This window comes from Suillus discolor, assembly GCF_016758755.1.
Source record: "Suillus discolor strain FC423 chromosome Unknown F5147scaffold_105, whole genome shotgun sequence".
Lineage (NCBI taxonomy): Eukaryota > Fungi > Basidiomycota > Agaricomycetes > Boletales > Suillaceae > Suillus > Suillus discolor.
The window spans coordinates 1-56,396 of record NW_024541352.1 but is presented as its reverse complement, the minus strand read 5'-3'; the positions used below and the strand labels follow the sequence as shown (position 1 = coordinate 56,396).

The 56,396-nt window shown below is 47.2% G+C and overlaps 14 protein-coding genes across 14 annotated transcripts; 8 read left to right on the top strand and 6 right to left on the bottom strand.

Annotated features, from left to right (window-relative positions):
• Nucleotides 1-6,255: 6,255 nt before the first annotated feature.
• F5147DRAFT_724940 (PdxT/SNO family) lies at nucleotides 6,256-7,622 on the bottom strand. The gene is made up of 5 exons (XM_041439088.1): nucleotides 7,431-7,622; nucleotides 7,243-7,374; nucleotides 6,996-7,195; nucleotides 6,860-6,943; nucleotides 6,256-6,804 (listed from the first exon to the last, which is right to left on the bottom strand). The coding sequence occupies exons 1-5, from the start codon at nucleotides 7,474-7,476 to the stop codon at nucleotides 6,550-6,552; spliced, it is 717 nt and encodes a 238-aa protein (XP_041286145.1). The 5' UTR covers nucleotides 7,477-7,622; the 3' UTR covers nucleotides 6,256-6,549.
• A 73-nt stretch (nucleotides 7,623-7,695) lies between these two features.
• F5147DRAFT_724935 (heterogeneous nuclear ribonucleoprotein HRP1) lies at nucleotides 7,696-9,992 on the top strand. The gene is made up of 6 exons (XM_041439087.1): nucleotides 7,696-7,759; nucleotides 7,815-8,226; nucleotides 8,612-8,652; nucleotides 8,719-8,879; nucleotides 8,931-9,182; nucleotides 9,243-9,992. The coding sequence occupies exons 1-6, from the start codon at nucleotides 7,729-7,731 to the stop codon at nucleotides 9,813-9,815; spliced, it is 1,470 nt and encodes a 489-aa protein (XP_041286144.1). The 5' UTR covers nucleotides 7,696-7,728; the 3' UTR covers nucleotides 9,816-9,992.
• A 77-nt stretch (nucleotides 9,993-10,069) lies between these two features.
• Nucleotides 10,070-12,858, top strand: F5147DRAFT_724932 (calcium-activated chloride channel-domain-containing protein). The gene is made up of 5 exons (XM_041439086.1): nucleotides 10,070-10,457; nucleotides 10,504-10,783; nucleotides 10,838-11,239; nucleotides 11,294-12,672; nucleotides 12,757-12,858. Exons 1-4 carry the CDS (start codon nucleotides 10,216-10,218, stop codon nucleotides 12,617-12,619), a joined length of 2,250 nt encoding a protein of 749 aa, XP_041286143.1. The 5' UTR covers nucleotides 10,070-10,215; the 3' UTR covers nucleotides 12,620-12,672; nucleotides 12,757-12,858.
• A 1,213-nt stretch (nucleotides 12,859-14,071) lies between these two features.
• Nucleotides 14,072-16,995, bottom strand: F5147DRAFT_724928 (glycoside hydrolase family 85 protein). Its single transcript, XM_041439085.1, has 7 exons — nucleotides 16,729-16,995; nucleotides 16,655-16,672; nucleotides 16,500-16,573; nucleotides 16,367-16,450; nucleotides 16,031-16,312; nucleotides 15,865-15,970; nucleotides 14,072-15,814 (listed from the first exon to the last, which is right to left on the bottom strand). The coding sequence occupies exons 1-7, from the start codon at nucleotides 16,903-16,905 to the stop codon at nucleotides 14,261-14,263; spliced, it is 2,295 nt and encodes a 764-aa protein (XP_041286142.1). The 5' UTR covers nucleotides 16,906-16,995; the 3' UTR covers nucleotides 14,072-14,260.
• On the top strand, nucleotides 16,993-20,366 carry F5147DRAFT_724925 (uncharacterized protein; the record flags this gene model as incomplete). Its single annotated transcript, XM_041439084.1, has 11 exons — nucleotides 16,993-17,409; nucleotides 17,467-17,600; nucleotides 17,652-17,784; nucleotides 17,834-17,974; nucleotides 18,024-18,340; nucleotides 18,390-18,916; nucleotides 18,970-19,113; nucleotides 19,169-19,321; nucleotides 19,373-19,867; nucleotides 19,923-20,045; nucleotides 20,096-20,366. The coding sequence occupies 11 exons, from the start codon at nucleotides 16,993-16,995 to the stop codon at nucleotides 20,176-20,178; spliced, it is 2,667 nt and encodes an 888-aa protein (XP_041286141.1). The 3' UTR covers nucleotides 20,179-20,366.
• A 202-nt stretch (nucleotides 20,367-20,568) lies between these two features.
• F5147DRAFT_724922 (AAA-domain-containing protein) lies at nucleotides 20,569-25,456 on the bottom strand. Its single transcript, XM_041439083.1, has 10 exons — nucleotides 24,487-25,456; nucleotides 24,269-24,428; nucleotides 24,148-24,219; nucleotides 23,923-24,096; nucleotides 23,419-23,873; nucleotides 23,234-23,366; nucleotides 22,970-23,179; nucleotides 22,766-22,920; nucleotides 22,180-22,713; nucleotides 20,569-22,129 (listed from the first exon to the last, which is right to left on the bottom strand). The coding sequence occupies exons 1-10, from the start codon at nucleotides 25,354-25,356 to the stop codon at nucleotides 20,687-20,689; spliced, it is 4,206 nt and encodes a 1,401-aa protein (XP_041286140.1). The 5' UTR covers nucleotides 25,357-25,456; the 3' UTR covers nucleotides 20,569-20,686.
• A 1,032-nt stretch (nucleotides 25,457-26,488) lies between these two features.
• On the top strand, nucleotides 26,489-28,680 carry F5147DRAFT_620330 (uncharacterized protein). The gene is made up of 4 exons (XM_041432606.1): nucleotides 26,489-27,570; nucleotides 27,625-27,793; nucleotides 27,849-27,925; nucleotides 27,977-28,680. The coding sequence occupies exons 1-4, from the start codon at nucleotides 26,585-26,587 to the stop codon at nucleotides 28,485-28,487; spliced, it is 1,743 nt and encodes a 580-aa protein (XP_041286139.1). The 5' UTR covers nucleotides 26,489-26,584; the 3' UTR covers nucleotides 28,488-28,680.
• A 2,606-nt stretch (nucleotides 28,681-31,286) lies between these two features.
• Nucleotides 31,287-33,976, top strand: F5147DRAFT_620328 (general substrate transporter; the record flags this gene model as incomplete). The annotated part of the gene is made up of 15 exons (XM_041432605.1): nucleotides 31,287-31,476; nucleotides 31,528-31,570; nucleotides 31,626-31,709; nucleotides 31,758-31,857; nucleotides 31,909-31,991; nucleotides 32,044-32,102; nucleotides 32,150-32,194; nucleotides 32,375-32,465; nucleotides 32,527-32,546; nucleotides 32,598-32,846; nucleotides 32,914-32,920; nucleotides 32,971-33,258; nucleotides 33,324-33,378; nucleotides 33,433-33,591; nucleotides 33,650-33,976. Coding segments are annotated over 15 exons (1,658 nt in total), but the record flags the coding sequence as incomplete, so codon positions are not given.
• A 2,849-nt stretch (nucleotides 33,977-36,825) lies between these two features.
• F5147DRAFT_780366 (general substrate transporter) lies at nucleotides 36,826-39,386 on the top strand (the record flags this gene model as incomplete). Its single annotated transcript, XM_041442444.1, has 17 exons — nucleotides 36,826-37,019; nucleotides 37,070-37,112; nucleotides 37,166-37,249; nucleotides 37,298-37,397; nucleotides 37,443-37,525; nucleotides 37,577-37,635; nucleotides 37,685-37,729; nucleotides 37,783-37,810; nucleotides 37,838-37,854; nucleotides 37,915-38,005; nucleotides 38,073-38,092; nucleotides 38,144-38,398; nucleotides 38,457-38,463; nucleotides 38,514-38,801; nucleotides 38,864-38,918; nucleotides 38,980-39,138; nucleotides 39,190-39,386. The coding sequence occupies 17 exons, from the start codon at nucleotides 36,826-36,828 to the stop codon at nucleotides 39,384-39,386; spliced, it is 1,725 nt and encodes a 574-aa protein (XP_041286137.1).
• A 2,084-nt stretch (nucleotides 39,387-41,470) lies between these two features.
• F5147DRAFT_780365 (uncharacterized protein) lies at nucleotides 41,471-43,268 on the bottom strand (the record flags this gene model as incomplete). Its single annotated transcript, XM_041442443.1, has 6 exons — nucleotides 41,471-42,082; nucleotides 42,134-42,600; nucleotides 42,658-42,822; nucleotides 42,877-42,992; nucleotides 43,041-43,169; nucleotides 43,222-43,268. The coding sequence occupies 6 exons, from the start codon at nucleotides 43,266-43,268 to the stop codon at nucleotides 41,471-41,473; spliced, it is 1,536 nt and encodes a 511-aa protein (XP_041286136.1).
• Nucleotides 43,269-43,313: 45 nt separating this feature from the next.
• F5147DRAFT_780364 (uncharacterized protein) lies at nucleotides 43,314-43,784 on the bottom strand (the record flags this gene model as incomplete). The annotated part of the gene is made up of 2 exons (XM_041442442.1): nucleotides 43,314-43,541; nucleotides 43,689-43,784. 2 exons carry the CDS (start codon nucleotides 43,782-43,784, stop codon nucleotides 43,314-43,316), a joined length of 324 nt encoding a protein of 107 aa, XP_041286135.1.
• A 472-nt stretch (nucleotides 43,785-44,256) lies between these two features.
• Nucleotides 44,257-45,866, bottom strand: F5147DRAFT_658203 (uncharacterized protein; the record flags this gene model as incomplete). The annotated part of the gene is made up of 7 exons (XM_041434402.1): nucleotides 44,257-44,347; nucleotides 44,378-44,740; nucleotides 44,785-44,918; nucleotides 44,970-45,377; nucleotides 45,429-45,632; nucleotides 45,684-45,812; nucleotides 45,864-45,866. The coding sequence occupies 7 exons, from the start codon at nucleotides 45,864-45,866 to the stop codon at nucleotides 44,257-44,259; spliced, it is 1,332 nt and encodes a 443-aa protein (XP_041286134.1).
• A 563-nt stretch (nucleotides 45,867-46,429) lies between these two features.
• On the top strand, nucleotides 46,430-47,376 carry F5147DRAFT_658202 (uncharacterized protein; the record flags this gene model as incomplete). Its single annotated transcript, XM_041434401.1, has 7 exons — nucleotides 46,430-46,473; nucleotides 46,554-46,577; nucleotides 46,627-46,766; nucleotides 46,820-46,842; nucleotides 46,892-46,920; nucleotides 47,124-47,160; nucleotides 47,359-47,376. 7 exons carry the CDS (start codon nucleotides 46,430-46,432, stop codon nucleotides 47,374-47,376), a joined length of 315 nt encoding a protein of 104 aa, XP_041286133.1.
• Nucleotides 47,377-51,003: 3,627 nt separating this feature from the next.
• On the top strand, nucleotides 51,004-54,612 carry F5147DRAFT_658200 (uncharacterized protein; the record flags this gene model as incomplete). Its single annotated transcript, XM_041434400.1, has 13 exons — nucleotides 51,004-51,160; nucleotides 51,338-51,348; nucleotides 51,409-51,524; nucleotides 51,949-52,111; nucleotides 52,164-52,309; nucleotides 52,363-52,757; nucleotides 52,809-52,991; nucleotides 53,418-53,960; nucleotides 54,000-54,245; nucleotides 54,328-54,423; nucleotides 54,483-54,509; nucleotides 54,532-54,549; nucleotides 54,602-54,612. The coding sequence occupies 13 exons, from the start codon at nucleotides 51,004-51,006 to the stop codon at nucleotides 54,610-54,612; spliced, it is 2,112 nt and encodes a 703-aa protein (XP_041286132.1).
• Between the last annotated feature and the right edge of the window lie 1,784 nt (nucleotides 54,613-56,396).

Below are 56,396 nucleotides of genomic sequence, written 5' to 3'. Positions count from 1 at the left end.
AGGAGAACCACCAGATGTATCACCTCATTTTAACAGATATCATGCCCATTGATACAGTCACCCCTGTCCAACTGCGTTTGACTGTGCTAGCGAGATTTCGCTCAGTGATGGGACAAATACTATGTGCAGCTGAGCCCCTTCCTTTAGCCTCCCTGAACGCCATGAGGCGCCATTATCCAACGCGAGAGGACAGATTTGACGTGGAGCCTGTAGTAAAACACATGGGTTCCCTCCTCAGCGGTACCTCCAACCCAGTTTCCCCAATCCGACCCCTTCACCCATCCTTGCGCGATTTCTTGACGGACAAATCATCCAGCGGAGAGTTTTTCGTCGACATGTCGGAGGCACAATGCGATGTTGCATTCGCATCACTTCGAGTGATGGAACACCAGCCGATCCTGTCATTATAATGCATTAATACACGGTAGTTACAAGACTCTTGTATTGCATTAACGATGATGGATAGTGTACTGTGTAATGCATTCATTACCTGCACGCTTTTAGGCGTGCTCAATTCTTAAGTTGTCATGGTCAAGAGTTGTCAGCTCTTTGTTTGTACCATTAATTTCGGTTCCCAGAAAGGGTTAGAACCCGGTACTTCCAAACATTTTCTCCGTTGATTATATGGGCCGCGCGAGCCAGGGCCAGATAGCATGCTCAAGCTCGCGAGTACTTGAAGTCCGAGTCAGCGCTGAGAAATGCAGCAGTGCAATGACTGTGGTCATGATTGTCATCATCGGCGAAAACGAAGTGCTCAAGTTCAAGGCGAGTGCGTTGTGACATACCCAACATAGAAGATGAGAAAGGACAGTTAAGAGCTCACGAAACTCCCGTTTTTGCTGCATAATGAGCACGCTGGTACTACGATATGAGAACTGTTACGATATTGTTTAGTAAACGCGGTGGCTGCGGTGCCCAAATGGAGCCTAACCCGGTCGGCTAAATTGTTTGGCTCTAAGGCACGGTGGGACTTGACAACTCTTGACCTGACAACTTAAGAATTGAGCACGCCTTTTGGCTCCACACAGCGTCTCCGACCTGGTTTTGTTTTGAAAAATTCTATTGCAAACATATTACCTAAAAATCGCAATAACTTCCCACAGTCGTTTGCGGGCTTCACTTACGCAACTTATTCATTACGGTGAATATAATATATTGCGATGCTCACCTTTTCTATCTACTTATTTTGTAAGTTCCGACCCGTGCGAGACAAGCCGAGGATCCTCTCTTGTAAGTTGTAGTCCGTCTCGGCTCATTCAAACTGTACTGTGATATATATCGTACATGGCTGGTGACTCTCTAACTTCGGCAGTAGGCACAGGCCTGGCAGGCACCTACAAGTACTCAAGTTAATTCACCTCCAGGCGATGACATGCAGGCGCCAGGATGTCGACAGTTGCGCCTGTCGCGATAATGAACCGCATGCTATCCTATGGACCTGTCCCTGTCACCTCGACACCTAGACCCCGTCAGCCACAGTAAACCAAGACGAACATCGTCCTGAGCTACACCAAATGTGGCTTGTTCAGAACAGGTGTAGACCAGCTCAACTTTTTAGATGGGCCTGGGGCCGCGAAGAACCGCAAAAAGGCCCCGTACATGCGCCCTAAAACTTAGATAAAGACACCCACAAGCTCTCCGACAAGTCGTGCTCAACAGTATCCACATCGAGCAGAATGACGGAAGCAGAACAGCCCGCCATTCGAATCACTACGGCTAGTCGCACATTCGAAGGTCATAAAGATAGTGTCTCGGCAGTCGCAGCCTTCCCTGATAGACGTCGTATGGTGACGGCCTCGTACGACGGGACCCTTCGTCTGTGGGACTTAGAAGAGGGTGCTGTATTGAAGATAATGAAGGGGCATTGCAACGAAGTGGCAGGAATTGCAGTATCCGGAGACGGGCAATGGATTGCAAGCGGTGACTTCGGCGGAGAGGTCATAGCTTGGAACAGAGACGGCGAGCCTCTCACCCAGCTCATTAAAGTCCACTCCAACAAGGTTTTCTCGCTCGACTTTTCCCCAGACAGCACATTTCTGGCGAGTGGCTCATTTGACACCATAACGAAGCTCTGGAGCACAAAAACATGGCGAGTGCAAGGAGATCCAATCAATTGTGGCCCTGGCACTGGTGCTCAAATCTTCTGCGTTCGGTATTCCCCGTCTGGTGACTATCTTGCCATTGCAACCAAGAATGATATCCAAATATGGAATCCACGCAAGAGTCAACGAATCGTAAAGTTCCAGGGTCACTCTGTATTCAACGGAGGGTGAAATTACTCGCTCGCATGGACGCCTGATGGCAAACAGCTTGTCTCGGCTGGTTCTACAAGTGATCCCACCATACGGATCTGGGATTCATCGACCTGGCAGCAGGTCGGTGAACCCTGCAAAGGCCATACTGACACTGTCTACATGGTTGCCTTGAACCCTACTGGCACTCTTATCGCATCCGCATCTGAAGACCAACAGGTCCACCTTTGGCGGCTTTCGGATCGACGAACTATCGCCATATTTAAGCACCCCAATCAGGTGTATTGTGTCACGTTCTCCACGGATGGCAAGCACATTTTCAGCGGAGGTAGAGATGCTATGATCTCAAAGTGGGCAGTTCCTTTCCTGGAGGATATTCCCGAGGACCAGGTATCAGATGTAAGATCCTGTTCGTTTTCCGTCCCTTCATCTCATTGTCTCGAAGGATCCGTTACGGGAAGACACTTTAGAGGAACATGCGGCGAATGATGTGAGTTTCTGTTCATTGTCAGTCGGTTCATCTTCTTGCATATTGATTTTCGACCTCGATTTTGATCCCAAGGCTCAACAGACCGATTGCGAGGCTTGTTTCTGACCTTCATTCTTACCACACAATCTAACCATGCGTGATGCAGATCCTCGCCATTAACACGACAGCCCGCAATGCATGCATAACCGGGGACTTGCCTACTGCTGTCAGGCTGTTCACCCAAGAAATCAACGCTGATGGCAACGACTACAATTCTTACGCGAATCGCTCGTTTGTCAAGGCAAGAAATTCAGACTGGGACTGCGCACTTGATGATGCGCTCAAAGTTAGTACTTTCCCGTCGTGACCCTTTTGATGCAAACCAACTCATATGGTGATATAGAGCATCAGTATTCAACCATCCTTGATAGGCTGTGTCTCCGAGGGCATTGCTCTCTGTGGAAAACGACAGTTCCAAGATGCGATGAAAGCGTTTGATATCGCGTCCATGTACGTGGACGCAGACTTGAATAAAACTCGTCTTCTACTTTTGATCAAGGTATGTTCATCGCGTCTCACGTACTCGCTACTCACACGACAGCTGTCAGGCCATCGCCCTTTTCAATGCAAATCAACGTGACGAGGCAATTCTGCGGGTTCAAGTGTTAACTACTACTCGTCCCAATTCAAGTTCTCTTGCCTGTGGCATCGTAGAAGTGAGTGCTCCTGACACAGTCAAGTCTAGATTCGTGCGTCGATGCTGATTTTGCGAATCTCGCACTTCAGGCTTATCTACACGTCCAATTGGGAATGAGTGCATTAGATGACGCACGTCACAATGAAGCGGCTGACCACTTCACTGCTGCCGTGAACACCATCGGTTTCCCTTCTATGTCGGCCATCCATTCTAGATATGATATCTTCGTGGTGGTAAGTTGATTGCAATGCAACTCGACATTTTTCACGCCTGACTGTGCTTTTTCTAGTTATTCGGGTGGGACCTCAAGTCCTTGTGGCAAACTGCACATCAGAATCGATGCAATGTGCTCCTTCGGGCAGGTAGACTTCCAGAAGCCATCGAAGCATATCGGTACATGATGGATAGGGCCGATGAGGCTACGAAAGCACTCTGCATTGATTGGTCCACTGGCAAGTCTTCGTGATGTCAACCCGGTATAATTCTCAACCTCAAATCACTTAGCTTTCACACAAGATTGCGGCATGCTTTATACTGCGGGTGGAGATGATGCCCTTGCTGCGGCTGATTACGACAAGGCTATCGAGCTTTACACTGCAGCGATCGACCTCGATTTTGCAACCGACACCATCTTTGCGAACCGCAGTAAGGCGAGGTCGGGTGAAATGCTATGGGATGGTGCACTCCTTGACGTGGAAAAGGTGCGATGACAGTCATTGTTTCATATTAGACGTTCATTTTGGTGATGCGCAGGTCATCAAACTCAACCCCTCATCTTATTTTGGATATCAGTTAAAGCATGCGGTACTTCATGGCGCACACCGATATGATGAAGCGATCGATGCGTTCCAAACCATGCTTTCCAAGTTGGAAAATACCCCTGACACGCAAACACAAAGTACGCCTGAATAACCACATCCTCAATCATGCTTGACTGTTTTTCCAGAGCTGCGCCAACAATACGTCAATCCATCTGAAGTGAAAGGGGCTATTCAACAGACTGTCAAGGCTCAGCTCGACGACGCTCCGCATCGTCTGCTCGATACATTTACTGGCCGTCTATGTGATCGAGAGGCACAGATCGATGCCTTTATAGCGAGCACAGAATACAAGGAGATTTTGTCATCAAAATTGATGCACGTAGATCTCCGAATGGAACACATCAAAGATGTCGTGGCGACGTACTTCCGTTGTGTCACGCTATCCCATCGTTGGGAAGGAAAAGAACCACTGCTGCACGACGTCCAGGACAAAGTCGTTGATGAGTTGAATCCGGTTGACGGCATCATGAAATTGCAGTCTTTCTGCAAAACCGCTCGCGCTGCGGGGTATCGCTGGGGGTGGATTGATTCATGTTGCATCGACCAGGCTAACAACGTCGAACTTCAAACATCGCTCAATTCCATGTTCGTATGGTATCGCACCTCAGCGCTCACGATGGTCTACCTATCAGATGTTCCGCCTTCGTCGAAGCCGGGCGCACTGGCAAAGAGCGCATGGAACACGCGAGGATGGACCGTACCGGAATTCCTCGCCCCGAAGGTCATCCGCTTCTACCAAAGTGACTGGACCCCGTATCTCGATGACCGCTCTCCCAATCACAAGCAGTCTGTCGCGATCATGCAGGAGTTGGAAGATGCGACGGGGATAGATGCACAAACTCTTGTCGCCTTCCGTCCTGGCATGATAAACGCCCGCGAAAAACTGCAATGGGCGTCGACGCGTGTAACCGCATTGGAGGAAGACATTGCGTACTCCTTATTTGGAATCTTTGGTGTTCAGCTCCCTATCATGTACGGTGAGAAGAAGCAAAAGGCACTCGGCCGGCTCTTGCAGGAGATTGTCGCTGAGTCTGGGGACATTACTGCCCTGGACTGGGTTGGAACATCATCCGAATTTAATAGCTGTCTGCCTGCCGACATCACTTCATACGAAGCCCCACCCTACAAGCTGCCATCCATATCTGAAGATGAGATGCCGAAATTGGTCTCGTCGCTGAAAGGTACTGTGACTGTCGAGTCAGCTCTGAAATTGTACAGCTCGCTCGACCGCCTGAGCGCTCCACGTTTCGCTCACCGCCGGCTGCATCTGCCATGTAACGCATTCCCTATCACAGAAGTTAGACGGAAATTCATTAGATATGAAGAGACCTACTTCACGTATGAAGTCAAGGCGGACGGGCTTCGTGACCTGAAGATCACCACAGAGAACAAATTGCTTCAGTTCTCACGAGGAAGACCCGCTCGACTCGGACGGTCGTTCTTACTCGTCCGTCCCTGGGATCGTCGTCTTCAGCTTCCTGACTATGCAGACGATACAGAGAGCATGCATGATTTTACTCTCCCGTCACCCTGGCCCAGAGAACAGTACCCGGTTGATTCAGATTCGATCGAGCGTGCAATGCGATTGATTATTCGTCTTGGACAGCCGTTTAGCGCATTCTTGCTAGCGCAGCAACGCGGTGGAGAATACAAGAGAATCGCATCAGATCGTGATATCATTGCACAAGTCAAAGACGTGGATTCTGTTCAAGGCATGATGGACGTCAGGACACTAGAGATATTGTAGCTGTATGCGGAATCTTACTGCAGTTTTCATTCTCGATATTTCCTCCAGGACTAGAATCCTCCTGTATACACGTACCCGGGTATTTACTGTCTATCTCATTGACATAGGACAAATTTGAAACGGTTGGCCATCCGCCAGGGTCGACCCAGCCATTTGGACAGACAGATCATTTGAAACGCTGAGCAATGTATTATTCTCGATAGCGCACCCCTCGCTGTACACTGATAGACGTTTGCTTCTGGGATCCATTTGATTCATAGACTCAGACGTACAAGAGATTCTGTGCCATTCTCGTCATTTCCTCATAGTAGTGCTACTGTGCCTTGGATGTTAAACGTTAATGACTAGTCAAAAGCTTTTGTCAAGCTCATCGCGAGAGTAACACGCCGTGTAAATTTATTTGGGCCCCTTGCAGCTCTCGCTTGTATTTTCTCTGTTGGCTGTCCTCAGAACAAGTGTGTGCTTCCAACGTCGCTATATCGCCAATTAAGGACCTTATGAGGCCCAGTCTATTGCATATCAACCCATGACAGCGGTGAGCGGCAGTGTCATAATACACAGCTTCACAGAAGGGTAGGCACAACACAAGTCCGCACAAAATACTCATGAAAACGACTGTCTTTTGTGAGCTCCGGGTGAAATGTGGTGAGCATATGTCGTCCCTGCCGTAATGCAACGATACTTTGTGAATCGTGTGGACTGGAGTCGCCTTCGTCATGTAATGTCAGCTTCTGTGACTTTGGCACAAGGTTGATCGGTAAGCGAGCGATGACTTCTATTGGTGGGTTCTCGGTGGATGGATGTAAGGCTAAGACAACCTTTTCAAAGAAAGTCCAATGAATAAGACGATGTGGATGAACACGAAACACGCACAGGAGCACGAATGAATACACCCATAAAAGGAGTGCTTGGATCCAGTAGACCGTCTATTGAGAGAGGTGCCTCGAAAGACTCGACCTTGGCGAGACGGTGTCAACAAACGAAAAATAGCAAAGCATGACATCCATACTTGTGAACCCCAACCATTCCGAGCTATGGTGACTGATATTCCACCGAAAAGTTCTTGACCACCTCTTTTGGTGTTCTCGACTGCCTGTGCAAGAAGAATCGCCCCGGCACAAGTTCCCCACACGGGCTTCTTCTGCAGAAACGTCCGTAAAGGTTCTAAAAGCCCAGAGAGCTTGGCGAGGAATGCAATTGTGGTGGACTCTATCGGATGATATGAGTGAGTTCAGGTAAAATGACGTTTGTCTCACCCCCTCCGGGGATTATCAGAGCATCACATGCTGAAAGATCTTCTGCAGTCCGAACAAGAACAACCAATATTTTCTTCTGGCATGAGAGCTTTTGCAGGGCAGTCTGATGTTCTGCAAAGGCTCCTTGAAGAGCTGTATTTTCCAGATGAAACAATACATACTATGCCAGCACACGATACCTTACTTACCTAGTATGCCGATGGTAACGTTGTTGTTGACCTGGACGTGGGTCATGATGAGAAAGAGAGACACTGGAGCGATTGGTTTGCACGTCACAGAACTCACGGAAAAAACTGATGCGGATTCCAAGCGGAATAATACGGATCGAGTTTGGATCGAGTCAATATTTAGAACATGTGCTCTTTGAGGAGGAGAAAAATTGGCGGTTGGCCGACGGACGGCCCGCGCGTGGGACTTTTTTAGGCATAAGTGATGACGCGATGACTAAGACCCGAGGTCTTTTTCACTCTCACTGCAACCACCATCATGTCTGAGCTCGACGCTGACCTTTATGGCGGTAGATATTCTCAACGCTTGCGAACTGTCTAGTTTTTGACCTAACACCTTTCTAGATCTCTACGGCAACGATGAGCCTGAATTTCCAACTTCAGCAGAAAACGGCGACCAATCTAAACCAGAAGAGTCTCTTCTATCGGAAGCGCCCCCTCAAGCACCTGTTGCTTCCGCTGTGAAGGTTCCCCAGCCGACAATATCAAAACAGCCTTCACCGGTCGCGCCGGCCGCCGCCATCAGAGCACCTGCAACAGAAACCTATCCAGTACAGACTTATGAAGAATACGCGTCGACTAATGCTCAATCTGGACCTCCTGCCTATGGTACTCCGACTACACAACAAATTCCGACTTACCAGCAACCTCAATCGGACTATGCATCAGACTTGGGCCAACATGAAGGTGTGGGTAGTTATGACCGCCAACATAGCCACGAGAGGAGTGTACGGCCCTCAGAGATGAAGGATGAAGGGTGAGTTGTATAGGACAGTTCTACTAACTTCCTATAAAAATGGGTCATGCGTTTTGGCTGGGAAATACTGGATCTTAGTCGTTGACGGTCAATAATGCCGACGTAGTTGCTCGGTCGTCGTCACGCTAGCTACTCAGCTATGTCGACTAGGACGACTAGTCTAGCTCTAGCATATTCGCGTTCTCTACGTCCAGTCTAAGCTAGGCTAGCCATAACGCGAACAGACAGTAGCGTCTTCCCTTCTCTCCTCTGTCATAACACCCCCTGTCTCTACAGAAACTAATAACGAGCCTTGCTTTTCATATCTTACGCTCAATTACCGACGTCCGAACGTATTCCTCGTGTCTTCGACCATGTTGCCTCGCGCGTGCGACACTATCTATAGCAAGATGTTCATTGGCGGTCTTAACTGGGACACAACCGATGGTACTTACATCATTATTACTTGCTCTGTACCGTTCGGTAGTACTAAAATAAGGTCGTTCGCGGCAGAGTCCCTCAGGAATTACTTCTCCCAGTTCGGTAAAGTAGATGCATGCACGATCATGCGCGATGCTGCTGGCCGGTCGAGATGCTTCGCCTTTTTGACCTTTGAGGACCCCGCGAGCGTTAATGCGGTGATGGTGCGGGAGCACTTCCTAGATGGCAAGATTGTACGTACAGTGTTGTATCTAGCATTGGAGTTTATTTACCCGTTATCCAAGATTGATCCAAAGAGAGCAATACCTAGACAAGAACATCAACGCGCTACAAAACTATTCATCGGCGGTCTTGCGGGGAGTGTGACGTCCGAGTCGATGCGAGACTTCTTCTCGCAGTTTGGCAAGGTCATTGATTCGACCGTCATGTTAGATCGTGAGACAGGGAGAAGCAAGGGCTTTGGATTTGTTTCATTCGAAGACACAAATGTCCAGCCCTTCCTCGGTTTTGGGAACCTAGAAATCGATGGGAAATTGGTATGTGACGAACGTGCTACGTTTATAAGTAGATTCATTCATTTACGCACTTTATTTAAGATTGATGTGAAATTGGCGCAACCGCGTTATCAGCGCGACAACTTCAATGAAGACGGCGGTCAGCAACAACAACAGTACACCAACAAGGGCGGGAATTTTAATGCGGCAGCTAACGCTATGCCCGCGGCTCCCTCGGGCAACACTCCGTTTGATCCCCAGGCTCTAGCCGCCTTGTACACCCGCATGTTCCAAATGGCAGGCGGAGGTGGCATGATGGGAGGTATGGGTATGGGTATGAATCCAGGCATGACTCCGGGCATAAACCCGAGCATGATGGGTGGCATGGGTGGTTATGGAGGCGCAGGCATGGGCATGGGCAGAGGTGGCATGGGAAGCCCCGCAATAGCAGGTGGTATGGGTGGAGGACCAGGAATGGGTGGTGGTGGAATGGGGCGAGGGGGTCAGGGTATGGGGGGTGGTGGTACACCTACAGGGCCTGCCAGCCTAGGTCCGAATGTTCCACGTGGTCCACGAGGAGCACAGGGTGGTCCGAGTGGTCCTGGTGGTCTTGGCGTTGGCCCACAACGTGCGGCACAACGAGGGCAGCACAGTTACCATCCCTACGCGCGCTAGTTTTCATGACATCGCTGGATTTGCATTGCAACTAACTTATCAATTCAAAAGCTGGTCCGTGTACGCATGAAGATGGTGGACCTTTCATATGCATTTATAGGCAGTACTTTAGTTCGTCATTTTCGCTTTTTAGTATGTTCAGAAGCCGTATGGAATGAATTATTTGTGCCTGCTGCATCAGCATTTATGAATTTGAATTCTTTGGGAGGTATCCTTCCTCGAATCCCTCTTACAAATAGATAACAACAACACGAGGCACATTGCTGATGTAAAATAATTCCGTTAGATGCTCGAACTAGACATCTCTCTAACTATCAGTTCTTCGGTTGCAAAACACCAATACTCAGAGGTCGCGATATAACTCGAACCGTAGGCAGGGCGCCCACTGTGTGCCCTCAAAATGCCTCCCCATGTGGACGTAGTCATAGTCTTCTGCGCCATCCGGAAAAAGGCAGCCAGCTTTTCTAAAGAACAAGTGCGCCAGAATGCTGTCAAGGCGGAAAGGCAGTATTCTAAACTCATTAATACGCTCACACGAGCTGGCCTCAAAGCTGTAGGGAGGCGTGGAGAGAGCCAGGGCCAATTACTCGTGATGGTGACTTGCCCGCAAAACGTTCTTGCGAAACTCATTCATTGTGAACGGTGAGTCTCACAATGATTTCCCTCTCCATTTTCTTATGCATATCAGACATTCGGACTTCTTATATGGTCTTCCAATGTCTAAGTTGCCGTCCACGAGCGACTTTGAATCGGCCCCACTATCCCCCGCCGACCGTATCCGTTTGATCCACGGATTCATTTCCTCCACTCCCGAAGATGGAGGTTTGGGTATCATTCCAGGGCGCAAAGAGTGGGATCTTGTAGAGTCCGTAATGGCACTTCACGATCATGACTTCAATGATCACTGGATACGCCTATGGACACGGCACCGAATAGCGAGCGTGGAGCTTGAAAAGATTCGAGACCAGGTTTGTCTCAATTAGTTTCGTCCCGCATACATCATTATGACGAAGTTGTCCTAGTTTGGAGATTCCGTTGCGCTCTACTTTTTTTTCCTCACAGCATACACGCAGGCTTTGATATTTCCGGCAGCACTTGGCACTATCTATTATCTCTGGGGCAAACCCTACTCTGCTTCTTACTCCACTTTGCTCTTGTTGTGGTCAATTGCGTTCGTCGAATGGTGGAGACTCCAAGAGCGTATCCTGTCAATCAGATGGTGCATTCGTGGCTCGTGGCGCGTGGAAAAGCGGAGGGCTGATTATCTCCCGAGCTTCCCCTGGTGGAAACAGGAGATGCGCATGATGGCTGGCCTACCAGTCATACTACTCTTTGCAACTATCCTTGCGGTTATGTTGACAGGCATATTCGTCCTGGAAGCTTTTGTGACGCAGCTTTACAAGGGTCCCGGCCACACATATGTGGTAAGCTTACTTATGCCTGCTGCTTACTGCCTTTCTGAGCATCGTTGTTTCAAGGCTTTTGCTCCAACGATACTTTTCTCACTCCTTGTTCCTCGGTTACTGGCAATGTACCAGAAACTCGCTACGAACTTCACGGATTGGGAAAATCACAAGCATCAATCGAATCATAGTTCATCTCTTTCATTGAAGGTCTTTACACTCTCGGCGATGAATGCTTATCTGGGCATTGCGCTGTCCGCATTCGTCTACGTCCCTTTCGGCGAAAGTGTCATGAACTTTGTCCAGTCCTACTTGTTCACAGGTGGTCATCGTGCGTTGGCCTTACTGGAGAAATATAATGTCAGTTTCAACGCCACCTCTCATCTCGGTGCTAGAGGAGCTGGTGGAAAGAAAATCAGTGCGGCCGGACTCAATTTATGGGAGTCGGATAGGAAAAGCGCGCGACGCATGTTGAATTCATCGAGGCTTCAGGATCAGATGTTCGCCTTTTCGGTCACAAACCAAGCGGTGGATACCTTCACAGCTATTGGCTTGCCATACATCCTCCGTGCGGTGGAGTCGTTCCGTAATGGGAAAGGTTTTCGGAATGGTAATGGAAAGGGACATGGGAAGAAAAAGCGGGTGGCGTTTGACGACGAACCTGTGGGGCATGATGCACACGGTAGAGAGGAACGCGAATTCCTCGAGCGCGTTCGGAGCGAAGTGGTGCTGCCAGAGTATGATGTGTTCACGGACTACAGCGAGATGGTGACACAGTTTGGCTACGTCGCTCTTTGGTCAACAATATGGCCACTTGCACCGGCGATGGCACTTTTCAACAACTACATTGAAGCGCGCTCTGATGCGTTTAAAATCGCGGTGCACACCCGACGACCGACACCTGTTCGAACAGATACGATAGGGCCGTGGCTCGAGTCTCTATCGTTTCTAACATGGTTGTCGGCTCTCACGAACTCTGCGCTGGTATACCTCTTCCGTCCCCCTGATCAACAAGAGAATGAGCTGGGGACCATGATGGCTGCGAATGCGACTGATGAGTCGGAGTATCTAAACCATCACCCACTTCCTAGTCTCGCTGCAACCCGGGAACTTTTGATGTCCGCTCTGTTGATCGCGCTGTTTGCGTCCCATGGCTATCTCGTAATGCGTGCCGCTGTCCGACATGTCTTGAAACATGCCATATGGACAGGAAGTAAGGAGATGAAGGAGGCAGAACACGTGGAGCGGGAGATGAAGGAAAAATACCTGAGTAGCCTTGGACAGTGCACGCCTGATGAAAATGTGATGTCGGAAGTGACGGACGAGAAGGATGAGTGGGCCACCTTCTGGACAATAGACGAGGGAAAGGATGATATAGGGAAGATGCTGAAAGATCTTTGAGTTGTGGGATTGTGGGTCGATGCATTATGTTTGGTATTGGACTTGGGCATCTCGTTGGTATTTCACATTTCGGCGGGTTTCATCGTCACTAATTACATCTTATGTTGCATTGACGTTTGTTTCCCTCGCGATTCCAGAGATGGTATCATGTAGATATATGGGCAATCAGCAGGCGATTTGGCCTGAATTGGACTAGATGAATCCTTTGTGGATGCTGGCAGACCAGTGAAGACGGCGCATGGATCATGTCAGCGATGCGTTTCTTGTGCTTGGGCCTCGTTCCATCAACACATTGCAATCGAACGACATCACGCAGTTGCTGAGACGTCGGTCCTTAAATCCGAGGCACCAAAGACGGCTCACCTTGCTCACGTCTTCATTCTCTAATTATCCAAGACATGTCTTTTATTATCGGTCAGCCGGGGTGCGCTGTGTCGTGCTAATGACCTCGGCTCTTGAGGGCGGGACTGGATTCTTAATGATGTCTACCCCGGATGACGGACTGAGGGTCAACAGGGTAGAACGTTAGCCATATACCTGCAACTTCCAGTCGATTCGTAGACCGAGCTACTGATACTAGGCATCCTCGGGTTTCTAAACAGGGGACCCAAGTTTCACATTCCGAGCCATCCACAAAATCCCGAGGTGGACAGCAATAACTGCCGATGTCCTGATGATTGCACGCTGTCAATGGTGGGGCCTAAAGATGAAATTGGAAAATATCTTCTCATCTTACGCACGAGCTTCAAGTTATGGCGCAACAAAAGTGTCAAGTTGGGCCGGAGCGCCTGAACAATTGTGGGCCAGCGACCAGACTGGGGAGATTGGCCAGTTGAAGAAGCGAGCAGTATTGGAGAGATGATCGAATACCTGATGGCCACATCAGCGAAGCGCCAAGCAGATCCCGCCGCGACTGATGGTTAGCAGTTGCAGTGCGTCTTTCAGTGGCTTCTTCGCGATGTCCTCAAACAATGAGTCTTGATGCACGCTGGAGTTTCCCTACTAGTAAGGCAAAGTACTGAACGTCAGGTGTGAGTATACGAATGTGGCGCACCCAAGACATGCCTGTGAAGATTCTCGAACCGGGTGCAATCGAGAAAACAAAGCCTCAGTCATCTAAGATATAGAGGAAGTATATACGGAGCATGCTATGCGGTGACGGGCGGCGGGGTGGAAGGACAAGAACACCAGTCATGGTGGCAGACTCGGAATGGACATGAGGCTGTTAGTGCTAGGATGACAATGCGACGTGTGTGTAAACGCCACATATCTCGTTCCAGCATCTGGCATGGGTCATGCAAGGCAAAACAGAAAGCAGAAGATCAACCGGGTGAAGGAGGGAAGCAAGACTGGGGGTGTTATATACTCGCAGCTGAGCAAGCCGCTGACATTTTTGGACTAGCTTGACAGAGGAAATTTGGCTTCTTGGTTATATGTATTTTGATCTGGACATTTTGACGACCGCATCGGACCCTTGATCATAGATATGAATACAAACACAAGTTCTACTAGGCACGTACATGAGGTAGTGTAATGTGCAGTATGCCGCACTACCCCATTTGAAACATCTCGTTCTTATAACAACCAACAAACAAATCCCTCTCATAGCTGTATTTACGTGCTCAGCGTCCTGCACGGCCATCAACGGCCTCCGAGCTCAAACATGCGATCCGCGTATGCACACATCTCCCATGGCAGGACATCGCCTTTGTCAGAAACTCCTTGCACATAAAAGCGTAACCCTCTCCCGTCCATCACGTTCTTCGGCAGAATCGTTGAATCCACATATAATCTGTTAGCACGCCCATCTAGGCCTGTTGTTCCAATGAATATCGCGGCCGTGGCTCCCGCGATACTTCCCAAGAGGGGGTGCGGGATAACGTAGATATTGAAGTAAAGAAATGAGGGGAATCGTTCTTTGGTACTGTCCAGAATCCATATAGGATTCGAGTCTTCTGGTGGGGGTATCATCCGTAACGCTAGACGTGGAAAAGATGATGCGATGTCCCAGGTGAGAAGCCCACTGAAACTGGTTGAAGGGGAGGTGAGGGGCTTGGTGCTTTGGAATTTAGCCCACAGAATCCCGGGGATTCCCTTAGAGACGCGGGCGGCGGGAGAAGATGGATATACAGCAAGTTGACCCAACGAGACTGAAAAATCAAGTGGCTGAGATGGATCTTCGGCGACAAAACCGATGATCAAGCCAACAACAATAAACGTATCAGCTGTGCCGGGGGGGAGTGAGAAGCTAAGGACTTGTCTGGTCCAACCGTTAATATAAGATTGGGTAGATGCCCCGACATTGACTTTTGGGAGATCTCCGCCACCCGCCATCAATGGCTTCACGAAAAGTCCAAGGTCAAGGTCGGTCCCCTCACAGGCGGCAGTTTTGTAAACGATGTTAACGTCATATGACACAAGGGAAGTCACATTCAACGACTGCACAGGGAGCCAGATACACCGGAAAAATGCATCATCAGCCGTACTGCCAGCGCAAGAAATGGAAATTTTAAGGGTGTTCCCTCCATTCCATGCGTCGCTCATGTCCAACTTGGATGACGCTAAAGGGAGTGGTTCTGGGCGATCATCGTTTTCCCACATCACAGATGGTCGTGGCCACACTAAATTCCCAAGGGAACTTTGTTTGTCGATATCAGTCCAACCGTCCTCTGTCTGAAGAACATTCATGCCTTCGACAAACCACGAACGCCCAACTCCTGGCGAGAACGACGTGCAAAAGACCAGCTGAGCGGGGTCAGGAGGGGTGGCATGTACAAAGAATGACGACACTGGCTCGAACGCATCGTGAGGACACTCAGGCTCTCCACGACGTCTGGGAGCATCAGGCACGGGGACCACCTCTTGAGGGTCTGCGGGACCGATCCATAACTTGCGCTCATATTCCCACCATTGATCCCAGTTCCATCCTGGCTTATCTTGTTCACTCTCCCATGTCCACGCTTGCCCGAAAAGGGCGACACTCAGGCCGAGTGATTGGGGATCGATATGTGTCATGGCCCTGTAGGAACCGAATCCTCCTCCACCGTGCGATCCTCGGCCCCAGACATCAACACCTGTAAAGATGCTTTGAAGAGATTTGGTGGAGATAGATGGCCCCTTCGCATCATCATTGATGAGTACTGGATCCAAGCTCATGAAATACTGGGCAGTGAGAGCTGGAAAAGATGGTGGCCACTTGTGTGATACGCTTGAGATAAAGACGACGAATGTGAACACACACTCACAGTGTAATTCGTGAAGAATGCATCAGACGAGAGGAAAAATGGCAAATTCAGACTGTTCAGTCGATCCTGCCACCTCAGTTGGCCGTTGAATACCACGCTGTCGTACCTATGATTTTAACCGAGTCAGGAACATTTGTGATAGACTTCTGATCCGCCTTGGCCTCACCAAATAGCTTGGGCATGAGGACCAACTTTGGTTACGAGCTCGGATCTCAAAAGTAAAATCCACCCAGCAAGCGCCCGAGCTTGTTCCGGGCCCCCTTGAAGCGGACATTCAAAATTCAGGAGATACCCATCAAACCCGCGCTGACGAGCAAGCTCCGCCAAAACCGAGGCATAGTGTCTTGATATGGGGATCGAATCTGTACGTAAAGTCGGGCCTGCGCCTGCTTGAGGAGGTCCAACTATCAGCTGGAGGCAGTCAGCTTCTCCAGATCCCTCAAATATTCTGAAATGGGATAAGTGAAGTGCGGGTTATCTAACAGTGATTCGTAGAGCCTACATTGTTCCGAGCATCTTAACCCCTTGCCGATGTCCAGCAGTGATCCATCCTGATGGAGGAACAGTAACTCTGTGATGCGAGAAGCTGCCGCAAGCGATGAGGTGTGATAAGCTAATCAATTAGGTCAACGTACTACACGAATGTGTCACATAGAGGCCAAAAATTGAATGTATAGCACAGGCCAGAAGGAGATTCTGTATACCCTCCCTACGTGGAATGGAAGACTGAGTCATTTCATTACGGCTACAGTGACTGATATGACATAAATTGACCGAGTCACCTACTCACTTTATAATCGTGGCACACCTTTGATAGGCGAATTAGTGGGGTATCGTGGAAGATCATGAGTTTTTGTTCTTCACCAAAAGCTTCCCTCTCTGATTCAGTGATTCTGCAAGCTGAGGACGGGCCTGATACTCCAAGACAGCCATCAACTTTGCGTGAGGGAGACTAGCCCATTGATCAAGCTCGGCCAGAGACTCAAAGTAGGGTGCCTCGTCGCCAACAAGTTTTCCATGTCCAGTTCCTCGCAGAGGCATGACGCTCACGAATTCAAGCCGGCAGTGGTAGTTGATGTCGATGATTGAATAAGAAGAGCGTGGGAAATAGCCGTGGGGTTGTTGTGTATGATGAACTCTCCTCCAAACCGTTCTTTTTCTTCCGTTTTTATGACGGACATGTCTGAGGAACAACAGGACAGTATAGTCAATATCGAAACACCAACGGAAATCGCAACGAACGACACCGAGTATATTGGAGACAAGACTCAGCCAACCGAAGAGATTCTGAATGCTCTGAACGCTCTCAACCAGACAACCGCTCAAAACGGACACGAACAATCCCCAGCTCAGCAAGGCAATGTCAAGCAAGATACACCGAGTCAAGAAGCTCCGTCTGAATGGCATGTTCTGCGCGAGAAGCTGCGTGAGCAACCTCATGATCCAGACGGCTGGAACAAACTTGTCGACCTCGCCGAGACGCGCGGTGAAATTGAACAAATAAAACAGACCTATGAAGCTTTGCTTGAAGTCTATCCCAACACGGTATGCACCTTCCAGCCTTGCACTCTACAGTCCTTAACATGTATCACGAATACCAAGTCGTCCGCTCAAATTGCCTATCTCAATCATTTCTTGAGTCCCGGTCTTTTTCCTTACGCCGAAGAACTCTTCAGAAGATTCCTGAGATCTTCTCCTCTAGTTGACCTCTGGAAATTCTATCTTACCTACGTCAGGTCAGTGTGATATGTGCACTATAATCCAGATGCATTGAACTACTTGCCCAGGCGAGTCAATACATCACCGGCCAGTCGCGAAGCTGTCAGCAAAGCGTATGAGTTTGCTTTGAGCCGTATAGGCCAAGACAAAGATAGTGGGGACATCTGGGGTGATTATATCCAGTTCCTGAAGGCCGGAGAGGTTTGTCATCCTCCTGCCACTTTCAGCACACTACTAACGCCCGTGACAGACAACCACAACATGGGAGGAACAGCAAAAGATGGACTCCCTGCGCAAAGTTTACCATCGTGCGGTTCAAATCCCTCTTGAAAATGTCGAGAGGCTCTGGTCAGAATTGGAGACTTTCGAAAATAGCCTCAACAAGATAACGGTGATTGACTTTGTTGATGTGACACGGTGTAATGCTAACAGTGGTACAGGCCAAGAAGTTCATGTCAGATCTATCCCCATCATACATGCAAGCTCGTACAGTGCTTCGTCAGCTCCAACGGCACCTAGGACCACTGTTCCCTCCGCCGCCAGCTTCTTCGTCGACACGACCACACCTATATCTCCCTCCTACTCCTACGTTCAATGCGGCTGAAAGGGCACTTGTCGGGGCTTGGAAAACTTACTTGAAGTGGGAAGAAAGCAACCCACTCGAGTTTGAGGACAAGGATAAAGCAACTCTTATTTCACGTATACAGGGTGTGTATCGCAAAGCTGCTATACGAATGAGGTTTTATGCGGAAATATGGTTTGTCTCCAATTTTAACTTTGTCATGGATAGCTCATGGTCTGTACAGGTATATGGCTTTCGTGTGGACAAACAGCATGGGTAAGCCAGAAGAGGCGCTGAATATTCTCAAGTCTGGCATGGAGGCCAATCCTACAAGCTTCCTCCTCCATTTTGCATACTGTGAGCTGCAAGAGTCCCGCAAGGAACACGCTGAGGTCACTGCGACGTTCGACAAGTTCCTTGACGTCTTGCGTGCTGAGTTGGATGAGCTCGAAAATCGTGTTAATTCCGCCAACTCGTCTTTTACGTCTGATGGCTCTGGTCGTGTCGTGCATACGGGTGCTCCAGCTGGAAATGGTTCAGGGTCATTAGAAGCGGGAACGATCTCCAACAATTCGTCCTTTGCCACTCAGGCTTCCGATGAGAAGCCTCCAAAAGTCAAAGAGCTCTCCGACCGAAGACAAGAATATGGTGTTGTTTGGATCATGTATATTCGGTTTGCACGACGTGCTCTCGACCTCAAGGCTTTCCGTTCAGTTTTTGCGAAAGCTAGGCGTGACCGATGGACGCCATGGGAGGTGTATGAAGCCGCTGGTACGTTGAAGGCCCGAGAGTTAGAGCTGCAGATAATGATGGCCCCTCTTCAGCTCTAATGGAGTACCATTGCAACAAGGATGGTGGTACTGGCGTGGCATCGCGTATATTTGAGAAAGGTTTGGAAACTTACGGTGACGAGATTGAGTTTGTTCTGAGATATCTCGGATTTTTGATATCCGTGAACGACGAGAACAGTTGGGTTCCATTTTCTTTACGTGCTGTTCACCCACTTACCATTTTCTCACCCAGATGCTCGAGCTCTTTTTGAACGGGTTATTACAGCTTTTTCGCCTGAACGCGCTCGTCCCCTTTGGGAAAGGTGGGCTCGTTATGAGTACCAGTATGGTGATCTTGAGGCAGCACAGAAACTTGAAAAGAGAATAGCTGAAGTATATCCCTCGGGTACGTGCGAGGATACCTCATTTAGGATGTGGAGCTCACAGTTCTCTCAAGATCCTCCCATCAAACGGTTTGCTCAACGACATACGTATCTGGGAACTGATGCCATTGCAGCACGGGATCTTGGGTTTGCCATGGCAGCTCGTCAGCCTGCCGCGTTGGGTTCAACTAGCACCTTGAATTCCATTGAAAAGCGAACAGACTCTTTGTTTTCCTTGACTTCAGCTTCGCATATGCCAACCAGTCAGCCACCCGTAAAGAGAACCTCATCTCCGGACTACAAGAGACGCGAGGGATCTGCGAGACCTGACTTTGGCCCCCCTAGCAAGCGGCAGAGGCCATCATCTCCTCCTCCGCCTCGTGACCGTGACCGAGAAAGATGGGAGGGTCCCCCTAGAAGGCGATTTGGAAGCCCCGCAGGCTGGGAAAGAGAGCGAGACAGAGAACTGCAACATGTTAAAAAGGACCGCGAAGATGACAAGGCGTCTACTTTACCCACTGTGATTTCGTGGTTTGTCGGACAACTACCTAGTCCAGCTTCTTTTGATGGTGCGTCGTTCTATTTCTAAACTCTGAGGAATTCCTGATGCGAGACTCGTTCTAGGCCCCGTATTCCGAACTGATGACCTGATGATGTTGTTACGCAATGCTGTGATTCCTAGTGCTACCAGACGTGCTACCCCACCACCTACGCCACTTCCACCGGTGCCTCCTCCTGTCCGCACTAGTGCGTATACTGATTAATTCAAGTGGTCAAATCTTCTAATTTATACACAGGTGCAGGTGGTGGTCGTCCACCTCCGGATTATGGACCATACCAGGGACCTGGGGGAGGGACTCGTGGCGGTCGCCGTTATTAGTTTTATTCCGACCTGCTTAAAATTTAACCCCGTGGTTTTCGTAATCGTTGCCTTTCCTGTATTTTCTTCATAATCATATTTGCAAGTCCAGTGATTCTGCAGCGTCATGTCGCTTGGCCAGAAATCCATTAGTGACACTTGATCTTGATACAAAAGCAACACAAGAGTAACTTTCAAAATGAAGTTTCGAAGGCAGTGAATGCGAATTTCTTAGAACGACTGCTGGTAACATGCATATCCAAATAAATAGGGGAAGGAAGTTCAACTCGCCCAGAGGCAAGCTACATGCACAAAATCAAAGACTTTGGTCGATAGGTGACAAGTTAGGCCAGACCGCAATTTTTGTAGGTCAAAGTCAAGCTCTACTCAAGACGGATCAGAATACTATCTCGATTTCACGCGAGAGGCGATGTCAATATTGCAAACGCTACAAGTAGTAACAATGATAAGATACATAGAGCTGCGAAATAAAAACAATAATCTACCACATCTCAACACACCGCCAACCTCAAGGCGAGTCAGGACCATCACCCCCAGCAGTAAAGTCATCCAAAAACTCCTTCAGTGTGTCTTGAATCTCTCTTATGAGCTCATCACGATCCCAGTCAGTACGGTGTCTCCAGATGCTCCCGAGCACTGCTGCACGAAGCTGTTCGAGAAGCTCAACGGATAGCTGCGCGGTTCTGGAGCATAAATCATGCTGAAGAGTCGAAAGTAGATCTTCATCGACGTGGAAGTCTGGCAAAGGAGTTAGGGTTCTTTCTATTTCGACTGGGGGTACAACCACCATGGGTTGCTCTTGTATAACATCAGCAGCGGGGGTTAATGTCCGAGTGGCTAGTGGAGAGGGCGTGCGGGGAGGTGGCATCAATGGATTTAGAAGAACGGCTCCGATTGCTGGGGACAACGAAGGAAGAGGAGGGGTACATCCATCTTGCGCGGGCATTGTCGACGGTCCTGCACCATTGAGGAGGTGTGACATCGAGGTTGCTGGGAACCCGCCGTCAGGAGACATAGGATTTAAAAGCATAGGGTCAAAGCCAGCCGGTTTCCGCGGGGAAGGAGAGTCGACAGCCATCGCACTTGAATTTGACAAACCGTTGATAGCAACAGGTGCATCAAAAACGGGCAACACGTCGTTTTCAGGAGGCGGCTGAACGTCATTTGCAAAACGCACAGCTGAAGATCTATTCTGAGCGCGAGATGCACCAATTATGTCCATCGGGTCGTGGTCATCATCGCTCGTTATCGTCCGCTGACGTTTCGAGTTCCGAGGAGTGCTAGGTGCTTCTGCTTTATCGTCACCTGATACAGGGGAACCACTGTGACGCTCAGCAGAACGTGCCCTTTTCAGTCGCCTTTCCAATTGTGACGGATCCGTGATAGTGATATCCAGCTGCTGGCCATTTTGGCGAGCACTCCTGCGAGGCGCTGTTGCGCCGTTCTGAGTGTCCTCTCCGACCCTGCTCTTCTCTTTCGCTTTCTTGTGCTCCTCCCTTCTCTTCCGCTCCCGCTCAGCCATCCGTTGACACTCGTGCTTAAACTGAGCATCGAAATCTTGGATGTTCACTTCGGCAGCAGTCAGCATAGCTTGTGCCCTATACAGCCTGTCACCAGTAGGATCCTGATGTGAGCGTGCCGCGGCGTTGAAAACGATCTTGTTGATGTCCTCCAGGAAATCCTGTGGAGTGAGGTACTTGCCCTTGTACAGGTCAATGTGCATCCTCTCGAGGTCCATGTCAAATAGCCGTGGTTCTTGTGGTTGTGGAGGTTCTGGATGTTCGGTTGGCTGAGGATCAGGGGGGACGCCATTAACGATGCCATTTGGCTGCTCCTGGGTGACTTGCTCACAGACGTCGATGACGTCGTTTTCGGCTTGTATGGTGACAGTAGTGATGGCAGTAATTTCCACTTCATTAACCGCAGGAATTGGATCGAAGTCATACTCCTCCTATAACAGAATATCGGTGAGTGCGCAGCAGTCGCAATAATCACACTCACCCTAGCCTTCTTGGTAAATCGTTTGAACTTGCGTTTCAGCTCTGTTAGTATAGGGCCGAGACGATACTTCAGTAATGTGATGACACGTTGATCATTCTCTTCCTGAACAGCAAGTTCAGCAGCCGTCGGTTGACGGGGCTCAAGCGGAGGCGCAATCGGTAGTTCCTCAAGAATTCGTTTTCGGCGTTTGATACCATCTGCGAACTGATTCGGCGGTCGACGGATGTCAGCGATAATACTCGAAAAGAAGGCGTCCCGCTGAGCTTCAGTGGGACTTGGTAGTGTGAGGCGATTCTCGCGGATCATACCGAACCATAAACGGACGTCACGGGGTAATGAGGAAAATGGACCATCTACAATAGCAAGTACGAGGACGGGATCCGTAGGCGCAAGCGAATCAAGCATGGATCTGACAGTGGATCGTGCAGTCTCGGAAACCGCTGCTGACCACCCATCGAGGGAAGGAAGGTAAATAACCGAGGGCTGATGTCTTTTAGCCTCGACGAATAGTTGGACCACGGCAGCTTCTACAGTCTGATAAAACCATCAAGAGCACAGATTCATCAGGAGGATGAGGCAGGCTTACTCGTGTTGAGTCTCCCATAAGTGTTCCCAGATCGAGAGTCTGAACATGATATCCCTCCAAGTGATGTAGAGCCGCAGCTCCTAAATAACCTTGTCCCATACCAGCAGGCCCATGGAGCACCAGTCGTGGTCGATAGACCCTTAATGTCTCCATAGCTATGGAACAATCAACAACTCCATCGACCAGCCAGCAGCCAGCACTCACATTGGATGAACAGTTCCCTGTCAAGGGCATTTGTCTCACTATCCTCTTCCCACATAGCTTCTTCCAAAGCAGTACGCTTCTTGCTAACAGGAAGAACCCTGTTAATAGCATCTTTCACCTTTTCTAAGGTGTCCGAAAGCAAAGGTGCAAGCTGGGTCGGAAGAGGTGAAGCAGATGAGGACGACGAGCGTGCAGATGACGGGACGAGCTCTAGAAATGAGATGTCAGATTAACACTATCTGTATTACATAAAAACAAACGTACTTTTAATGGAGATCATAAAGTCTCTGAATGTCACGCCGATGGTCTCTGGCTTAAGGAGTAGCCGGTCACTAGACTGGTATATCTGAGGATATCGTCGCTGAATAGCGTTCAAGGCCGCCTCGGTGCACAAGGCCTGTAGTATAAGTGAGTATATGGCCAGCGCGTGTGGCTGTAAAATCGCATACTCGAAGATCAGCACCACCATAGCCCTTGGTGAACTTTGCAAGTCCCTTGATATTCTCAGTACCTTCTCCATCTTTCCAGCCCTCCCAGTCCTTTGTCATGATCGTCAATATACGTTCACGAGCCTCGAGAGATGGAAGAGGAAAATAAAATTCTCTGTCAAATCGACCAGGTCTTCGTAAAGCAGGGTCGATGGCATCTGGACGGTTGGTGGCGCCTATGACAATCACCTGGCCACGTCCGTCCATACCGTCCATCAGCGCTAGAAGCGTTGAAACAATCGAAGCGTGGATCTGGTCCTGCTTCGATGACCGGACGGGTGCTAATCCATCAATTTCATCAAAGAAAATGATACTCGGTTGGCAATTGCGTGCTTCCTCGAACAGAAGTCGAAGTTGGCGTTCAGCCTCACCAACCCATTTTGACAGGCAGTCGGCACCCTTGCGCATGAAGAAGGCTAGCAGATCATGAGAAGTGATATCCGGACGAAAAAGAGTGTAACTTACAAACTCCCTTGCCATTAGCGCGACAGCTCGCGGCCAGAGCACGGGCGAGGAGGGTTTTTCCCGTACCAGGAGGACCGTGGAATAGCACTCCACGAGGAGGCGTCAGATTGAATCGCTGGAAGACTTCTGGGTACAATAGTGGAAGGAGTGTCATTTCCTTCAGAGAATGTATGTCTGTAGACAGGAGGTCAAGAAAGTATGGCAACGGAATGGAAGAACACGCACGATCATCCAAGCCACCAACTTCATCGAAAGTGACATTGGTGTTGACTCCCAATGGGTCTGCATCAGCCAATGCTGCGAACAGATAAGCTGGAGATGATTTTCAAGCTACTACGGCAATCACCTGCATCGCCAATTTTACCCAAGTTTGAAGGGGTGCCAGCCGCGGCAGCAAGGTCGCCTGGTAGTAAACCAGCACCACCTGCCGAAACAGGGCCTCCGGCACCAAAAACACCGGCACCTCCAAAAGGTTTACGGGGTGTTCGAGTTGGGAAGTCGGAATCCTGGCATGAACGTGCGTCAGCTGACTGCTACATGTGACAAACAGGTATGATGACGCACCGAGTCATCGGCTGGGGCCATGCCCATCCATCTGCTCAGTTCAGCACCAGAAGCACTCCACCCTGGTCCACGCCTTCGATTGCCGCCACCTCGCCCGCCAGCCGGACGCGGTTTGGCTTGTTTCATCTCCTCCAGCGCTGGTGGGATAGCATAATTGATTGGGACACGCTGTCGTAGTGAATACGGTCGGCCATTGTCCTGCATATCTCCATGGTCGACCTCGCCATCCAAATCCACCTCGCCTTCGGCATCGAGGTCGTTATCTGAGGATGTGCGTGGTGCGTCATCAAGGGAGCCATCTGCATCAGCTGAGCCGTCCGATGGCTCGTCGATATAGCCATCATCCATTTCAGCAGCAGCTTTACTTTGAGCACGCGTTAATCTCTTGGCAGGGTTGTTACTAGGCTCATAGCGCTTGGGTTGACGAGTGACGCGTCCACTAGAAGTTGTAGGAGGAGGAGGGGGATTCTTGTTCCTATTGCGAAGGACACGACGGCTGCTTGTCGTGTCATCATTGATGGAACTACGTTTACTGGAAGAGCGCGTTTTTCGACGTGGCTGATCATCATCTTCATCATCACCGTCCATCGCGTCAATATGAGAATTGACGAGTTCGACATCTTCATCATCTCGAAATATCTTGTTGAGCTCGTCATCGCTCGACTCGCGATACTGGGCTAGCTTGACTGTGCGACCTCTCTGGGACTTGACGAAGGTAGCAGGGGGAGGAGACTCTGGTGATTCCGCAGATACTGGTGGGTGGTCGTCCTCATCCATCACAGACTTTTCACTTTCGAAGTACTCTGAACTGGATTGGGAAAATGTGCGGTTTCTGGTTGAACGACGGGGACCATCGATACCTTGAGTCATTTGGGTTGGCGGCGGCGGCGGCGGCGGCGGTGGTGGTGGTAACTTAATAGTTGGAGGGATCTTAAGTTTGATTTTCAATGGCGGTTGCTCTTCGTTGGACGATGGCAAGGGGAGCGGTTCAGATGATTCTGCTGAATGAAAGTCCTGCTGAGGAAGCGGTGAATCGGGATCTTGCATAGACCAAAGTCACAGCGCAAAATCGCGAAAAAGAGCGCAATAGGAGAGCGCAAGAGGGACTTTACGTCTAAGATGACTCGCTGATTATTTCTTGAATGATTTTTAGATGAAAAATGGATGAAACAAGCAAGGACGTTGGCAGAAGCACTGACACCACCTTTGTTTGCAGGTGGCTATTGCCTGCTATTGATTGTTTGGCTTTGTTTGTATTTGATGGCGCGTGGTGACCATGTTGCTCCGAAGTTGGTGTCCTCCCATTTCCCCCTCCCCTTCAACTAGCCAATCCTCTCCAAACGACCAAGTTTCTCCACTTGAAAACCATAGATTCTATTCTATCTTGGTAGTCTCAGAAATCCACGCAGAAATCCACGAAATTTGAGCAGAAAAAAAGGAAAAAATAAGGGTAGATGAGGACTTTTAGTTGAAGTGGTTGAGAAGACGTGGTGGAAGTTCCAAGTGAAGAAGTGCTCAGATTTCGTCGTCGTTAATGTTGCTACATCCACTTCAAACTTGCTGAAGGCTCATGACGTAAACGCATCCCGTGACCTTGTCACACCTGTGACCGGACTTACCTTCATGCTGATCAAAGCAACCCAAAAAAGGAGCACGTATTCGTTTCCACTGTCATTGTCAAGCAGGCCCTTCGAGGCGAGTTTACGGCAGCAAGCTAACCCATGATATTTAAAGCGCTGGTCCGCAGAAGTGCCTTCTAGTTAATTTCTCCCATATCTCTCTCTCTGTCACGTATTCACGACCTGTACGACTTCCGTTTTTTTAACTTAATGAATCACACCTTTGCACACCTTGAAGATCAGATCGATCAAGCTTCGTTATCTGAGCGAGCAACCACTCGGCACGCGCTGTCATCTAATACCCGAGCCGAGTCATTCCCATCTCATGGTGCGCCTTTGTCCTTTCAACTGATCCAGAGGCCTCTAATTTATTTAAAATTCTAGTTGCAAGATCTAGTAGTGATTCAGAGCTTACTAGCTCAGACAAGCTATCCGCACTCCCCGGCACTCCTTTGTCGCGTCCTCGTGTCTTAAGCAGTATGGAACGTCAGGCCATTCAAACTTCACAATCGGCTCCTTCCTTGGACGGTTTCACGCGTCATCCTAATACTTCCACCCCTAACATGTCCAGGGCAACCGCCTCAGAAGGTGCCACCAGCAAGGGTAGTCCATTTCAACGCGTCTCTTTCGAGAGCGGCCCTTCTCGCATACCACCTCCTCCCAGCAATATGTCTCGTCCAGGGAATACCGTGCACCACCCCTTACTTCGCGACGGCGGCGCTCCGCCAAGGTCACCGCTTATTGAGTCAGCACTATCTCGGTTTCGCCGCCCAAGCGACCCCCCTCGACCATCCCCAGCCATGCGCGCAGAGGCTCAAACACCCAGGAAGGGTAGCTACGAATCTCCCTCCGCCTCACACTCTCGAGCTGCATCTCCCATGCGTATATTCGCATGGCCTGCCTTTCGTCGTAGGGAAACACGCGAAGAGCCATTCGTCCCTCAGAACCCCTTCCAAAGGCGAAACCCGTTGCGCAGATTTTCTATCGGTAGCCCTGATCGCAACAATGATGAAAGCTTTGATCCCAACTGCGAGGACGCGCTCAAGCAATGTCTACCCCGTCCAGTAACATGTATCCCCTTGAAGGCTTCGCGGAAATTCCTTCGTTCCTCTCGTGATTTTTTGATGGATACTCTCCCCCGACAAATGTACCTGCACTTACTGCTTCGCCTTCCCTCTCTTTATTTTTCACGCATCGCTCGTATTTATCAAGATGCAGAGCTCAGTCGCCCAGATATTGAACGATTGATTGAAGCCTGTGCCTCCCAAGTGCCGAACCCCACCTCCAGCCCCATACCGCCAGGGGCTCACTACCACCCACAACCTGCTCTTCCTTTAGCAGATGAATGGACCATCGCAAACGTCTCCCCAGCTCTCATCAGATTCAAGCATTCCTGGGAGGCGTTCATTGACTCCCTACTCCGAGAGTGGAAGACCCTAAACCTGGTCTCCGCTTTATTGCTTTCGTAAGTTACTACTGTTGTTTCACGTTTGGAAATTGTTAAATGCTCCTCCCACAGTGCCATATTATCAATGTTTCAGAATACTGTGATGGCTCAGGATCCTGTGATCCGCACAGCAGCGTTACTTTCGCTGACATCTGCATTGATGAGCTTGTTTTTCGGCTGTATCTACATTGTCCGCTTTGGCACCATGAGAAGTATGTACAAAGCCACCCGTTGGGCTGAGGTACGTGGCGCATAGCACTGCCGTCCATTCACGCACGCTCACAGCAACCCCACAGGAAGCACGTAAAACAACAACATTCATTTGGTGGAATGTGTGGGTACTATTAGCAATGCCTGCTGTATGGCTTGCCTGGTTTGTCCTTCCCGTTCCCATCACGCTCTCACACTCACCTGTGCCTGATAGGTCTATGTGCTTCTTCATAGCCGCCATTCTCTCCTTTGTGTGGCGCTCTGATTCTTCAACAGATACTACCAGCCCCGCACCGCTCTCCCCAACCGCCGTATTGGGCCCGCGCATCGCCATCACGGCACTATTCATAGTCGGGCTGATCGACTTTGTGTTGATCGTCAACACACTGCATAACTATGGACGCACGCGGGATGTAGAAGGTGAAATGCGGTTACTGGGCACGGATGCATCGACGCAAGCACACCGGTCTTCTGCTGACCGTGAGCGGGAGGACCGAGGGAGACGGGCAGGACATCTGTCAAGAGGCAGAGCGCGCTTCGCGGGAGAGGGGCGTGGGCGTCCCGACGGAGAGCGCCCGTCTGAAGGTGGCGTGCTGTCAGCTGTCACGGGTCTCGGTCTTACAAACCTTGATGGCGTGCTGAATTCTAGTCCCCGTAGCTCCAACGAATTGTCACGGGAGAAGGAGAAGGACAAGATTGTGGTGATGGTGGCTGCCAATAGCTAAATGACATTGTGTGCTTGTTTTGGACTCTCATAATGATACCTCCGCTCTTTTATCATGATCCTTCCACGGGAAGTTATGCGGTGTAGACGTTGTATTACTATTGACCTACTCGTTCACATTCTTTTGTGCCTTACGTGTAAGTAGGTAAATTGTAAAGGAAGATCATTCAAATTATTATTGGATTGTGTAGTCAGGCACGTCGGAAACAAGTTACACCAGAAAGAAGTGATACACCAAATCCGATATCAAGTCAGGTAAGCTACAAACGGCAAAACAATCAATCAAAACCAAAGCAGTATCAGAGACAATAAGGTGTATGGGAAAGCGTATGCAATAGCGAGGCAGTGCCAAAAATTTGTCTGATAAAGATCAGCCAACATGTATGCGTTTCATGCGGCGTCTAGTGTGGAAAAAAAAAAGCAGGGCACTCGTGATGGTTTAAAGTACAAAGCGGTGACACAGTCGGACAGCTTCTGAAGCGAACCACAGGATGAGCGTCAATGCGCGGACAAAAGATACTACTCACGCTACAATCATCTGCGCGAACCTGATCTGCCGTTATAATTCGGCGGAGAAGGTTGGAAATTGGGGGGCTGACCTCCCGTGTGTTTCGGCCGGAAGGGATAATCAAAGGGCGTATAGGCCTTGGTGAGAAGCTCCGCTACGCCACATCCAACAAGATGAGTGGCGAGATCAAGGCCGGGTGGGAGAGTTTCATTACAGTGCGGGCAATTAAGCACTGTTTGGCCAGATGATTGCATGGCACCGGCAGGGGGAGGGATATATCTCGTCGGTGGTGGCGGCTGCGTGCCCCCGCCACTGGACGAGGGAACCGAGGAAGACGTGTAATGCGAAGTGGCCTGAGATTGTCCGCGTTTGTTGGTAAGATTGGAGTTTGCAGCGGGAATAAAGTATGACATGATTGTCGGGGATGGAGGCTGAAGAAAACTGACAGACGAAAGGGATTTTATATGGAAGATACACAGCTGTGGTCAAGGATAAGCTTTGTTTTGACAATGTGGGGATCTTGAGATCGGACTGCGGTGTCCAAGGATACCTACAAACACGAGGCTGCCAAGCTACAGAACAAAGTGGATAGGGAAACGCCACAATGCAACATACCAATAACACGAAGAGAACAGGTAAACTGATCTTAACCCCGGTGGGAGGACAGAACTCAACTTTATTCAAATTTGGACCTTGGAAGGGAGTATGTCAGCGATCCATCTCACTTCCACGATCGACTTACTTCGATTAATAGATAACCGAGAGTCCTATTATATATGAACGTGCCGTTATGTCTAATCGTTTGAGAATAAACCCCACCTTGTACGCCTGCACCCGTAATAGTTTGGCGAGATGAGTTGTCGGAATGGGCTATTGTGATGTCTGATCACCCGCAGGTCCGAAATAGGTCAGCGATGGGAGCATAATTGCCGACGCATTCTAAAATTCTAAGAATCACGGACAATCGAGCTCGCCCACTGGCGGAAGAAGCATGGCTGATGACCCCAAAAGTATAATAAAGGGGATTCTTTTCGAAAAACGGGTGACTCGATTTGAATCATGTCCGTGGAACTAGTGTTACTAGCGCCGCTGGCCTTAGAACGTTAGTCGATATCTCTTGCCATGGGCGTAAATGTAGAATTTGGAATTTGGAAATAACGACCTTTCAGGCAAGAGTAATGGTATTGACGGTTGTGGCGGCGCTGAGCGTTGACTACTGAACAAGTGATCAACCAAGATGGGTTTCTCGGTCGACGGGTAGTCGGGTATGCCGATGAAGCGTCGGCCCCATCCTAGTACACCCTTTGCTCATCATCTATGACAACTTGAACCTGTGGTAACTTTGTGGCCGCAGGTCCTCGTGTGCTTATTGGAGATGTCTTGGAAAATAAAAGATGTATCCGATGGCAGGCGAAAGGACATGAAAAGGTTGAAAATATTAACGTTGCGGGGGTTCGTTCATATGATTCGCCGATGAATGATCTCGGGATCAACTCGGGATGATCATTAGTAGACTGTCGGACGGTGCCGCCGATCCTCCGGCAAGGGCCGACGGCACTTTGCGTAGCTACCAAAACTTGGCAGCCTTGTTCGCTTACAAGCGTAGAGATTGCTTCTCGGTATGTGGACGCACGTTCTCCTCCCAGGATTCGTCGGGTAATTCGAGCTTGGTCCCTACGATCAGGTCCAAGCAAGGCCGATCTACTGTAAGCCCTCCTAGTACTTCTCTGTCATACCTACCGATATCTAGCTGATCGCCGTCTTGAAGCCTCATTACATTTAATCACACCATTGCTATTGAATAGCCTGCGTGTAATTCAAAACTCTCTTCTACATCGTATCTTCGAATTGCCGAAGACCTCGTGAGCCTGTCGTTGATCGCCAATATCATTCCCCGCTTTCACACCTTCATGATGTTTCGTCGAACAAATTCTCAGTAGTGTTGCATTCAAGTCCATTTCGCCAATCTATTTTTGTCCCACAAACGTGTCACGAGCCACGATATTGCAAAAATGACGTGGCCGGGAGCTTCTTATAGAAAATACTCCCATTCCTCAGGACGTTGTCACCGATCTGCGTGATAGAACTCGACCTGTACAATGTGATCATGGACCTTATATCCCATTGTGGACAGCAGACAAGATTTATATTACGGACTGCGTTCCGATTCCAGGAGGTCATCCTAAGGTCGTCAGTAGACATACCCTCACGACCATCCATATCAGGATTAAACTTGGAAGCCGAGGTATTTAATTATCGTCTTCTGCAAAACAAGTCAATACACACGCAGCACTATGTCTCTCCCTTCATCTGACGAGCAGAAACATCAATCGTCTGTCGCAGAAAACACTGATCATGAGCAGTTCAAACAACAATTTGGATTGGATCCGGCAGATATCGCTGCTCATACTCCGTCACTGCGTGGTCATAAGCTAACGGCTGCAGTGGCGTTTGTAGCAGGAACTGGGTTCACACTCTTTGGGTGCGTTGGGAAGTAACTATAATCGAACATTCTCGTTATTTTGCGATTCAGATATGATCAAGGTATCATGTCGTCACTGCTTACGGGTAATCAGGTAACATGTGTTCTATCAAGCCTCGCATGGAAATGACCATATCTCATTGTACCAGTTTGAGGGTTCATTCCCTGAAGTTGTAGTAGAGCCCAGTCACCCCGATCACGCCACTCTTCAGAGCTTCATAATTGCCATTTACGTATGTTGTCATCCTTTTTACTTCATCTTTGGTGCTCATAACGTGCAGGAAGTGGGCTGTCTCTTTGGTGCCCTGTCCAATCTTTGGGTGGGAGATAAGCTCGGTCGTCGAAGGACGATTGTTGTAGGAGGCAGTATAATGATAGTTGGTAACCGGGCTGTCTGTGACCCGTTCAGAGCATCAGCTGAATTCCCTACAGGGGCAATTCTGCAAACTACTGCGTTTTCTTTTGCACACTTAATTTTTGCTCGTATCTTTACAGGCTACGGAAACGGTCTGATAGTCAGTGATGTACCTACTCATGTTCAAAGTCCTACTGAAAACAAGTTTGTAGACATCGACAGTGCCCACATATCACGCGGAACTCTCCCCTTCCGCAAAGAGGGGCCGAATGTACGTTATTAAGAGCACTTTAATGAAAAGACACAGATTTTTCCTAGGATAATGATGGAGGGGACATTGATCGTGGTTGGAGTGACCATCGCGTGAGTATGCTTTGCATCGATATTTTTGGAATTGACGACTGGCTTGCAGCTATGTGTGTGGGTCGTTATTTTATTAGATCATTTTTGTTGACAACATTCTTAGTTGGTTGATTTGGCGCTGTATGTTTCAGTTTTATCTGCAGTTAAGCTTGATCTAGCCAATGACAACGATCAAATCAGATTTTTCGTAAATTGGTCGTCTGCTCAGTGGAGAGTTCCGATAGCGCTGCAGTTAGTGTTCGAAATCATTATGGTGACATGCATCGGATTCGTGAGTTTGCTTCTCAGCAGACTGTGTGTACTAACTTGTTCGATTTGGTACACTACGCAAGCTACCCGAGTCACCGAGGTGGTGAGTTATCGTCACCTTCCATGATTTTCGTGAAACTGATGAGAAACCCAGGTTGGTAAAGCGTGGTCGCAATGCAGAAGCGATGGCCGTTATATCCGCAATGGAAGATAAACCTCTCTCTGATCCAGAAGTTCAGCGCACTTACTACGGCATTCGTGAGGCTGTTGCTGTCGAAGCATCTAGTCAAGGGTCACTACGTGAACTCACTACCGGGGGTCCCAGCCAGAACTTTAGACGAACGGTCATTGCTGTAGTATTTATGATGATGCAGCAGCTGACCGGCATCAATCTCGTTACCTTGTGGGTATCTCATTCCTCCGACTCGGATGCAACCTGCTGTAATCTAAAAATGCATCGTTGTCAACAGTTATGCTGTATGTCATGCGGCCACACGGCCTGCTGCGTCAATACTGAAATCATACAGACTATTGTATTCCAGCGTCTTGGTCTCTCCGAGGTCAACGCACGGATCACCTCTGTAGCTAACGGCGCAGAGTATATTCTTGCTTCTATTGCTGCTTATTATACTATAGATTATGTGGGCCGGCGTCACCTCATGCTATTTGGAGCTATTGGTCAATCCATCGTGATGCTGCTCTTGGCTATCTTAGGATATATCAATAATACCCCCGCGCAGATAGTGAGCGTGGTCCTTATATTTGGCTTCAACACGTTCTTTGCTTTTGGCTGGCTTGGACTAGCTTGGTTATACGTGAGTTGCCAACGGCTGCTTAGATCTTTTTCGCTGATCCGATCTTTTAATTTCTGATATTCCAGTGCGCTGAGATTGCTGGGCTCAGAACTCGAGCGCCGACAAATGCGCTAAGCACGGGTTTGTCAATCTCTTACGCCGAGAAGACAGATCTACTCACCTTCTTTCCCCAAGCGTCAAACTGGACTTTCAACTTCGTCGTGGTGATGGTCGTTGGCCCAGCTTTCAACAATATTTCCTGGCGAACCTATATTGTCTTTGCGGCCCTGAATGCGATCATCGTTCCAGTTGTTTACTTTTTCTTCCCCGAAACCGGTGGTCGGTCTTTAGAAGGTACGTTTTACACTGTCTTCTGTCCAGGACCGACCCCTGGCTAATTCTACCCTGGAAGACCTCGACGTCGTGTTTGCGTTGGCGTACATAAATGGTGAAGATCCTGTCAAGGTCTCACTTCGGAAAGATGTCCCGCTTGCTGGAACGCGAGAAGCGGACGAGATTCTTGGAGTCAGCCCACGCCCTTCGGAAAACCCTCCCACGCCATCCTCTTCATCGGGAAAAGTCAGAAAACAGGTGTAGATGCGATTGCTGCATTGAAACCTAACAGTAAGCTGCTTACGATTCAATCGTATTGGGATGCGAGTTGCAGAATCGTGTGGTCGCAAATTGAATGAGCTAGGCTAGGGGGAGAAACAAGTCCTTGTATTTTATTCAAGTTATGTATGTTTGGTGGCCATCAATACAGGAAATCTTTGTCGAGACTGGACTAAGTGGTCAGCGCTTCAGCTTGAAGAAAGTATGCTCGGAAACACAGTGCACATGCACACCGGGTTAAGTTTACGGGCACGTGACCAGTGGATCCAGTATTTCAGACACTTGATATCTAATTAGTACAACACAATTGCAAAGTTCGAGCGCCACGAGATGGCCGGTCGGTTGAACCCCTCCCACTTCAAGTTAAGCTCCAAGTCTGCTGCTGCGCATTTCATCCTCACTCGCCGCTTGGATCGAATAGTACGTTCTTTCATATCCCGATCTCTGATAGTTGCAATTCTGATGAAATATCTGATCGCCGACATTTCTGGATTCCTTGTATCACAATACTTGCCCCACGCCTCTACGCCTCTATGCCTCTATGCCTCTACGCCTCTACACTGCAACCTCACCCGTTACGGCGGCCATCAATCACAGCAGTACTGAGTCGCCACGATACCTTTTGAGTCGGTGCAACCTGTGCTGTCTGCGACAGCTCCTGGGCACATTTGTCCACACTTAATCCAAGTGCATGACAGGCCATTCACGGTCTCTGAGCCAGGCATGGCTCGTGCGCCAAGCGGACTGATAGCCATTAATGTCAGGAGAATGGTTGACAAGAGGTCACAGTTCATCTAAACAATTAGTACCATGAGTTGGATCCACAGGTTGGTGACTGGACTCTTACCATCGAAAGTGCGAGTTTACAAATAGTGCAATCGCGGGTCTGTTGTTCGTTCTGTTGTTCGTCAGTTCTGTGCTCACGTGCTTTATAGCTGCTGCTCGTCAAAATATTAATGCCTAAGTTCAAACTCAGCATTCATGCCAGCATCGTGGCGACTCTAGCGAGCATACAGATTATTCAGCCTCGGGTCCCTTGACGGCACGATAGACGTTGATTTGTTATGCTGCCAGTGTGGTGAAGGCACCTGCAACGACTGAGACGCGCCAATACATACAATTTATAGTAATGACATTGCCTGAGTTGACGAGTACCTTAAATGTCCCTGCATTCTCTGCCCGACGTTCGGCCAGCTACGTGTGGGGTGGATAAACGCTCAGTCCGAAAAGTTCTGGGTGCAAATTTATTTTGCCATCCTCCAATTGCCACGCACACAGTGGTCGCCGGTATAGCTGATCTCGTGAAGTCCTTTGGTTTCGCATACCATGATTTTGCGTGGGACGCCAACGTCACGGAGGGACCGAGCGAAGAGTTCACGCACGCCCAAAACCATGTTTTTTCGACATGTACAGACATATAAGGTGATCAAGGACGTTGAAGAGCGTTCTGAAGGGTAAGGACTTGCGGTATGGTGACGAAGCATAACGAAGGTGAGCGCACCTAAGTCAGATATGGAAAAGGGAATAGGCAGTCGAGGGATTGTAGAAAATCTGCCGGTCCAGAGAAGCCCTGCTCCCATGCTTTCAATTTTAACTCCTCGGCCAAGTTGCTGCAGAAATGCAAAATGATCCTAGGTTGATCATCCGAACGCCTGCAGAAACGACAGCTAGGTACTGACCTTAAACGTACTGTGACCACCTGCAGTTACAACGATGACCACAACAACATACGTGTCACCATCTCCGATGGCTGCCACCTTGTAAGGCACATATCACCAAAACAGTGTGTCCACGAAGTTCGAGCGTCCCCATCATCATGGGTATAGCATCACTTTGCGTAAATCCTCATACGGTAAGCGCACTGTTAAATTTGGTTTTGTTACTGGTGGACTGGAGGACATGATTATGTTCCATATTGCTGGTACCGAATTCTAGGGAGTAAACATTGTCTGCTGTGACCCGTCTCGAGGAGGGTCCATACGCATGGTGGGAACGTCCTCCGGCAAAGTCCTCCGGCACCCAATCGCAATTGAATATCACTTTCAAATTCTTCACCTCTTCTTTACTTCTGAGCTGGTTCAACAACGAATCACAGTCCGGTTGATATCTACCAGGGTCCAGCGTCGAGATTGCTGTCTCCATCTGGCACCGCGGGCTCTCCTGCCGACATTTTGTGAGAGTTACAGTGAACCGTGCCAATCAAGTATTTAGCAAGTTATCTGTTGTAAGCTGTCAGTATTTCTGTACCTACTCTCATGCTGATCCAGTTGATCACCATCAAACCTTTCTCATCTTCTAACCACATCATTGTAGCTTGCGCGTACATTAATATTAAAGACTTCTCGTCTGCCTCGTGTCTTTGATTCGCCGAGAGCCTCGGGACTTTAATGCTGGTCGCCCTTAGTAACATCTTTAAGTTTCACACTTTCATCAGACAGGTTCTAGCGCTATATTCAAGCAATTCACCGGTCTATTTTTTATGCAAGGAACGTGTCGCGACCCATAATACTCGACTGAAACCGGGAGCTTCTTATATATAGAACATCTTGGATTCTTCAGGACGTCATCACCGCTCTGCATCACAGAATCCGAACCGTACAATTCGATAGTTGACCTTATCTCCCATCATGAACGGCAGAATCATTTTGATCTCCGCAGCTGCATCCTGGTTCCCACTTGATGGTCAGGAGTCCCGAGGTCGCGGCATCGGAGGACTGGTGAGCCGCAGATATTGTCATATATGCCGATATATGATCATATATAGAAAAGGTTTTCGTTATAAAGTGATATAAAGCCATGTCTAACGTCGGAAAACCACCGTAATCAACGTAAAGCACCCTGGGGAGACTCACGAGTTCTTTGATGCGCATCAGCAGCGTGGAGATAAGCTCCCATTTGTCAGATTCGAAGGCAAGCCACCCAAGTATATAAATCTCGTTCTTCAACAACAATAATATATACCCACGCAGTACTATGATGTCTCTTCCTCCAACTAATCAGGAGAAATATTGGCCATCTATCGCAGAAAAGATTGATGCTGACCAAGAACAGATAAACCAACAATTCGACTTGGACCCAGCGGATATCGCTATCCATGCGCCATCGTTGCGTGGTCGTAAGCTAACGGCTGCAGTGGCGTTTGTAGCAGGAACTGGATTCACCCTCCTTGGGTGCGTTAAGAAGTAACTCACAATCAAAATATTCTCATTTTGCGATTCAGGTATGACCAAGGTGTCATGTCGTCACTAATTACGGGCAATCAGGTAACGACGTATTCTATTGCTTGCATGGGAATATATGAATCTCATTATAAAAGTTTGAGGCTACCTTCCCTGAAGTCGTAGTGGAGGCTAGCCACCCTAATCATGCAACTCTTCAGAGTTTCACAATTGCCATTTATGTATGTTTTCACCGTCTGTACGCCATCTTCTGTGCTTATACAATGCAGGAAGTAGGCTGCCTCTTCGGTGCTCTTTCCAATCTTTGGGTTGGAGATAAGCTCGGTCGCCGTAGAACAATCGCTTTAGGAGGCAGTATAATGATGATCGGTAGGTGAATCATATCGCGTTAAGAGCACCAGCTGAATTCCTCAGGGGCAATTCTGCAAACGACTGCATTTTCTTTTGCACACTTGATCTTTGCTCGTATCTTTACGGGCTGCGGAACTGGTCTGATAGTCAGTGGTGCTTATTATTGGCTCCAAAGTCCTGCTGAAACAATTTTGTAGACATCGACAGTGCCAACATATCATGCGGAGCTCTCCCCCTCCGCAAAGAGGGGTCGAATGTATGCCATTCATATGCAATACGATAAATGACTCACAGAACTCTTCTAGGATTATGATGGAGGGGACTCTGATTGTGGCTGGAGTGGCCATCGCGTGAGTGCGTCATTGTATTTATTTATTTTGTTAAATTGATTGCTGTCTTACAGCTATGTACGCGAGCCGTTATTTCCATTCGTTCATTTTTCTGACGTGGTTCTTTAGTGGATCGATTTAGCACTGTACGTTTCGGTGTCATACCCACGTTAGGCTTGACTGACCGATAAAAACGATCAAATCAGATTCTTCGTGAATTGGTCGTCTGCTCAGTGGAGAGTTCCGATATCACTGCAGTTAGTGTTTGAAATTATTGTGGTGGCATGCATCGGATTTGTGGGTTCTCTCCCCCTAAAAATGTGCATACTTGTACTAACGGATTCGATCTGGCACGCTACGTAAGCTTCCTGAGTCACCGAGATGGTGAGTTCTTGTCATTCTCTGTGGTTTTTGCGAAGCTGATCAGAATCTTAGGTTGGTAAAGCATGGTCGAAATGCAGAAGCGATGGCCGTTATATCCGCAATGGAGGACAAACCTCCATCTGATCCAGAAGTTCAGCGCACCTACTACGGCATTCGCGAGGCTGTTGCTGTTGAAACATCTACTACTGGTCAAGGTTCACTACGTGAACTCATTACCGGTGGTCGCAGCCAGAACTTCAGACGAACAGTCATTGCTGTGGTATGTCAGATGATGCAGCAGCTGACCGGCATCAACCTCGTTACCTAGTGGGTATCTCAGCTCCATGTTGTGACTCGTCGTGATCTAAAAATGCGCTCTCAACAGTTACGCTGTATGTTATACCACCGCATGATCTACTGTGGCAATACTGATATCACGCAGACCATCTTATTCCAGCGTCTTGGTCTCTCCGATGTCAACGCGCGGATTACTGCTGCTGCCAATGGCACAGAATATTTTCTTGCCTCTTTTATTGCTTATTATGCGATAGACTATGTAGGCAGGCGTCAACTCATGCTGATTGGAGCCATCGGTCAATCCATTGTGATGCTGCTCTTGGCTATCTTAGGATATATCAACAATGGACCAGCGCAGATCATGAGCGTAGTCCTGTTATTCGGCTTTAACACATTTTTTGCTATTGGGTGGCTCGGAATGGCCTGGTTGTACGTGAGTACAGCAACGGCGATTTTAATCTTTTTTTGATCTGATATTTTTTTGTTGATTTCTAGTGTGCTGAACTTGCCGGGCTCAGAACCCGTGCACAAGCAAATGCACTAAGCACAGGTTTGTCACTCTCGTACGCCAAGACATGGATATAAATTTAACTTACCTATTCTTTTCCCAGCGTCAAACTGGACTTTCAACTTCGTCGTCGTGATGGTCGTTGGCCCGTCCTTTAACAACATCTCCTGGAGAACCTACATCGTTTTCGCAGCCTTGAATGCAGCTATTGTTCCAGTTGTTTACTTTTTCTTCCCCGAAACCGGCGGTCGGTCTTTAGAAGGTGAGCTTTGCGCGTCTTCCGCTTAGCTCCTGGCTAATTGTATTATGAAAGACCTCGACGTTGTGTTTGCGCTGGCGCACACTACTGGGGAAGATCCTGTTAAGGTTTCGCTTCGGAAAGACATCCCGCTCGCTGGGTCCCGAGAAGCAGACGAGATTCTTGGTGTTAGCACAGGCGTTCAATATTATCAAGCGACGAAACCTTCGGCATCATTCTCGTTATCGAGTGAGACAAGGACACCGGTCTAGGGTCGATAGTCACTATTCAAGGTTAGTTTCGGTTGAACTAGACAACAGTCGGGTGTATGACTTCTGGAAAAAGTGTATTCATAAAGTATGTGACCTGAGCCAAGATGGCCAGTCAACTCAGTCGAGTATGTAGTTTCTTGTGTATGTATTTCGTAGTCATCAATTCAAGCCCTTCCAATTACAGCTGATTCCAAAACTATGTGGAATCACAGAATCAAAACTTGCGCGTCGGAAATGTCCGGACAAGGACCCTGTAAGTGCATGAGTGAAACATTTGCAGTAGTGCTGGTGTACATATGTGATTCAATGCTAGTAATGTTCTGGCCCAGCTTGGCCCAAAAGTTACAGCTTTGGCCTGGCCCTGAGCTGTGGGCCTGTGACTTGAATAGTGAAAATGTAGTTAGTGATCTGGAGGTCAAGGCTGCTTACAGACGCCGCATGCTCCAATCTAGTGTATGCAGTGCCACATCCATCAGGAAAACCCTCCGCTACAAATTTAGGCTAAGTATGTAAAACTTTCTCTAATTTATGATAATTTCAATAAAATAGACAACTTAGTGGTTTAGAGAGACTTTTTTACTGCCCCACAAGGAATTCTTTATGCATGATAAATTAGTGATCATTCACATACTTCAGTCACTTTCCTATGTAGAACCAGTGCCCCGGATGTGCCAAAACTCTGTAGAATCATGGCCAGCCAGTCCCCGGCCGGTCTATGTAGAATACATGCTGGCCGGCCTCATATAGTTTACTATATATAAAACACTAGTAATGGTCCACATGTATAATACACTAGCTTATTGTAAAAGCATGACCAGCCAGAAGATGTAAGACAACTGCCGGCCGTAGGTATACCAAGATCAAGGCTTGCTGGTGTATTAGGATGTTGGCTGTTTCACATCTATATTTGTAACTGGCCAGCCTTGCTTCTACATAGGTAGGATGCAGGGTGGCCAATATGTTTGATTAAGACCTAGATGTGGGGTGGCTTGTATACTGGTATAAGATATACTACTAGGATAAGACCTACCGAACCGGCCAGCCTGGACTCTACACAAAGTTCACTCTGTATCTAGTATGTCAAGTTGGTAGGTCTTATACCATTATACTGGCTACCCCATATCTACCTCAGCAGAAACCAGGCCAGCCAGTATGTGGGTCTTAATCTAGCAAACCGGCTGCCCCATATCTGCCTATGTAAAGGCCATGCTGGCCAGTGGTAGGTCTTATCCCAGTAGCAACCAGTCACACTTTGTCTGGTATGTACCTAGAGGCCAAGTCAGCCTATTTGTAGGTCTTAACCTATCATATCAGCCACCCTGTGGCTACCTTGGTAGAGGCAAGGCTGGCCAGTTTATATGTCTTAACCTAGCATACTGGCCACCCTGCATCCACCTAAGTAGAGGTCTGGCTGGTCAGTTTGTAAGTCATAAACTAGCCTACTGGTTGTCCTGCATTTACCTGTGTAGGAACCAAGCTGGCCGGTTTGTAAGTCATAAACTAGCCTACCGGCCGTCCTGCATTTACCTGTGTAGGAACCAAGCTGGCCGGTTTGTAAGTCATAAACTAGCCTACCGGCCGTCCTGCATTTACCTGTGTAGGAACCAGGCTGGCCAGTTTGCAGATATTAAACTAGCATACTGGCCATCCTGCATTTACCTATGTAGGACCCAGGCTGGCCAGTTTGTAGGTATTAAACTAGCATACTGGCCGTCCTGCATTTACCTGTGTAGGACCCAGGCTGGCTAGTTTGCAGGTATTAAACTAGCATACTGGCCGTCCTGCATTTACCTGTGTAGGACCCAGGCTGGCTAGTTTGCAGGTATTAAACTAGCATACTGGCCGTCCTGCATTTACCTGTGTAGGACCCAGGCTGGCCAGTTTGCAGGTATTACACTAGCATACCGGCCATCCTGCATTTACCTGTGTAGGAGCCAGGCTGGCCAATATATATGTACATAGAGCAAGGAAAGCCAGTTTATACTCAAGTCTTAACTTATCACCAGCCAATGCCCAAGTCTAGACAAGCATATGTAATTACTGTACAAGATTAACTAGCAATGAAGACAATGAAGGATACGAGATCATACCTTCTGGTTTCTCTTAGAGGGTTGCCTTGCCCTACCTGATCTACGAACCTCAGGCTCAGTCCTAGGCTTCTTGGACTTACTTGATGAAGCATGGTGAATGGCTCTCTTCCTCCCTTTCTGCACCACCTCTTTAACCTCCTGCTCCTGCTGTTCTTCTTCCCCAACTACATTCTCCTCTGACTCAACATCCTTCTCCACCACCCCTTCATCATCTACCACCAACCTCACCTTCTCATCCTCATCACTGAGTCCCTCCTTTGTCAGCCTCTCAATGTGACCAACGACTGAGCACAAGACTTCCCGGACAGCATCATCCAGAGTGGCCAAGAACTGTAGATCAATAGCAGAATGAGGTAGGTAGAAAGGGGTATTGGGATCAGCCTCATCCTCCTCATACTCTATCACGCGCTTAGACTCCCTATAGAGGAGCCCAATTCCTAGTACTACTGGCATTGCAGATGGCGGTCCTGAGATTGGACATGTTTGTAGCTTGTTCAAGCTGGCCATCAATGTCGTATATGATGTGTGAATGTCCTCAGGAAGATAAATTCCGTTCCAAGACCAGTCAGCCCAGGTAGGCAAATCTTGGTGTCGCTCTGAAATTGGCTGTTGGACATATAAGCCATAAAATTGAAAACAGCACCAAGTGACACTAACCTTCTGATTGGCTAATATTGCCAGGTCCCTAGTGGCATCTACAAGCTCCAAGTAGTTTTCACTCTTGCTAAGGGTTTCTAAAAATGTGTATCGGTCATTGATGGCAACATCATCTGGGGTGGTCTCATGGGTGTGAGCGGCCGGATGTGTTGTACGTTCTGTGAAATGAGAGGCAAAGGAAGCCGGCCGGTCTTGATCTTCTTCATCTAGGGTGCTCACTACTTTTGTCTTGGACTTCCCAGTGACCCGCATATCAGCATCCTTAGCCTTGATAAACACAACAAGCTTCTTATTTGCAGTAGAGGGTCGTTCCCAATACATCCATAGACGATTTACTTCCTCTGTCTTCATATGAGAAGGGTCTTTGACTACAAATCCTGTGGGAACTGAACCAGGTGCCAAATAATTGGACGGGCTGGCAGTTATCACGCCCCAAGGTACAGGTCTAGAGCCACCTGTGGAGACTTCTACACACCATTGAGTCAATCAAATATCATGCATATATTGAAGACATTAGATCTTACTGTATGAAGTATGAAAGATACTTCTAATCAACTCCTGTTGGCCCTTGAGGCCAATACCATCACGAAGAGGAAGTTTTGCATATCCATCATTGTCTACTATGATTTCAGGTAAGACAGGTCCATCCTCACTGTCTGAAGCTGCATGGTCTGAATCCTCTGAAGGGTCTATCAATTTAATAGTTAGTGAGCATGATATTTAAAATCAAATGAAACACGTACAAAATTCAGTCTTAGACCATTCTCCGAAGGATTCAAATCCATTCGAAGCCCACTCCTTGATACCACTTGAGCTCACAGAAAATTTTTTCTTAGCATTCTGAGGCGTAGTTTCGTGTCTATAGTTTAGTTAGTCTTGAGATTTCCTTGTTGATTTGATGTCTTACAGACTAACAGACAATGTCTGACTAGCTTTTTTCTTACGACTAACAAGCATTACTACACGACAACCCATGGTGCGCCGAATTTGCTCTGCAAAATCTTCCAGAGTTTTCTTGAGGTTGTTCTCACGGTATCTCAAGCCAAAGTGTTAGACTAGAATAACTGTAGATTTGAAGTCAAACTTACATTGCCTGAGTTTCTTCTGGCGCCCCCTCCTCATTCCATTTCTTCATGGCAAACTTGACCTCCTGCTGTTGTGAAGGTGTCATGTTGTTGAACTATTCCCTGGCATTCCCAGTGCGGTACTTGATTGAATACTCCAAGCCTTTACTCTGTTGTTGGGCCTTGTCATATGTGTCGATCTCCTGCTTAAATAATTTCTGTGCCATGTCCCACTCAGACAGGGGTTTCTTATAGAAAGATGCTTCTCTTGGGCGACTCGCTGCCTCACGTTCGTCTGCCTCTTCCTTGTCTTTCAGACTTTTGGCATAGTATTCTTTTATTGCCTGTAGGTAACATTTATGTATATCATCAGACAACTAAATACATATACAGTATAAAAATTTTGTGACCTTTTTCAAGGAAGTAGGCAAGGCAATGGGTTCCTCTTGCTCGTCTCAAGCAGCTAGTATGGCCCTCTGAATCTTCCTCACCACAGGTTTTCCAACAGATGAGGAACCTGCAGCAAAAATGGCCTTAGAGTGAAGGTCGAGAATTGGCTTAAAGGCAATAGACCAGTCGGTAGACATTGTAATTGATTCAAGATAAAAATTGCAGGTAGGCTGGTACAGGCGGTAGGAGGGTGGCTAGCCAAAATTAATTTGAACACCCATGTTTATCAACAATAATGCGTGACTTATGAAGTCACGCATTATTGTTGATAAACATGGGTGTTCAAATTAATTTTGGCTAGCCACCCTCCTACCGCCTGTACCAGCCTACCTGCAATTTTTATCTTGAATCAATTATCAAATTGGATATATTGAGACGGTCAAATTCACATCAAGTAACAAGATTAAAGGCACATTATACTTCCATTGAGTGGTGGAGTTAGACCATGTAGATAATAGACAAATTCACATCAGATAAAAAGATCCAAAACACGTTATACTTCCATTGAGTGGTGTGTAGATAATAGATGAGGGTAATCTAATCAAGTAAGATGAAGAAAAATGAAACATGAAGGGATGTACGAAAAAGCTAAGACAAAATAATTGTATCCTAATCCTCATCCTCATCAGGGATACCAGGCATGGGCCTCAAGACAACCGAAATCCAGCAGGAGCCAGGTCTTTTGCCTGGCAAAAGGATCCTGGAATGAGGTGGTTGTGAGAATACATACTTTTTCCTACATTGGCCATTCTTGCATTCAAAGATGTAATATTTGTGCATGTTGACAGAACACCAGGCATTACTCCACCCACACTGTGGGCACTGTACTGGCAGGTACTGACCCCAAGGGCAAAGTTCAGAATGCGTCCAGGCGAACTTGGTAATGGCCAACGAACCTGAGTTGTCAGGCATCAGCAAGAACGCATCAGTGTGGTGCCCAAGTTTGTAGGACTGGCCCAACATGTCAGGGAAGATGGTGTGAATGGGCAAACACTCGATGATGACCAGCTCCGCAAATGCGAGCAAAAGGTGCGTGGCGAAACTTGGCTGAAAATGAACAGCATTAAAGCCAATAGTGGCTGTGATGTGATGACTGTTAGGGTTAGTTAGTATTTGCAAAGATAAGATCAAATGGACTTTATGACCGCCTGTTGCAAGCCTGAAAAGGAAGTGACGTTGTTGATGAGTGCGCCACACGAAAACAGCCATAAGTATGATTCCGCGGCACCATGAATCAGGGGATGCCAAGGTGAAAGCAGAACATCGAGAACCTTTGGTGTCAAATGAGCAAATACAATGTTAGTCAAAAAAATGCCACTTACAGAGTGAACGTGTGCTGAAACATATGACTTCTTGTTGCCCTTGTACCCAATAAACGGATCCCCATGCTCGTTGTCGGTGTGGTTAGTGATGGTGACGATGACACGAGCCCAGTTGGAGCTCATCAGCGACTGGACGATGGCAGTCGCCTGCAACCGGTACTCGTCGATCTTTGAGGCATTGCCGATGTCGAATGCGACGGACTGAAATTCCAACCCTCCACTGGGGAAGTATGGCTGAAGGAATTTGGAGGCCAGTTTGAAACAGCCGCCGGTGACGTCGTGGTCGACAAGGACGAGATGGAGCATGAGCGTGGGTGCTAAAGACAGTTGGGAATGGAGTGAAACCTCCAATGTAGCACGAATGTGGAGGAATGAAGGAAGGAGCGGCTGCCCCTTCCTGTAAAAACCCTATAAAATGAAGTTAATGTTAGTTAGCATGAAATACACGAAAAAACTTACAAAATAGGGCAACTGAGATGCGCACCCGCGTTGTTCCATGCCAATGTGGCAAGATATGCAGATGAACGTGACGTCATTGGCCTGCACCATGCATGCACTGGCAGGCGGGATGTTCATGCAGTTTGAACACATCACCCACGGACAGGTGCTGCAGAGGAAGAGGCAATCTTCCCCTACAGAACCGTCTCTGCAGATGAGACAAAACTGCAAATAAAGATGCGTGTTAGTGCAAATAGTAGGTAACTAATCACTTACCTTGTTGTGTTCAGACGGCTCTCTCACATTCAGCTCACCCGGCGCAGTGACCACTCCAGTAGATGCTGGCAACGACAAGGCAATTCGTGGCGTGGTGCCACCAGTGGACTTCTTGCATGTTTGTTTAGACTAATATAGATATATCAAATTAGTAAATGACATGAACCAAATAACACTTACCATTATGTACTTTAAACAAGCGCAAAGAGAAGATGGACAAGTCAAAGTTTGAACGTTTGAATGTTGGTTGATTGTGTCACGTGTCAGTTTGTTGTTATTTGTAAAGTCACATGATGATCAACAATGAAACAATGAACTGTGCCACAGTGACACAGTTCATTGTTTCATTGTTGATCATCATGTGACTTTACAAATAACAACAAACTGACACGTGCATATGAACAACAACAATCAGTTCTCACGGTTCAATCTCTCCTTTCGTCTTACCTTCATCATTCCCCTTCATTCCTACTTTATTTCTGTCAGTGCCGTTACTCAAGGGCGACTTCTGGTGTACTCCTTTGGGTTCTTGCAGACTGCAGCTGCAAGAATTCAAAGGTACTACCCTGCAGTCGCCCTTCAAACATAGTAAGTTCAATTTTTTTTTTGACGCGCCTACTTACTCATTGTTTTCATTTACATATACTCTCTTTCCCTTGGGGTCTCGCAAGGTAAGTACTTCATTTCTCGCACCTGCTTGCTAATGTCTGTTATACATAGGATTTTTGATACTTAGGGATGGCGCAATGAGAGCCACCCTTCCTTTTGAGCGCCCTCTAGTTGCTCAATGGTAAGTCCTCCTTCTCTCACATCCAGTTGCTAATCTTTGTTCTATTTAGTATTATACTTACGGTTTTTGACTTGGGCTAGCCCAGTTAAACCTCTACTCAAATGGTAAGTCCTTCTTCTCTCGCATCTGTGGGCTAATGTCTATTTTATTTAGTATTTCACTTATTGGGACTAGCACAGTGCATGCCACTTGTCAGTGGCTCCTGCTTATTGGGACTGGGGCTCACGCAGTGCATGCCACTTGTCAGTGGCTCCTGCTTCTTGGAATTGGCGGTATTGCAGTGCATGCCACTTGTCAGTGGCTCCTGCTCCGACTTTTTAATAGCCTGCTCCAACTTTTTCAATAGTCTGTTCCGACTTTCTAACAGTGGTAAGCGCTCAATTCCTGATGACCTTAACTGATCTGTTTTGTTCTCTAGACTGCTAAACCTGCCGGTACTTTTGTGTGGTAAGCGCTCTCTAGTTAAGTGTTAATCTTGTCTTAAATTTTGGTCTAACGTTTCTACAGGACAAATTTGTATTTTATTATATATATATATTTGCTACATACATTTTCACCTGGAGTGTTGAGGCTTTGGTGAGGAGGGCCCCCTCATTGAAGTCTCGCCTCCCCTTTTGTATTTGCTACTTTATTTGTTTGCATACTTGTAGTAAAATTCATTGTCACTCGTACTTTGTAGTTGAAAATGTATGTTGATGGACGCACTTCATTTGCTGCTGGCTGAAAAAGTCACGTGACCGTGTGTATATTAGCAAAGAGCCTTATTAAGAAAGCAAGCGCAAAAGCACAGTAGTGTATAATAATAATAATCAAACACTGCACAGACCAAAGCAACAAAGCAACAATTATCTACTACATGTCTTAGATAAATAATGTGTTATGTAGATCTCAATTCTGCCTTGATGCAGCTCACCATTGACATGCTGAAGGACGCTATCATTGATTATTGTCTGCCAGTCAAAATATACTATTGGCATAGGCAGATGGTGGCAGAACACTAGGACAAGTAGCCATGACACCATATGATACAACCTTCCCTTCCCAGTCAGAAGGTTGATTCTTCTTTGAAATTGCCTTCTGCAGCACACTAGCATATTTTGGACTGACGGACATTCTCAATACCCTGCAGGCCACTTAGAGGCTAGCCTGCCCTCAAAACTGTTCGTGTTAAGAGTTCTGCCTCAGAGGTAATACTTAGTTAGCTACACCTATACTGTAGGGTATTGAAAATGTTTTCTTTGTTAACCGAAGACAACATTCTCAATATCCTGCAGTATAGGTGTAGCCAACTTACCTCTGAGGCAGAACTCTTAACACGAACAGTTTTGAGGGCAGGCTAGCCTCTAAGCGGCCTGCAGGGTATTGAGAATGTTTTCTTCGGTTAACAAAGAAAACATTTTCAATACCCTACAGTATATGCCTCAGAGGTAAGTTAGCTACACCTATACTGCAGGGTATTGAGAAACCCTGCAGGCCGCTTAGAGGCTAGCCTGCCCTCAAAACTGTTCATGTTAAGAGTTCTGCCTCAGAGGTAAGTTGGCTACACCTATACTGCAGGGTATTGAGAATGTTGTCTTCGGTTAACAAAGAAAACATTTTCAATACCCTACAGTATAGGTGTAGCTAACTGGTTACCTCTGAGGCAGAACTCTTAACATGAACAGTTTTGAGGGCAGGCTAGCCAGTATATGCCTCAGAGGTAACCTCAGAGGTATCTCCCCTCCATGGTCAGAAGGGAAGAGTCAGCCTTCTGATGGTGCAGGGCAGTTTGTATCATATGGCGTCATTGCTACTTGTCCTGGTGTCCTGCCAATATCTGCCGGATGCCAATTTACTATTATACACTACTGTTATTGCGATTGCTTTCTTAATAAGTGAGTCCTTGCTGTCTCTCAAGGTGTTGAACTCCAGCTGGAAGTGTCTCCTGCTATTTGAGACAGGGATCCCACAGTGTAGTTCCAGATTCAGAATATCATTCATTCTTCTGTGGTAGTCTGCCAATATTAGTCTTCACTCTTCCACATCTGAGTGAGTTATTACAGTACTAATTATGTCACATGGATCATGTCACAATCTGGGCAAGACTTCATTTAATCCGTCTTCCATCAGTAGATTCCATTCATATATCCAAATTTGATCGTGGGACAATTTTTTTCAGAATCATTTCATATAAGTTAAATTGAGTCTTGATCCGAATGAGCTGGTTGAAAATTTTCCTTGCTCACCATGGACCAACAAATGAGTCAATCAACCAAGCTGAGAGCAGCTCTGACCACAAGGATCAAGGAAATTATGGGAAAATCATCAGCAACAGGGATCTTCAGAGGGGGGATATTGCAAACTCACCTTCTACACAAAGCAAGGTGAGGTTATATTTAGGGCCTTATTTGATCCGCTCTATTAAATGGTCTCACTTAAGATTAAGAATTGGACATGAGCTAGACAGTTGCTTAGCAACACATGATGTCAACTTCCATACTTCTGGGTCAATCTCAGAATATGAGATCAATCGAGCTGCACTGACAGTTGCCCATGCAATGGTAAATCCTTGTGAGTTATTTCACTCTGCAAGATATCACCTGGTTTTAAATTCACATCATTTGCAGATTATGTGGATTGGGATGTTGACAGATTTGCCGAAATGACCAAAGTCTCTACACCTAAATCTGATGGTCCCCTCGCTAATACTGATCAGCTACCAAAGTACTTTTCTGCAGCTATGATCGGTAAAATTTCAGTACCAGCTACTATTGTGGACCGGCAAGGTAAAATTTTAACAATTTACTTGCCAAATATTCTGTCTTCTTCTCGGGTTGTATGTTCATTCTTCCTTGGGAATTCCCCTCATCAATTGATAAATTAAATTAGGAATATGTGAACTCAGCCACTAAGGGTTTACGGACTTTACTTCTTGAAACAATTACGTCCTCCACCCAACAGTCTTGGCGATCTCAAGGCTTTGTTGTCCCAGAGGGGGGTGGGGAATTTGGAGCAGGCAGAGTCACAGTATCACCAGCATATTTTATGCAAAGACACGAGGTATAGGCCAAATTTAGTGGTTGTTTAGCTACTTTTGACTTTGTTTGATTTCATTTGCAGAGACTGGAAGACCCAATGGTGACCTCGGCTTCCTATAAGTCTGTGGAAGTCCAAGAGTGGCTAGCTACTTTATCAGCTACTGAATCTTTCTGGAATGCCATTACCGCTGTATCGGCTCCAGATCTATTTGAAGCAGGCACCTTGGCAATCACTCGCATTATTCAGGAGCTTCAAGGTTCTGATAGAACATCGCCACCCATCTGTCATTGGCCCTCGATCTTCTCAGGATTGGAAATAATTGCAAATCATACAACTTTATCACACAGAGATTCTGGTGGCGCACCTTCCCTTTTTGATCTTCTGATTAGTTTAGGCAGTGGCCATGAGGCTAAGTTGACGTTAGCAGATGTTGGGGCCGAACTGGATTATTACCCTGGGACAATGGTCTTCATTTCCGGGAAGGTTTTACAACATTCTATTGGTCCATGGGGTCCAGGAGAAAGGCTTGTTATTGCCCATTTTATGAGGGATAAAATCCACTCTAGAGTCGGGGTATCCAGACCCCCCTTTCCAACACAGGCCTATTTTTGAAGATGGTGGGGCAGCAGGATAGTTCTTGGTTGTGACAAGTAGATGATAAGGAAGGAGTGGTTCTTGGAGGAGGAGGGGTGGAATGGGACAAATCAAGTGTTTGACAGTATACCTACTAGATTAGTTGATGCGCTCTAGTGATTCCTATGAATGATTTCAACTATCAAAAATAGAATGTTGATAATATCAATTTTTTCCCCCACACGTAACCCTATGTCTCCCCAGAAAAAAACTCGACTCAAGGCAGCTACATTTTCCTTCCAAGGAAGAGGTCGTTTGTCTAAAGGCAAGGACCTTGATGTTGCCTATGTGTCTCATAAACAAGTCATTGGAAAGAGAAGGAAGCCAACCTGGGTGGAATCATGCGCTGATAGCCTTTATGACACTGCCCCAACACCATCTCCATCCTCCAGCCCTCGTAAATGTATTAGAGAAGACACTCAAGGGTTGCAAAACAGTCATGAAGATTTTGATAGACAAACCCTTGGTGACTTTGTTTCTTATGTAGAGAACTCACAAAGAAAAACCAAGGCAAGCATAGTGATTCAGTGTCTTTTAATGATGTACTAAATAGAGATTATTACGACCAGACACAAATGACTTTATCCAAGAATATCTGCCTTTCCGAGACTTGTACTTGGATATTCTCCTTGACTTGGAGAAACCCTCCAATGTATCCCAGTGCCAGTCTTGTCAGATTAGTGAAGGGAAATTCCGCTGTTTGACTTGCAGTGGAGATCAGACATTCTGTCATTCTTGCATTGTCAATGCTCACCAGTTTTGCCCTTCCACAAGGTTCAAGAGTGGACTGGGAAATGCTTCAAAGACACATCACTTGAAGAATTAGGTTTTATCTGGCATATGGGCCATGGGGGACAATCATGTCCATTTTCTGATGACATGCATGCATGGGAGAATATTCCAATGGACGCAGAGGCCGATTTCCCACCGACAGAGACAGTTCATGGTCCAACTATACCAACCAAGTTGACCATTGTACATTCCACTGGAGTGTTTTTGCATAACATTGTCTGGTGCAGCTGTCCTGGGGTCGATTGTCAGCAGCATTTGCAATTGCTGAAAGCTAAATTATTTCCAGCAAGTACCACTTGACCACAGACTGCCTTTACTTTTGATGTCTTAAATCATTTTCTAATTGACGCACTGGAGTGCAAGACTTCAGCATCCAGCTTCTTTGAAAAAATCTGTCGCATGACCAATAACTGTTTCCCAGATACTGTTCCTGTAAGTCTTATAAGTCTTCTTGGTGAAAGTTAAACTAACAGTACCAATTTGTTTTTCTAGAATAGATATCGAGAACTCATGAGAGTGTCTCGACTGTGGAGAGACTTGATGAGTCGAAAATGGTTTGGGTTTGCCCATAATGATGAGCAGAAACCGGACAAGGGTGATCTGGCTTGGTTTTGCCCTGCTTGTCCACAGCCTGGGATTAACCTACCTCCTGACTGGCAAGCCAGATATGAAAGGCAAGTCATTTATCTATGGTCTCATTCTAAGGAGAGGCGGCTTAATTTCCCTACTACACTTGAGAATATCATACTCACTGGCTAGCCCTACACTGCATAGTGTACAAGAGCTCCGGCCGGGTTGACTTATGTTCTAATCAAGCTGGCCAGCATGATATAGACTGGATGTAAAACCAGGCCGGCCAGCACATTAAATTGGCTTGCTAGCTTGACACAGATAGCATGCATAACCGTGCTGGCCGGTTAAACTGAGGTGCATAGATGTCACCCAAAGACATGCCAGCCAGAGTTAGTTCGGAGAGAAACTTCTACTTTATTTTTTGCACTTTTTTAACCTTATGCTTACCTGTTTGTACAGTTGGCTTGTTTCACAAAGATATGTGGTAGACGGGAACTTCACTGCTCAGCATATGGTAATAAGAAAACCACAGTTGGACATTAGTTTGTCAGACGGGCTTGGGTATATGGTGAAAGATCATGAATACCAGACTCATCTGTCATCGGCTGTAGAAAGTAAAGAGGTGAGTTGGCTCATGACAACCACTTTTCCTTATGGCTTCACTATCTTTGTAGCGGTCTTCTTGCAGCAATCATCGTGCAGTAAATGCAGCCAATATCAGCAGGAGCAATCTTCGAGCTACAGGTGTAGGAGCAACTGCTTGTGCTCGACATGGATGCTTTGTTCCTCATAGTATAGTTGATTTTCAGAAGGGTGAAAGGTCTGTGTATGTCCTCCAAATCAACATGTTATGCAAGCTCAGGTAATTTTTAGACACATGAATATCGACTACTCAATATGCAATGCATTGAATTATCATTCAGCTGGTATAGACTCTTCCCTCATCATTTATGATGTGGGGTGTCAGTGGAGCATTAATTTTCTACAGAGAGTAGCCCAGAGCAAGGGCTTGTCTGTACCTGAAAATATGCACATTGTTCCAGCAGTTGGAAAATTCCATCTTAGCGCTCACAAATTGGCTTGCTTTGCAAGGTACAGCCTCAACTTTATTCAAGGGGCTGGACATGTTGATGGGGAGATTTTGGAGACTCTGTGGGCACCATTCAATAAGATCTCCCCAACTGCTCGGTCAATGAGTCAGGCACACCGTCAAGAAGTTCTTGATGATCATATGCGAGACTCAAACTGGAAAAAAATAGTGGGAATAAGTAAGCACTCCAAATTTTGCATTTGATAAAGCTTGAAAATTGAGCTTCCAGTGAAAACTCTCTTGAAAAAGTACAAATGGGCTCTCAAAGGTGTTGATGACACAAAGTCTCCCTTTGACGAGCTCACTCTGTCTCTGGACCCTGAGAAGATTTTGATGTGGAAGATCGATGAGAAAAAGGCCATGGAACAATGTGGAGAGTATCTTGACATCTATCAGTTGCAGATGAACAAAGGTAAGTGAACTCTGTCTAGTTGTGAGGCTGCTATTCTTGTATAGACGTCTAATCAGTATTTGTATCTAGCTCCAACTATGGCAGAGATTAGACTCAAATTAACTGAGTCTGAGAATACCTGACACTGGCAAACCTGGGACAGTCTCTTGGCTCATTACTGGCATCAATCTGGAGGATTTACAGTATGTAACCAATACAAATAGAGAAACAGTTTGACTTAGTACTATTTTAGGGATGGACTAAGGGCAGATATTTGACAACTTCCTACTAATGCAACCCCAGGACAGAAAGCTTCTATAGAAGAGAAGTGACAGAGATTGACAGCTAGGATTGCTAAATTTCATGAAACAGCTGATGCCATGACTGCTGGTATGGATCTTGGAACTGCAACAGTGCATTCTAACAATCCTAGATTCTGCTATGCAGGTCATGATGAAAATGTTTGGGGAGAGGTCTCAGATGAAGAGATCTCAGAGTATATTGATGAAGAAATCTTGGCTGAAGAGATGGGTATCTGGATGCCATCATCAGTGCCCTACCAGGATGCATTGGCTCTCGGACTGGGTCCCCTCCAAGTTGAAGAATTAGAACTTCGAAAGGGCCAAGCCAATGACTGCCTCAAAAAGCTCCGAATGGCCCTTGGTCATAAGGCCATCATCTATCGTCAGTATTTTCGAAGTGCTAATTCAACATGGGCTGGGACTAGGTCAAAGCAAGAAGCTCAACGCTGTCAGCTCAAAATTGACAAGTGTGTAAGAAGCTATCAGAGGGCAAGGTCAGCAATGGAAGGTCTAGGCATGGACAAAGCCACCTTGGGGAGTCTTTATCAGCCAATATCGCCTACAGAGCTCAGTATAGACAAAGAGGTGACAGAAGAACATAGATTTGGACAAGGATCAGACAGGCTGGCTTGGTTTTGGAGGGGAAATAATGCAAGCCAAGGTCAAGACGATGCCTGGATAGATGAATGTAAGAAAAAATATTTATCTCTATGATATGTCACTAAAGCTCCAACCGATCTAGTCTACAGGGTGAACTGGTTGAAGGCTAAGGCTAGATGGAATAGATGGCAAGAGGAATTAAGGCTGGTAAGACATGAAATGGGTTGGACCATAAACTGGTTCAAGTACCACCAGAATGAATGGGAGAGAAGGGGTGGCCAAGCCACCAGACCTGGTCATCAAGCCTATGCTTATCAGCAGGTCTTGATGTGGGGAAGATTTGTTGAGGAGGCGGAGAAAAATTTCAATGGATGTCAATTTATACTTTGATGTGGTATACTGTCTTTGCTAGGAAAAATATGACAGGATAATTCTCAATGCTAATGAATGACAAGGTAGCCTAGCTAGCACTAGCTCCACTCTATGTAGTCCACAGCTGGCCAAGATAATTGTATCTAAGATATGGACTGGCCAGATGGTTCCTACAGCATGTATGTACATGGCTGGCCCTTATAAGAGTATATAACTAGCTTATATCTACCCTATGCAGTCCATGTAATTCTGATACCAATAACTGGTTAGCCTTGATTCTACAATAGACAGAATCAAGTCGGCCGGTATGAAATGTTGAAACCAATAACCAGCCAGTCTTGATCATACATGTTGTAGGAACTATCTGACCAGTATACATATCTGAAACCAATGACTGATCAGCCTTGATTCTACTATTGTACAATTAAACCGGCCAGGATGCAATATTAAAACTGATAACTGGCCAGTCTTGATTCTACATGCTGTAGAAGCTATCTGGCCAGTATGAAATTCTGTAACTAATGACAAGTATAGAAATCTCAAACCAATACTTAGCCAGGCTTGATTCTACTGTAGAATTAAACTGGCCAGTCTTGATTCTACTGTTGTAAAATCAAACCGGCCGGGATGCAATGTTGGAACTGAAAACCGGCCAGCCCTGATTCTACTATTGTACAATTAAACCGGCCAGGATGCAATATTAAAACTGATAACTGGCCAGTTTTGATTCTACATGCTGTAGAAGCTATCTGGCCAGTATGAAATTCTATAACTAATGACTAGTATAGAAATCTCAAACCAATACTTAGCCAGGCTTGATTCTACTGTAGAATTAAACTGGCCAGTCTTGATTCTACATGTTGTACAAGCTATCTGGCCAGTATGAAATTCTGTAACTAATGACTAGTATAGAAGTCTCAAACCAATAACTGGCTAGCCTTGATTCTACAACAGACAGAATCAAGTTGGCCGGTATGAAATGTGGAACCCAATAACCAGCCAGCCTTAATTCTATTGTGGTAGAGTCAAACTTGCCAGGATGTAATGTGGAACCAATAACTGACCAGTCTTGATTCTATAAGCAATGACTGGCCAGCCATAATTGTACCTGTAGTAGAATCAAGCTGGTCAGTATAGAAATCTGACACCAATGACTGGCCAGCCTTAATTATACTATTGTACCATTAAATCGACCAGGATGCAATATTAAAACTGATAACTGGCCAGTCTTGATTCTACTGTTGTAAAATCAAACCGGCCAGGATGCAATGTTGGAACTGATAACTGGCCAGCCCTGATTCTACTGGTGTAAAATCAAACCGGCCAGGATGCAATGTTGGAACTGATAACTGGCCAGTCTTGATTCTACTGTTGTAAAATCAAACCGGCCAGGATGCAATGTTGGAACTGATAACTGGCCAGCCCTGATTCTACTGGTGTAAAATCAAACCAGCCAGGATGCAATTTTGGAACTGATAACTGGCCAGCCCTGATTCTACTGGTGTAAAATCAAACCAGCCAGGATGCAATGTTGGAACTGATAACTGGCCAGTCTTGATTCTACTGTTGTAAAATCAAACTGGCTGGGATGCAATGTTGGAACTGAAAACCGGCCAGCCTTAATTCTACTATTGTATAATTAAATTGGTTAGGATGCAATATTAAAACTGATAGCTGGCCAGTATGAAATTCTGTAACTAATGACTAGTACTAGTATAGAAATCCCACACCAATAATTAGCCAGCCTTGATTCTTCTATAGAATTAAACTGGCCAGGATGCAATGTTGGAAGTGATAACTGGCCAGTCTTGATTCTACATGTTGTACAAGCTATCTGGCCAGTATGCAACTTAATAACAAGTGACTGGCTGACTTGATTTTACAACATGTAGAACCAAGACTGGCCAGTTATCAGTTTCAACATTGCATCCTGGCCAGTTTGATTCTACAACAGTAGAATCAAGGCTGGTCAGTCATTGGTTACAGAATTGCATACTGGCAAGCTTGATTCTACCTGTAGTGAAAAATCAGGCCAGCCAACTAGCTAGCTGAATTCTATATCTTGCAGGCATAAAGCTAGCCACTACCACTGATGGTATCATTTATATATATATTAACACTAAACACTAATTCTACATAGGCCAGCTGTATT

Excerpts from the sequence above, each read along its gene's own strand:
- F5147DRAFT_724940 (XM_041439088.1), bottom strand. The coding sequence starts at position 7,476 with ATGACCCACGTCCAGGTCAACAACAACGTTACCATCGGCATACTAG. Across the intron at positions 7,375-7,430 it reads CGTTACCATCGGCATACTAG|CTCTTCAAGGAGCCTTTGCA; the intron begins GTAAGTAAGGTA and ends TGGAAAATACAG. Across the intron at positions 7,196-7,242 it reads TCTGATAATCCCCGGAGGGG|AGTCCACCACAATTGCATTC; the intron begins GTGAGACAAACG and ends ATCATCCGATAG.
- F5147DRAFT_724935 (XM_041439087.1), top strand. The coding sequence starts at position 7,729 with ATGTCTGAGCTCGACGCTGACCTTTATGGCG. Across the intron at positions 7,760-7,814 it reads CGACGCTGACCTTTATGGCG|ATCTCTACGGCAACGATGAG; the intron begins GTAGATATTCTC and ends ACACCTTTCTAG. Across the intron at positions 9,183-9,242 it reads TAGAAATCGATGGGAAATTG|ATTGATGTGAAATTGGCGCA; the intron begins GTATGTGACGAA and ends ACTTTATTTAAG.
- F5147DRAFT_724932 (XM_041439086.1), top strand. The coding sequence starts at position 10,216 with ATGCCTCCCCATGTGGACGTAGTCATAGTCTTCTGCGCCATCCGGAAA. Across the intron at positions 10,458-10,503 it reads AAACTCATTCATTGTGAACG|ACATTCGGACTTCTTATATG; the intron begins GTGAGTCTCACA and ends TATGCATATCAG. Across the intron at positions 11,240-11,293 it reads GTCCCGGCCACACATATGTG|GCTTTTGCTCCAACGATACT; the intron begins GTAAGCTTACTT and ends CGTTGTTTCAAG.
- F5147DRAFT_724928 (XM_041439085.1), bottom strand. The coding sequence starts at position 16,905 with ATGCCTCTGCGAGGAACTGGACATGGAAAACTTGTTGGCGACGAGGCA. Across the intron at positions 16,313-16,366 it reads GTTAAGATGCTCGGAACAAT|AATATTTGAGGGATCTGGAG; the intron begins GTAGGCTCTACG and ends ATCCCATTTCAG. Across the intron at positions 15,815-15,864 it reads CATTCTTCACGAATTACACT|TGGCCACCATCTTTTCCAGC; the intron begins GTGAGTGTGTGT and ends GTATCACACAAG.
- F5147DRAFT_724922 (XM_041439083.1), bottom strand. The coding sequence starts at position 25,356 with ATGACTCAAGGTATCGATGGTCCCCGTCGTTCAACCAGAAACCGCACA. Across the intron at positions 23,367-23,418 it reads ATGGTGGTGCTGATCTTCGA|GCCTTGTGCACCGAGGCGGC; the intron begins GTATGCGATTTT and ends CTTATACTACAG. Across the intron at positions 22,714-22,765 it reads TTATGGGAGACTCAACACGA|ACTGTAGAAGCTGCCGTGGT; the intron begins GTAAGCCTGCCT and ends TGGTTTTATCAG.
- F5147DRAFT_620330 (XM_041432606.1), top strand. The coding sequence starts at position 26,585 with ATGGAACGTCAGGCCATTCAAACTTCACAATCGGCTCCTTCCTTGGAC. Across the intron at positions 27,571-27,624 it reads GTCTCCGCTTTATTGCTTTC|TGCCATATTATCAATGTTTC; the intron begins GTAAGTTACTAC and ends CTCCTCCCACAG. Across the intron at positions 27,794-27,848 it reads AAGCCACCCGTTGGGCTGAG|GAAGCACGTAAAACAACAAC; the intron begins GTACGTGGCGCA and ends GCAACCCCACAG.